Source organism: Telopea speciosissima, chromosome 6, assembly GCF_018873765.1.
Source record: "Telopea speciosissima isolate NSW1024214 ecotype Mountain lineage chromosome 6, Tspe_v1, whole genome shotgun sequence".
NCBI lineage: Eukaryota > Viridiplantae > Streptophyta > Magnoliopsida > Proteales > Proteaceae > Telopea > Telopea speciosissima.
Window position 1 is genome coordinate 50,540,503 of NC_057921.1, and position 51,385 is coordinate 50,591,887.

Sequence of the window (51,385 nt, forward strand, 5' to 3'; positions counted from 1 at the left end):
TATCAAGTCTTCCAACTCATCATCTACTATTAGGGTATCCTCCTCTTGAGTCCCTTCATCGTCCATTTGCGGAGAAGGAGCAAGGTGTTCGGGGTAGTGGTAGGTGGGCGGGGATCATGATGCCACTCAAAGAAAAAAGAAACAAACACACCCGGAAAGAACAGCCGTCAACACTCCGGACGGAGGAAAAATCTTCACACTCCGCACGGAGGAAAAAAATGGCCCTCACTCACGACATCTAATACACCAGCGAAAAAGGCTCACTTTGAAAATAGGAGTGGTATAACTACCTAAGTATGATGCTCCTTAAGGCAAATGTAAGCAAGAGTATGAGGGGATCAATACCTAAATCTACTAAGGTGAAAGATTACATGAACGTAATCAACAACCAATTTGTAAGCTCCGACAAGTTTTTAGCTAGCACCCTTGTAAGGAAATTTAGTTTCCTTAAAAAGGCCAAGGGTGAGAAAAATAAATACTACATTATTCTTAGTTTTTTCATATTTGCCAAGAAAGAGACATCTATTGAATATTAAAGTTCTGCTAGTTGGGAAACACAAAAAATAAAGGGAGAATGTTCTCTGTGCCACAGCGCAGTCTGCGTCCAGGCAGATGGGCAGCCTGTGCAGGGGGCAGGCTGGTTATTGCGCCCAACCCCATGTGCCTGAGCGCAGACTTGCGCTGTGGCATAGAGAACATCACCCTTAAAATAAATTCTCTAAAAAACAATTGAGGATCAACCGACAATGGAGATGGGCACGCTAACACTCAGCCACAAAGGGAGATTGAAAAAGTGCATGGTTAATGCTCTCATCATGTAATTTACATATGGGGCAAATATGAGAGAAAACTAAATTTCGAAAGACTAATAAATGATTAACAACGAATGAATTAGCGCTACAATGCCATAAGAAAAGTTTAATCTTTGGGAGGAGCTTTAAAGGCAATACCAATATGAGTTAGAAGAAATTGAGGCACACTGGTCATGGGAACCAACGGACATATGGTAGGTGAACTTTACTGAGAAGTGATCATTCTTGAATGATAACCTTAACTAGTAGTTAGGGGAGACGTAGGGATGTCAACGGTTCGGTCTGGGTCGGGCCGAGCTTACCCTAAACCCTAGCCCAACCCTATGGGCCTTAACCTAAACCCAAGCCTAACCGGCCCTGCCAAGATTTACAAGAACCTACCCCGTCCTGATTGATCCTGAATATTATTTATGTACACGCCCAGACACAACACCGATTATCGTTCTTTCTCCCTATATATTAATACAGGTCAAGTTCGACAAGGCCGGACCTAATCTAAAGCCTAACACAAGCCCGGCCTGACGCTACCAGGGCCAAGAAAACCTCAACCCAGCCTGAACCTGTGTTAATCCCAAATTCAGCTGGACCCTATCCGGGCTTAAGGCGGGCTCGGGCTGATCCGGTGTTTTTTGACACCCGTAGAGTGAGGCAATTGTGCAATAATAACTTATGATTCGGAGATAGAAAATAAATGGGTCAAAGTATTAAAATCTCATTCCTTGATTGGATGGTGAGTACCACTAGAGACAAAAGTATAGGAAGTGTTGAGTTTATTACTAGTAATAGTGTAATACGCTCTCCTGATAGAAAGGGCAACCAGGTATCATCGTAAGAACGAATGGTAGCTCTAGCCCATTGAACATTTTTGTCTATATTTAGCTTCAAGAAACGAGATACTAGTAAATACGGAGAATGTTTTCTGTATTGGGGGCACAGGCTGCATCCAGACACATGGGGGTGGGTGTAATTACCACCCTGCCCTTGAGTGGCAAGCTCATATGTATAGGCACAGCCTGTGCTACGGCACAGAGAATATTAACCCTAATAAATATTAACCTTTCAGAACCTGAACCCATAAAGCCTCTTTCACCAAAAAAAAAACCCATAAAGCCTCAGAATTATGTAGAGTCCGCAACCCTGGCCTAACCAATAAAACTAGATCAAAGCTTCCTAATTCACGAAAAGCCAAGATAAGAATATTGAAGCTATAAAAAAAAGGGAGATCGTAGTGGTCCTTTTGCTCTTTTCTCCTACATTCCAAGTCTTTATCAATCTAATGGGTCTATGTGATTTAATAGGCATATAGATTCGTGGTCCAAACACTCTTTACAAATGGCCCACCAAGGCATTGATGTGGGTTGGATGCAATGCAATTTGAGCCTACACATAATAGATATCTTTTTGTTTATGGGAGTGCGGACCACCCTAAGACCGTGAAAGACTGATGAAGGGCTTATTTTGGTGAACATGGCATGGATACTTTATCTCATGTTTATTGTAACACAATAGAAAACTACCCATCTTAGGTGTCTGGGTCCCATCTTCCCCTAACCTATTAACAAGGTTAAAGGATACCTAAAGTACCTTGTTATATATGTTCATCAAGGGCTGCGTTTGGTATGTATTCTAGATCGATTTCGCATTCTTAGATGATAAAAATAATTGCTTTTGTAGTCCAAGAATGAAAAATCGACCTAGAATGCATACCAAACATAACTCAAGTTTGCCAACATTGGGTGATGCCCAGTTTTCTTGGAAAATCATCTGCTCTATTTTCTGCCCGGTCCATTTTCCCAAGTTTCTCTAATAGGGGGAGTGGACCCCACCCGAGTAGTGTGTTCGAACAGGGGGTAGGGTGGTCATTTCCACCCCCTATTAGAGGAACTTGGGGAAATGGACTGGGCAGGGAAATGGAGCAGGTAATGATCCAGTTTTCTTTCATTGCTGGTTTGGGTTAGTGAAAATATATATAGTAAAATTTATTTTCTTGTCTTCCAAACATAGCCTAATGGAGTGAAAAATGTTGATCTTTTAATCAAATCCAAGGTTTTAAAAGTTGGAATCAACCTCCTCATCGGGTCTAGCTGATTCTGATTAGATTTGGATCGAAATTGGTCTAGAATTGACCACGATTTGATAGAACCCTAGAAAAACTGTACGGAAAGGCTGATTCAAAGCCACTTGAATTGGTATTAGACTCAACCATTCTGATTCTATTTTTCAAAACCCTCATCCAATCATCTGTTGTAAAAATTATTTTTTAGGGTTTGAAAAGAACACTAATCGATTGAGTGGTTCCCATGCCTAGGACTGTACAAAATTATTTATCAGATCTCAACAAACTAAAAAATCTCATTCACTCAAATGCTTTTACACGAATTCTTATTAGTCACTTATTGGTGGCTCGGTGCAAGCGTTACACGACTAGATAGCGATGTCTTGCCTTATTTTTCATTTAAACTGATGTCCATTTACCCTGATTCCATGTGTATCTAAGTCAAACCAAGTAAAGTTAAATCCGACCATTTCTATGGATATAGAATCTATACCTTGTTCAGAGTTTGAAAACTTTGATGCCATGATGCCAATAACACATGTGACATGTTGGCGTTGTACATTAGAACCACCTGTGAAGTCACTTCTATTGAAGTTAACAAAACAAAGAATAGTACAGTAAAGCTGCGTACGCATCACCATAGGTGAGTGTGGTAATGCTCAGACCTACTGGCTTAGGTATCGAGGTCCTAACTGTTAAGGGACTTGATGGATGATGCTAGCTACATGGATTGTGGAGCTTCTAACTAACCATTCATTTACTTCAGGGACCATTAAGAAACTAGACATCTATTGCCACGTCCTTGTTCAATCAATGTTCTTAAATGTGTTGTTTGAAAAGAAAATGATTCCTTTCTAACCTCTTGAAATTTGCCATGTGGCAAAAGATGTTTAAAAAGAAACAAAAAGAATCTAAAATTAAATTTGCCAATTTAGTCCCATTTACAAACTTGGGTTTCAATGTCCTATTGCATCTCATCAAGGTGGCCTTCTAGCCATAATTAAGGAAGGGTACCCCATTATGGAAAGGCCCTATTTTCTTCTTCTACAAAGTTGACCATTAGGGGTTAGGATAAAGTATGGTTGGGTTGAGTTGAGTTGAAGTCATTTATTTTCTATGTAAGAACCTCCATTAATTTAATATATATAGTAAAATATGATGGTATGATGCTAGTCTTGGTTGAGGCTTTCTATTCATAGCAAACCTATAATATTACATTCTTCAACTGGAAAGATAGGGAGAAGAAAGAAAGACAGAAAGAAAGAACGAAAGAAATAAAAAAAGAAAGCCACAATGTTGCATATTTGACTGATTATTTATCTGGATTGGGCAAATTATGGGAGTCTATATTGCAACACTACCTATGTGTTTTTTGATCATTTATTTTTCTTGTCTTTTTGTTGTTAACAAACAAAGAATTGTTTTCTTTATAGTGCTTTAAAACCAAGGGAAGACTAGATTTTAAAATGCAAAAGGTAGTAGTTCTCTGTAGAGCCCACCCCCCACCTTAGGATTTTTGGATTGCATAAATTAAACATCGATGATGAATCAATTCTAAATGTTGGATATTTAAAGAATGGATTAGATTTGGCCACATGTCAAATTTTAAACTTAAATTAAGGGAGAAAGAATGCTAATCGGTGCTGTGCCTCGGTATATACCAGTGCTCAGAAATAACCCAACGTTAAAGATCGGCACACCCCTGGTCCTTTCCGCCTTTTTAGGAGGTGCGCCGATCTTTTCGTGTTGGGCTGTGTCTGGACGTAGGTACATGCCACTCCTAGCGACCGATTGACGTTCCTTTTCCCTATATATAATCCTCCATCTTCCCATGTAATGACATTTTACCTTGTATTCACAGTTGTCCATTTCGACTAGATTTGCTATTTCTTGTCAACGAAGTTTTTTTTATTGTTGCAAGCCCTCTAGCGGAGAACAATGGTCCCCATAGATTTGCTTTACTCCGCTAAAGTGTTTGTTGGATTCATGCCCTAGTTGATGCAAAGCTTTCAATCTTTTGCAGCTTTGGACTGAGACTTGCAAATGAGCATTGGGATCTACTTAGGCAAAAAAAATTTAGCCTCATCCAACCAGCTATGTGGTATCTAGTGCTACCAAAGGAGTTCATAATGGATGCTCCCTAAATAATGTGTATGATCCCCAAACAAAAATGAAGAAATTAGAAAAAGTTTCTCATGTACTTTTCAGTTGGCCTTTTTTTGGTTTATAGAAAGTATGAAAGATGCACCTACATGGACCTTGAAAGAGAATTGAGAAAGATGGACATAGATGCCTATATGAATATATCTAAAAACTAAATATATCACAACCTTGCACATAGAGGCACAAGAAGCCCTCGCCTAAGCACTTTGCCATACACATTCCATTCGAGAATGGGTTTGCTGCTAGGCTGTGTGGACCTTGCACCAGCACGGGGTTAATGGGAGCATGTGCATGGGCATCCAAGGGGAGGGGAGGGGTGACCATTTCACTGCCCCATGTGGGAGGGCGTAGGAGGTTCTATTTTTTCCTGTTCCAAATAACTAAATGTCTGCCCAACACCCACATATATCAAAACACTTCTTCTCTATAAAAAGAGCTTGCAACAAACACTGTATAAGTTCAATGTCATGGGCTTCCATTATTTAAGTAATTTATATTTTATATTTTTTCGCCCGTGAGATTAAATCAAAACTGCATTTGACAAACTTGAATTTGAGAAAAATTCCAAACAATTAAAATCTTGATTTAGTTCATTTTGCCAACTTGAAAATTCAGTCAGAAAAATAAAATATAGCAAAAAGTTAGATTTAGGTTCATTTGAAAACTAAACCATTGACCACCAAAATAATGGGGGAACTGCCACAAATTAATCATCGTTGAATGTAGTCACCCTTTGTGATTTGTCTTTTAAGAAGGGAAAGAGAATGGAATTAGGTCTAAAATATTCGAACTTATACATGTGTGTGACTATGTTATATGTATAATCTTGGATATAAATGGATTTCATGTTTTGGTGATTACATTCGTTTTGTGTATAAAAATGCTATGATGTTCTTCCTAATGCTTTAATGAGTATACATGTTCCAAGCATTGAGAAATGTATCTTTGAGTCCAAGCATCATACTGGAATATTTCAAGATGCTCAAGAGACTATGTCATGGATTGGTGGAGCTCAAATTGGAAGATCAAGTCAAGCCATCCATGTGGATTTAAGGAACTCGAGCTATGATTGGAAGATTTTTTTTTAGTTTGCTTGAATGTATCATAAGTGTTGTGCTTCATGTTGTAATATCTAGATAATCCTAGGATGTAATGATCCTAATTCCTCAAACTCGGTTCAATCACCTATGGAGCTAAATTAAGAAACCTATGATAGTTGGCTCTTCGTGTAGGTTCACTAAGTCAACTGAACCTAAATAGTTCACATCTATCATGATCATTGACTTAGATCTTTAATAACCCTAATGGACTTGATTTTGGTTCACTTGGTGTGACATAAGAAACTGCTAGAAATTATGTTAGAGTATTGTGCTTAAATTTGTGAAAATTGTCATTTATGCACCTGGCGACTGACCGACTCTAAACAAAGTGGACAACCGGAACATGGTCTATTAGTTTTCGAGAGCACCCCTCTACAGACGGATGCAAGGTCGGTCGACTAGTACATTGTCCAGAGAATATTGCCCTAGATGTGTTCTTCTTACTTTATATGGCGGTGGCCGACTGACTCTGTTTAGCGATCGACTTGAGTTAAAAAAATAGATTCGTTAGAAAACATAACAACTAGTTTTCGTACTATTGAAAAATAAGTAAAAGGAGGGGATGTGAAGCTGGAACATGATTCCATTTCCTAGATATGTGAGAGAAAACAGCAGATGTGGAGCTGGAAGCTATGCTGTGAATGTCACAAAATGCTATCAATAGCAAAAGGAGGGGCTGTGACATGGTGAAGAAAATTGATCAAGGTTAGCAAATTTTTAAAGTAAAATTTAGTACAGCAAAGTAGGTGACTTTACCAATCTATCTAGGACACTTTCTCTTGTTTTTTATTTCAAAAGGAAATGTGAGAGAAAAGTCTTTTCAAAGTAAAATTTAGTAAAGCAAAAAAGGTGACTTTACCATTCTATCTAGGAGAGGGATCCATACGATGCCCGCTTATATTGACATCTTACATGCCAAGACAATATTAAGGAGGAAAACAACATATTTAATGAGGAGCGAGAAGGGAGATAGGAGAGGAATTGTGAGAGCTGAGGTTCCCTTTTGTTGTTTTAGAAATCACTTGAGCTCCCACCAATTTGATCTTGCCTATCTTACTGAGTTTATGGAACATACAATTTTATTAATATTTGTATGATTTTTAAATTTAGGGACTTAAGATTTGATGTTTGATACTTTATTAAGTTACATCCTCAAAAGAAAAAGAAGAACAAAAAAAGTCCCTAGAGAGAGAGAGAGAGAGAGAATATGGCAACAATCTTCCTTTTGTGTGGATACTTTTTCCAGGAACCTGTAGTTTTTAGTAGAAAAGGATTCCTAGGGATGTAGATTCCTCCTATATAGGCTTAATCACTTTGCATTCCTAATTGCTAATAAACTATATACTTAATATTTCTTGTCCTCTCTAATTGCTAATAAACTATATATTTAATATTTCTTGTCCTCTCACCCCTCACCCCTCACCCCCACCCCCTCCCACCAAAAAAAAAAAAGGGTTTTGTTTTAGAATGGTCATTGCTTCTGGATATGTTTATATTTCTTTGCTTCATGACCTTTTTCTTTTAAAAATGGAGATACAGTTCCATTATTCCTCTAAAATCACATCCAACAAAAGGTTTCCATCACCATCAAAAAGGAGAAAAAAAACAATAGGAAGAAAGAAGAAGAGGACGAAAAAGGGAGAGAAAGAAGGAAAGCTGCTACCATCACATAGTTAGTACAAACGAATCTTTGTTCTTTTTTATAAATATAAAGAAAAGGTCTTGTGGGTAGCACAATGGGAATACATTTCCTTCACTCATAGGCTAACTGTTTTGAGAGAGAGAGAGAGAGAGAGTGAGTGTATGATGATGCATTGTAAGTGTGCAATTAGAAAATAAATGGGCTAAATGGAAGCAGTTTAATTAGAAGCCCAACTCATAGAAGTCACTGCTGCTTGTTCAATTGCTTTATGATGGTATATTGGAGGCCCACTCAAGAAGTCATTCCTGTATTGCCCTGACTGATATCTGTAATGTGGAAAGTCAAATGGGGGCCCAAATGTTGTGGACATGTAGATTCATAGATCTCATATTTGCATGTCAAACTTTAAGCCCAAATTGAGTTTGGGAATAGTGAAGTAAATCTTCAAAATCCACCAAGATCAAAGTGAAACTTTTGGATTTTTTTTTTTTGGGAATAGCAAAACTATATTATATTTGGGTTGGCATTCTTTGTGGAGGAGCGTGGCCCTTGTGCATGTGCGGGGGCTAATGAGAGCATGCGTGTTGACATCATGGGGGTGGGACGGTCATTTTGCCCCCTCTATATTTGGGTGTGGGCGGTACACTCCCCAATAGAGATCTTTCTTCCATTTATTTTTAACAGTATCATTACCCCGGCCTGGTGAAGGTGGGATTTGATCCCAAGACATTTTTACAACTAGTAGAAACCCTTGCTGAGGTTTAGTTGCATAAAGTGACATTGAAATATAAAATTCATTTCATTCTTTATTTTTGTAGGAGGTGCAATTCAACTAAAGCACAAAGCAATTCTAAATGAATTAGCTATTTAATGCAAGAAGTGCTGATAACTTGCATATACTAAATTATATTTAATCAAGCAAGTAATTTATCACCTTTGATTTCACCAAGAAGTGGTAAATGTATAATCCAACCAATGTATTCTCAGCTTCTACCAAGCAAAGTGCCACTAATTCCCTTGGGGCCTCTTATGTGTTTTTGAGAATTCCTGATAAAACTATTGTTGAGTTTTTTAACTTACATTAAAACTAACATGGAGTCCAAAAGATCAATAAGGACAATCTAAAGCATACAATGCATGGTTGTGTTCCATTTTAGTTCTAGTATTATGCGGTCACACTCGCACTATCGCACATGAGCGTTTGAATGGGAAGTTGATGCTAGATATCGGTTAAACATGAAATTTGAGACCGATTTTAACTATATAACTCACCATGTATTGTATTTTTTTCTTTGTATTTCAAATGGTTTGAAACCTACTCTATAGGACGTTGAGGTAGATAGTTCCTCAACCCAGGCATTCTCGAGGAGCAACAATGTAAGACTCAATGCTAATCCCCCTACTTACTACTTAAATGTAGTCATCCTTCCTTTGCGAAGATTAGAGTAGAAGAACTTCGTGACAACAAAAGGTGCCGCCAAATCAAAGCATTCTTTTTATCTAGAGATAGATATTGACTTCTTTCTCTCTCTTTATTTTTTTTTAAATAATTAATCAGGGAACCATTGTCCAAACAAATGGTGATTTTAAAAAACATTTTCTTACTTTCTTTTGACATGTGGTAAGATCAAATTGGATGTTAACTTAACACATGAGCAAGTGAGGGAAAAAGTTGAATTCAAATAGAGGAAACCTGATTTAGATGGGCTGGAGTTAAATTCAAGCCCAAGACCAAACTTGTAAAGTAATTGAATGGGCCCAAACTACTAAGCCCAACCCATCATCGCTTCCATTCCTGAACACGAGTCACACGACCGTTCTTTTCATTTTCGCTGCGAGTTTGACGGGTTTGACCTCGAGAGGTCTTCGAGGTCAAACGAACCCTCGGACTAGTTTAAGACAGTTAAAAGTAAAAGTGCAAATATAGAAAATTCCAAGGGCATTGTTGTTAAAACTTCAAAAGGAGGAATATTTCTAAATTCCCTCTTGGGGACAAATGCGGTTTCGATTTCACGGATGCGAAAACTGCAGTCTGTTCTTCTTTTTGTATTATCTGCCATTTTTTAGCTGTGTAACTTAAAAGAAACCATTTACAGACAAAAAGGAAAAAAAGAAAATAAAAATAAAGTATAAAAACTGAAGGGAAAAAAAGGTAACGGTAGAACAGTTTTCTGGCTCTGATTTGTTGATTTATTCCTTTTTTTTTTCTTCCTGTAACTATTATTTCAATTGGATTGTTTAATCGGAAAATCGGATTTTTCCTCTTCCAGATCTCGTTGAGATGGCTTCCAATGGAGCTACTAGCTCCGGAAGAGATGATGATTCTTCTGCTACGAGGAGGAATTCCAAGAAACCTCAATGTGAGTTTCTCTCGAACTCATTCTCTCTTCATTTTAAAATTGATGTCCAATGCAGGTTTCCTTCTTCCTTTTCATGGTTTTTATTTTTTAATTAATTCTAGGGTTAGTGAACACGTTGATAGGACGAATCCCCGTATAAAGTAATGATTTGTGAGTGTTAATTATTATAATTTACAGAAGATTTGGCATATATTTGTCTAGAAATTTATCTTAATTTTTCATTTTTTCCCCCTCTGAGTGGAACGTATAAGTTGCAAGGTGACGGAGGCAGGAAATTATTATTATTTTTTTTTTGGGAAGGTGGGGTTGGGTTTAGTGCGTTTTATGTTGGAGGAAGTTGGCTTGTCTAATTCATTGACCGAGTAAATTAGAACGGAGAAAAGATTGGATATGTTGAATAGGCATTGGGATTTGGGAGCTGTAACGGGTGCTAGTAGTGTTGCATTTGATTGTAAAATATAAGGGTTTTGTTTCCTTGTTACTTTTCTAACACTATCACAAATGATGGTATCATTCTTTAGTTTGCTTGGGATAAATTAGAAACTCGGTTGAAGCAAGCAGTCACAAGATTATGACGTCCAACTTTGAAAATGTAATATTTTCTCTATCATGTTTAATGATAAACATTGCTATGTATGGTTTCTTCCTTGTTTTGTTTTATTGATGAATATTTTATTGTAAAACATAAATGGGAGATACAATGGCTTAGATAAAATATGGCAAATAAAGCTTAGATTGTTTTGTTTTATTGATGAATATTTTATTGTAAAACATAAATGGGAGATACAATGGCTTAGATAAAATATGGCAAATAAAACTTAGATTGCAACCAAGGACACACACATCGATGAAGTGATCGCTCGCCTTTTCTGGCCCCCATTTGGATTGGTGACTATAATTGGGCAGATACTTTAGGTTTAAAGCTTTCTGGATTGGTAGTCAGGATTACAAATAATATGATGGCTAGGGCACAAGAACTTCAAGGTACTTGTTGATGATCACCTGGTACTCCTGGATTTCTGGAAATTTACTGATGAACATTAGCAAGTGGTGCAAGTCAAATGCACATGCACAGCGAAATCGATCATGCATTTGTTACAGATCGGAGAACCGAACAATTGGGAACCACTCCCAGACCTAGACTTAAACTATTACAATTACACAAGTTGGTTGCTGTCTAGTCCATCTAGAGGAGCTAGATGTTAAACATCCATCAGCCTTATTCGAAGAATTATTAAATAACATCTCTCCATCAATAACTTCAAAACTAGGTGAAGCCGATGTATTTACTATGTGTAGGAATTATAATTGAGTCTATTTGTGTGACTGTTCAAGAGATTTTGTTTGCAGTGACATTCTTTAGCTTCTACTGTAAGGAACTATTTATGGCAAATGAATGAAGGGTTTTGAATTTTATCAAAAAAAAAATAAATGAATTGACTTGGAATTTGGCTTCGTAGTTGAGATTCTTGGCTCCTTTTTACCCAGGAGTGGGACTCATGTCTGTTGAATTAGTCATGGTAAGAGAAAAAGTGACTGATCTTTTCATCAATTATTGTTTTGGATTTTCTATAGCAATATATCTTGTTTCTACTTTCTCTGTCTTCTCAGCAGCCAACCTGAGTCCAATCTTGTTTGTAGTTTTACGTTGTCTTTGGAATTGGTTCAAGTTCGTTGTTCAGTTTTTGATTAGACCAAACATGATTATGTGATTGCAAAAGATTGATTTTATGATGACTAGGATCTATAATATCATTGCTGAAGTCTGTCTGAGAAGAACTAGAAAGGTTCTAGGCTCTATTTCCCTCTAACACAGTGTTTTGTTAAAAGAATGACAAATTATAGATTGGATCTTGGTGGCAAATTAGGCTTTAGAGTATACCAGTTCTAGCAAGCAATAGGAAATGTACAGATGTCAAGCTAGATTTGGGAAAGTTTATGGATTTTTTTGGGCCGAGTGTTGGAGCATAAGGAGTTTGGGTTTAGGCAGGGGATTTGATTGCGGGTTTAAACCCTTTCATTTATTCCTCAATTCTCGTCAATGATGTCATGAAGGACTTCTTTCTGGTTGGTAAGGGTATTGGATGGGGGACTCCCTCTCCATTTTCTATTCACTTTGTTTAGGGAGTTTTGAGTTCTTTCTCATATCCAATCTGCGAATGATATGATTATGATCTTTGAAGCTATCAAGGAGCTTGTCTTTGAACTTAAATATCATTTGTTGCTTGATAGATATATTTGGGCTAAAGGTAAACTTGGAGACGTCCATGGTGGTGGGAATCAGTATGAAGTATTTTGGTTTTCACCTTTCCTTGGCTTTACTAGGATGTCTAATAAAGAGTTGGATCCTCCACTTTGTTGTTTTTTGTAAATTTTCCTTCTTCGTTCTTAACTCAATATCAACTCAACAAAGCCTGTTCCTGATTACATGGAATTGGCTACACAGATCTTGTGTTACCGTGGAGTGAGTATAGTGCTTCCCTTTAACCTAGAAGCACTCAGTTAACATTCAACAATGTCCTTAATGGCCTTTTCTTTGAGTTGACCGAAGGGCGGTGCGGCAGGTGGAGGGAGCTTCACTTACCAAGAGGAATGAATTCTAGTAGTAGCCAGGGGAGGAGTTCTTCGAAGTTTTGGCAATCAACTCTATTTGGGGCCATTTTTGTGGTCATGCCCAACCCTTCATATATTTCCTGACCACTTCTTCCCAAGTTATTTTTTGTCTACCACTTGGTCTTTTAACTCCTCTTATTTGAATCATATAGCTCCTTCTTACTGGTGCACTCAAAGGCCTCTATTGCAAATGACCGTACCACATGAAACATCTTTCCTTCAACTTACCTTCTAACAGAGCTACCCCTGTGTCACCTTGAATTTCTCATTTTTTATTTGGCCTTTTCTAGCTTTTCCTCTCGTACATCTCAACATCCTCGTGCGCTAATTTTTAGTTCATAAACTTGGAGTCTGATTTGTCCTAGAAGATGTGCTTTCAGGATCTGAGGTATTTTGTATTTTCATGACTTCACCTCAGTAATTTTGATGGTTGGTTCTCAATTGGCTCAAGTTGCCTCCCTCCACCTCTATTGTACAATGGAAGAATTATTTGCACAAGTTGCATTATTAATAAGGTAAAAGTTAGTGACTAGAGGCGATGGTGAGGGCAGAGATGTTTCTCACCATTAACCTCGAGCCTTGGCACTGTACAAAGATCAAATCCTCTACGTCTGAGTCATGGTTGTCCGTCTTTGCTACTAAGACACCCCTCCCTCTGCTTTCGAAAAGTCAAGCCGGAAGCGACTTGCTTCTATCTTGTTGGAATTGGATATAGATGAGGAATCTATAGATCGTAGTAGTTTGCCAAGCTCTCTAACATACGATACAATTTCATTTCACAGCACGGCAGAACGGGCTTCGCTCGGTTGCCCTTCCTATGCTTTCGAATGCCTCCTTTCTCTTCTCTGAAATCTACAAGTGGGAGAGGCAGGATTCAAACCTATGTGGAAAGCCTTCAACAGATTGCAGTCAATGTCACTTTTGACCACTTGGCCACTCTCCCCTTCCCGGGCCGAGGCCCCCCTCAATGAGTTCTAAGAAGGCGGGCTTGCTTGCTCGTCAATCATAGAACATCCAGTTTGCATTGCATAGTTCAATGAGGCAATCTGACTCTAACTAATGTCTTGATGTTTCTTTGTCACAGATTCTAGGTTTTCACAGCAAGAGCTTCCTGCTTGCAAGCCTATGCTAACACCAGGATTGGTTAGTTTTACTTACTTCTGGTTGAATATAGGCCCTTAAAACTAGACGTATAATTGTTTGCTAGACTCATAATCTTCCTTGGCTTGTTGCAGGTCATAATGGCATTCATATTTATTGGGACTATCTTTATCCCAATTGGTCTTGTTTCTTTGTTTGCATCAGAAAGTGTAAGAATTAAGATATATTTTATCCTTTCAGTGGACTTGCATTTTGTCTTCTGTAAAATGGCGATCTTTTATTTGAAGGTAACAATTTATTTCACATGTAGGTCGTAGAAATTGTTGACCGCTATGACAAAGGCTGCATTCCAGAGAAGTATGGCAAGCATATGGTTGCATTTATACAAAGCAAGGAAACTAACAAGACCTGTTTGAGGACTTTGACTGTGAGTTCAAACCTTCCACAGTTCTTAGGAGCATTGAGAAATTTTAATTCTTTAGTTTACATTCTATAGTATGCTTTCCTAATTTTAGATTGACCTAAAATTCTGATCAACAAAATGGTTTTATTTCTTTCAGGTCCCAAAGCTCATGAAAAATCCTGTATATGTTTATTACCAGCTTGATAACTTCTACCAGAACCATCGCAGGTATTACAACTTACACGGTCTTAGAAGTTATTCTTTACATGTTTTCTAAAATATAATGCATGAGCTTAGTTATTTTCTTCTTCATAAAGATGGTAATCCCAAAGCATCCTACCCATGGCCCCTTCCTGTCATCTTTATTTCTCCTTTTCATTGGGGTGGGGTAGACAGACAGGTTAGCACCTTAACGGACAAAGGGGGCTTCTGAACTAGTCTTGTGGTGTTAACAATTTTTACCAACTTAGTTGGCACCTTGTGTATACACAATAGTTGTTGACTACCAGATAAGTTCAGTATCAGTATTTACCTCTAGTATCTTAAAAAGTTGGGTCAATACTTTGTTTCTGTGATTTTCAGGGAACTCAAATAGCTTGTGAGATTTGTATCTCATGCTGTTAGATTCAATGGAATTGTATAAACTATGAATTTTTCAATCCAGAATTTATAACAGTTTTAATATTTAAAAAGAGAAATTCCTCCTTGGCGCGTTGGTTAAGTGCTCACTTGCTGAACGCTTGGTCATGGGTTCAAGTCTTAGAAACAGCTTCTCTGGAAACAGGGGCAAGGCTGCGTACATTTGACCCTCCCCAGACCCTGCTAAATGCGGGAGCCTTGTGCACTGGGTACGGCATTTTTTTAATATTTAAAAAGAGTTAAAAAGAGAACTTTTGTATTCCTAGGACAAATTTGAAACAGAGCAGGTGGCATTTAAACATTAACAGAATTATTAGGTGTTTCTGTAGGGCAAACTGCTGTGCCTAATGTATTTCTATGCTTCTCTTGGTGTTTAGTTTTAAATTTATATCAGCAATGGTTAATTTGAGGATTAGAATGTTGAAACTATTGGCATGAATTTACAGTTTCATGGAGTTTAGGGTTTTCTATAAATTTTTTAGTGTAACTGTTGCTGACAGTGTTTAGTGAATGATGTTCATAGGAGAAAGTATATTGGAAATGTGAAAGATAGAGGGGGTAATGTAGAAGGGGTTCAATTAAGAACCACTCTACAGTAGGATCGATGATAGGTTGCAGCAGAACATCAAATTAGAACAAAATCAGAATTAGTAACTTAGTAAATAAGAACCAAACCAGCCATTGGAAAGGGATCAAACTCAGGTCGATTGGTGCTTGTATGGAGTAGAAGCACTGCTGAAAGTCTCACTTGATTCTGATGATTGAATTGGAAGAGATATGGCAGCAATACCAAAATAGAAGGTTAAGGGCTATCTCACAAACCAGCACTTTGTTTGGGCTCCAATGAGGATCGAGTGGAGGCCTTGTGGAGTAGGTGATCTGCAGCAAGTTTGGTGTAATTATGATGGACAGAAGTGAAATTATGAAGGGGGAATAAAAATAGAAGGTTTGTGAATATGGAGGATTCTAGCCAATGGAATGGGGTAGAAGTGGGGATCGAATGGAGGGGTTGATGGTGTGGTTCTATGCTCAAAAACCCAGCAGATTTCGATGGATGAAGGTGGAGATATGCAGCCTTGAAGTTGCAGCAGGAACTCAAGTCCAGGAGCAGCAGCAGCCTTCACTCGAATGGAGGAGGCAGTAGCAGCACAGCCTTTGATTGTGGAGTTGTTTGCAGCATTGATCACAGGGTAGCAGCAACACAACAGGGGATCAATTGCAATGGAGGACTAGATAGAAGAGAAGGGGGGGGGGGGGGGAGTAGGGGAATGGCACTCTCAGCCTGGGTTCCTTATCCACAGCTATCCCAGCTGTTGAAACATGGGATTGCTCCCATAACCGATGGCAACATGGCCTGAAAATTCTATTCTCAAAATCTGTTCCTTCCTTACAATAGAGGGTCTATTAATAGCTTAGGCAAGCTTACATTAAAAATAGAAACTTTCTAAAATAGAATCTAACTGAAAATAGAAAGTAGGGAAATAGAAACTACTAAAACTTAACTAGAATAGAAGGTTAACTAAAATTAGAGACTACTAGGCTTTATAGTTCAGCCAGATGCAAGAATAGCTAAAATAGAAACTAATAGATTTGGTAACTAAGTACTACTAAGAGAATAGTAACAAAATAAAATCAGATCTTCAAGTCTTCTAGCAGCCAATCCTCTTTCTTGTAAAAGCTTGGATTCTCATGTGGTCCCGAGCAAGGATCTGCTAATAATATTCTCACCAAGGCAAAATAAGGGTCTGTGACACTTTTTACGTGCACAGTAACGTGAACAGTGTTTTGTCCTCTTTTTTTTTTTTTCCTTCCATTTTTTGATCTACATCAGGGGGAAGTATAAAAATGCATCAAGGCTTCTGCAATTATTTGCACTTTCTTCGTGTGTGTTATGTGGCTTTTCTACGCCTACAGGTTGAACTGATTATCGTCCTCTGATGCTATAATACACTCAAATGTGAGGGAGAACCCTTTTGACTTTGAAAGGCGCTCGAATATAAAGACCTTTCATCAGTTACCACCCGCTTTCCTTTCTTCTTTCACGATCAAAGAGATAAGGTCTGGTCATTCAACTAACTGGGTGTACAGTTGCAATAACCTCTTTTCTTTACCTTATCGTCATGCAAGAATATGGCATGATCTGCCTTAGAAGAACAGGTCTTTTTATTCTTGATGTCAGAAGCCCCTTATGGTACTGTTTGGTGAGAAATTTTCCAGAAAGTGTGGGTATTTGCTTCACCAATCTTCTGGATGACCTAGTACCTGGAAAGTCAAGATCAACTCTGTTTTTTTATATTCATTTCATTAAGAATATTGAAGATCTGCCTTAAAAGAAGAGATATGGCTCCCATTCTTAGATGTCACTACTCACTAGTTGATGGATAATTTTTGACGCAGTATGGAACTTTTGTAGCCAGTCCTAAACTCCTAATTAGTCAGACTGTGGAGCGAAGCAAGAGTGTGGAGCAAGGTTCTTTTGGTGGGTCAAATGGGGAAGCTCCAAAAGTTTGGTGCATTTTTTAAGCACAAGCGTGTTTGTATGTACCACAAACAAAGAATGGCTTCTTAACATGTATATTATATTTTGCTTCCCCCCCCCCCCCCCCACCCCCCACCCCCCACCCCAAGCATAATTCCAACCATTGCTTAGCTGAGTTGGTCGTTGTTCTTTATTATAGAGAACATATCTACTTTCTAGTATACATTACTCCCACAATTTACGGACTACATGACTTGAAATTTATGAACTGGAGGTCTTGAACGTTCCTCTTAATTCACATGATCTGCAGTTTTCACATGAATCATGAGATGGTAGGATGGTTTTAGTTACTAAGGATCCAATAAATATAATAGGGATCTAGATCAATCAATCAAGAAGTTTATTAACTGTTTTATTCCCCCAAATATTGTTTATTTTTTGGTATTGCTTGGAACTACATTTGCCTTTGTTCAACTTTAATTATGGTTTGCATCCTTTTTTCCCCTCGGTTTTTGTTTATTTCCTCCTGTATGGCCTTGGACCTTTAATTGAAGAAACTCTTTCAATCGAGTTGATTTAGTTGTAAGGAATACAACTCTAAACCAACCTAATAATAGTTCTCCCTAAAGAAATAGAAGCCATGATAAGATGACTTTAATCCAAACAAATTTATTGGCTATATTACCCGGATGGTTCAAAATGGGTTTTTACATCCATGTCAGTATTACTTTCAGCTAACAAAATTACTGGCTATTTTACGTGAATTATTCAAAATGGGTGTTATAATCATGTCATTTAATCTACTTTAAGCGTAAATGAACTCATTATGCCATGTTAGAGCTATATGCCTATATGTAAGGCCTGTATGGATGACATGTGTCATTCTTCATACTCTGCTTCAGAATATCAGAACCCTCTCCTGAACTCTCTCCTGGGGTCCTGTGAATAATGCTGTCTGTGTTGCCAGTTTGGATGCCATATTTACTTCTTAGTGTCTTTGACTTTTTTTAATACATATTTCTTGAAAAATCTGGGCCTTTCCTCTGTGTTGGTGGATGGTAATATTTCCATTTTTTTTCCAGATACGTTAAAAGCAGAAATGACAAACAGCTCAGGAGCAAAGCATATGCAAGTGAAACGAGTACTTGTGCCCCTGAAGCCACCACAGCAAATGGGTCTGCAATCGTTCCTTGTGGTCTTATTGCCTGGAGCTTGTTCAATGACACATATGGGTTTTCTGTTAAAAACAAGGCCTTAGAAGTCAGCAAGAAAAATATAGCCTGGAAAAGTGACCAGGACTCTAAGTTTGGCTCTGATGTCTTCCCTAAAAATTTTCAGAGTGGAGGCTTAATTGGGGGTGCCAAACTTAATTCGAGTAAACCTGTAAGTTCCATAGCAATCTAAATGTCAATTACCAATCTTGAAAAAAAAGGGGAAAAATGTTATCTTAACCTTGTTTGTTATTTCAGTTTTTCCCCCTCTCCAGTTTTCTTCATGTGCTCCTTTTGATCTCCTTTTTTTTTTTTTACAGTTGAGTGAACAAGAGGATCTTATTGTTTGGATGAGAACTGCGGCACTGCCAACTTTCAGAAAGCTCTATGGGAAGATAGAGGTTGACCTTGAAGCCAATGAAAAGATAACAGTGCTGATACAGAACAACTATAATACTTACGGTTTTGAGGGCAAAAAGAAACTTGTTCTTTCAACTACCAGTTGGATAGGAGGCAAAAACGATTTCCTGGGCATAGCATATCTTACTGTTGGTGGTCTTTGCTTGTTCTTGGCAATAAACTTTGTTCTAGTGTATGTGATCCATCCAAGGTGAGTGACTTCCTCATTCCTTTTCCAATGATTTCCATGCTGTTAATGAGTCTTTCAATCTTAATTTCTTTTTGGCATAGAAATTATTTAAAATAACAGGAAAATCTTATTTCTTTTTATAAATGATTCAAAAAATGGATTCAATTCAACTGGTAGTGCTTTCTTCCCATTTGTCTCTATTGAGATACTATTAGTCTATTACTAATAAAAGCACTGCAATTTCAGTTATATGTTTCTCGAGTTTCTACTTAAAACTTCCTTTTCTGGTGTTTGTATTTTCTGAAATTGATATTATAACTATAAACTAGACACAGGGTAACCCATTTTAGGTACTTTTAATTTAGAAATATGGTTAGCAGTGGATCTTACATTATTGGATTTGGATAGGACTGGTAGTCTAACATATTTAATGAGGGAATTCTGTTTCTGGAATTTTTCTATTTATGTTTTCTATCCCCCCCAACTCCGCCCCGCCAAAAAAAAAAAAAAAAAAAATCAATTTCTGGAATTTGCTTCCCACATGGGTGAGCATGCAGCCAATCTCCTTCAAAGGGATCAGCTGGCCCATCGGAGTAAGTTCAATTGAAAGCTCGAGACTAGGAAAGCTGGTGTGGCTCACATGGATGAGAGGACGTGGCGACTTGTATTTTTTATTTTAATTTAAGGATTCCTGTAAAAACATTTTAGCTTTAACAGGGGTCTTATCTGTATTTTCGTTCCTTTTTTCCTTTTTTTTTTGGGAGGGGGGGGTGGTTGGGGTGTCGATATGTAAGATTGTCAGTGGTTAGTTGTTGGAGTGTTGAAGGTGAAGTCCAGATTCCATCTCAAGTCTTGGTTATGGCTCCCACAGACTTTACCAGTGGGCTGTGCTTTCATCTTCAAAACCTTGCACCAACTAGCTGGGAATGGATTTAAAATTTTTGGCTGAAGGCTGGGTGGATGTGTACAGACAGGATTCAATCCCAGGTCTATGTTATCATTAGCTATAGACTTTACCATCTAGGCAGGAGATATCTTCGTTTTTTTAATTATGTTTTGATAGTAAGTTTGAAACAGATCTATTTAAAGGCTTCAACTACAACCAAAAAGAGCTTTTTCTGTTGCTTTCGAAATTTTGGTTTAGTGGAAGAAGATTTCTCTACTGTTAGTAATTTAGCTTTGTTTTGCTTGCTGTGGCTACTATGTAGTAAGATTTAGTTTTGTTACCATGGTTGAGTTGCTGAAATTGCTTTCCACTTGGTATGTTTGGAGTTTTAAGTTGAAGCCTCATCAGGTTTTCAATTCGCTGAGGTCAGCTGTGAGCTTCCATTTATTTACTCTAATATTAGTTGAAACCCTTCAATTCTGATTGCAATAGAAAAAGATTTAAGTGCTTGAAATTCAGCCAAGGATGAAAAGGGGTTTCAGGCTCAGAAAATCAGATGCGCCGAGTCCTAGAAACCCTGCCTAGGGTTGTCATGATTGGGTTTCCAAATCTACTAACAGTTTGCTGGAAACTACTAGAATTTGAACCCATCAGGTGTTGGTTTGCTTATCAAATTTATTGGTCAATTCCTATTCATTATAGACTATAATTGCTTTACAGTCAGGTTGGCTAGGTTATTTTAAGAGGTATTTCTCCTTCTTTGAGATGAAATGTTTGGATCTAATCATCTAAGAATCCACTATGATCCTCTAAAATTCATATGTTATCTACACTTATTGTGTTCATTGACACAGCTTGATTTAAAAAGGTCAGAAGTGGACATGGTAGAACTTGAGTTTGTCCTACATCACTGCATAAAATTTACAGGCCATAGACATGAAAACACTTCTCTTTAGGGTAATGTAACTCAATTTAGTACATGTCTGTGTATTGAAGGGGGGGGGGGGGGGAGTGTTTGTTTTAACATATTTAAAAAAAAATCTTACTGTAAATACTTTTTTGTAGTACGCATATGATTTGGATCAATTGAGATTTGTCTCTATAATCTGAAATTAAATCTTACCTATATCTATTGCCCCACCACTCTGGGGGCTGGGGGGGGGGACACTACATCCCTGTTTTCAGCAGTCTGGGGCATTAGGGTAATGAAACTCAATTTAGCACATGCCTGTGTATCGGGGGGGGGGGGGGGTGGTGGTGGTGGTTTGTTTTACAACAACAACAACAACAACAACAACAATTCAGCTTTATCTCAACTAAATGGGGTCGGCTACATGGATCCTTTCAAAACAAAGTAGGGAAACCTGAGGTCCTCACAAAGGGATGTTTGTTTTAAATCAACTTTTAACATATTAGAAAAAAATCCTACTTTAAGTACTTTTTTGTACTATGCATAAGATATGGATCAATTGAGACTTGTCTCCATAATCTTAAATTAAATCTTACCTATATCTACTGCCCGACTCCGGGGGGTGGGGGGAAACACTACATCCCTGTTTTCAGCAATCTGGGACAAGCCCCTTGGGATAACTTACTAAAGCTCATTTATCAGAAATTGGAAAACTTGAATGATTTGGATGAAGATGTGTCTTAACCACCTGAGTTTTGTTGAACCACCAAGTCCATATAGCTCCAAATAATGATGTAAAATAGAAACCATGGAATTGTGGAAAATAAGAGTCGGATTTGGCAGAAACTTCCAGATAGAGGGTTTATGGAGCCAGTTGTGGAGCCATTTATACATGTGAAGAATACCTGTAGTTGGACTTAAAATTTGGGAGAACCTCTATTATATTGAAGGTAGATTTGCATTGGATGGGAAGAACCATCTTGTCCACCTTTGGGTGTCTATATACATATGAGGGTGTGAATCGCCAGAATGTCTCACTGCAAGGTGGCCTAGTTACATCTGTATATTTCTGGATGAATCTCCAGATTATTGTCTGGCCGATTTGTTTGAGTGGTCTTACCCTTATTATTCGGGCAATGGTTTGTGTTAAGCAAATCATCCTGCTTGTCTCGGAATGAAAATGTCACACATTTCTTATCTCATTTCCATAGAATAAAATTTCCTTCTTTTCCTTTTTGTTGGGTTTTGGCCAGTTGATGGGTTTTTTGCTTACTTGCATTCATAGCCTTCTCATAAAATTAAGGTCAAATTCTGTGCAGTATTTTTATGCATCTTTAGGTGTGTTATTAATCTTGTTACCTTCAAATTGCTGCAGCTCTGTCATCAATGATACTTATATTATTGTCACTGGCCAAATAATTTGAATTAAATAGATTACATTTATACTTTTTTCATGGATAGTACAATACTTTTGTAGTGGAGTACGACATCTGCACATTTATTGAACTTGAGGTGGCTTTTCTACAGGCCGCTGGGGGATCCATCCTTCTTATCATGGAACAGAAATCCAGCAGGACATTGTACTTATGGCTGACTTCTTGCTTCCAACTCCCATTTTTTGGACACCACAATGCTTACATGGCCACGATAGTCTTCCTTGGACGAGGAATTTTCACCATAAAACAGTCTGATCAGGATGAGAAGTGCGATCATTTGTCCAGGACCGAAACCTGAGTGTATATAAAACGAAGGGGAAATGCTGTGCACAAATACCAATTGTTGAATAGATGGAAATCCTTGAGCTTTAGTTATATTTAGTTCTCTTACCAGGCTGAGTTGTTGAGTATCATCTTCTATGTAACTGTTCCAAATTTATGTTTTTCCTGATGTTAGAGAAAATTATAATCTTCTTAATCAGTTGAGCTAGCACTCTCTCTCTCTCTCTCTCTCACACACACACACACACACACACACACACACACACATAAATGCCATTGCTACCCCCCTATTCACGAAACCACCGCTCTATCTTCCCTCATTGGGCACTTTCCTATGCTGCTTGCTCAGAGAACGCTCTCCCTACTGTTAAATATCTTACTTGCTGAATATCATACTCGTGAATTCTGATAATTGCGATAGCAGTTATAAAGCCATAAATGGGCAAGTACACAATACTAGTGGCTCTTAGAGTATAGCAGATGATCTTTCTCTTCTTTTTCCAAAGCAGATAAGCTGCAGATATTATTCCTTGGTAATCACCTTGGCATCCAATTACCTACCGAGATATAAATCCATGTATCATTTCCTAATGATAAATCCCATGCATCTGAAAATGATGAAATAATGCTGTCTGCTATAATGCTTGTACTATCCTTTTGGTGGTATTTTAAGGGTTGTTTTGGAACTAGTATGCTTTGCAGCCTATATATTCCTGGAATGCATGATGCATCCTGGGATAGCTCCTAAAACACCCACTTGGTCCATGAGATGGTATCCAAAAGCTTTTGAGAAAAGTCTGTTTTGCTTTGGCAATTGCTTGAACAGAAACTAATGGCAACATGCTTTGTCTTAATTTTTCAACCAAGAAACAGTAATCTGTCAACACAACTCCAACTGTTAGAACACAATTTTAAAATTTCTTTAAAATGTGCATTTTGTGCCATGATCTGCCAACCTAAAACAAGTTAACTGGTCTGGGGTGAGGAGAATTTAACACAGCGAATCTAACATGATACCAAGGTTCTAAAATTTGGCCAAAAATATTCTGAAGATTCCGTTTTCTATGATTTTGGTTTGTCAAAATTTTAAAAAATTTTGAAATCTTAAAATATCTAAGAGTTTGGAGTGTTGGTCAAAATTTTAGAAGAATTTTTTCATTTTTTGAATTTTTGAACGAGCAATTTAGCCCAGCTGCAAGAGTTCTTATAAATCCTTTTTCCTTTTTTGGTATGAGAGTTCTTATAAATCCAATGCAGTGAGAAAATACCACTATGGATTCATTAACAGCACATCTCATCCATTTAATATATTAGCACTCATTCTAAAACATTTTGATTAAAACCACTTCAAGATATGGCCAGCTCCAATCCTAGTTTGAGACAATAGTTCAGCTCTAGTGAATTTACTTCACCAATGGATCCTGAAGAAGCTCAATTATAGATCCATCTCAAGAGCTGAATAGACCATCACTGTTCTAGTGTCCCAAATTTCCCTACAGTGCATCCTTCAAATTCAGTTTGACAAGAATATATCAGGTATAAGGCCTCAATGCTCGGGAAAATTCGACAAAACAAATCTGAAATGACAGATCATGAGATCTGCTAATTTTCTAGTAAGGGTTGTAAGTTTTTACTTCAGCTTCCAGGTACATTTGATTGAAGTCATTTACTGTAAAGTTTTTTTTTTTTGAAATGGACTTATTTATTAAAACGTGTCCATCGCATGGAATCTGAGTTACATAATTCAGAGATCCAAGGAGTGGAAATTAGTAAATTTGCCTTGCACGCTAAAGACAAGGCCTTCCTAGTCAAGGAGTCAGCCACACTGTTAATCTCCTTGAGAATATGATGGAAGTTACAATCACGGAAATGAGGCATTAGAAACTGAATATTGTGGAGGATATTGATAATATTCCAAAGGGGGAGGTAATTGGATCGTTGTGACGAAAGAGGCCAACTCCTTGCGGTCTGTTTCAATGCTGAACACTGTCCACTCATTCTGAAATACAAAGGAGGAGACCTTTCCAAATTGGAAGCACTGAAGAGAAGTGGGTGGGCTTCGATACTGTGCCAATAGTATTATGTTGCGACCTGCAAATAATGTAGCCAATGCCCCCCTTTCCTTCAGTTAGAACTGCATCTGTATTAAGTTTGGCCCCTTGAAGCTGGCATATAGGTATCCAAGCCTTCTAAATAACTAAATCTCTAGTCTTGGGAGGTTGGCAATGCCAGATTAAGGATGAAATTCATATTCAAAGGTGTAGGATTAAAACTCTATTCATATTTTAAGATAAATAGGTCTGGAGCTTACTGCTATTGCACAACCTGAATCAAGCTTATCCCAGGGTTTTTTTGAGGTCTCCTGGAACATACTCTTCCTCGTAACCTTTCAACATCATCCCACCGGCCAGCATTTGCGTATATGTTTGCTAACTGTACCTGAAGATCATCATTTTCAGGTACTAACTTAATAAGTTGCTTCGCGGCCAGCTCTGCAACTGCTGTGTCCCCTTGAACTGTTGCAGCCCCAAGCAGTGCTTGCCATATTTGCGCATTAGTTTGAAGTGGCATATCATTGATGAACTTCAAGGCCTCTTGAAAATGTCCTGCCCTTCCCAGCATATCCACCATGCAAACATAGTGCTTCATGTTGGGTTTCACACCAAAATCAGCAGACATTTCTTTGAAATACCTGAACCCATCTTCTTTGAGATGGGAATGACTGCACGCTGAGAGAACTGCAATCCAAGTTACTGGATTGGGGATTACAGATGATGTTTGCTTCATTTTTTCAAAGATAGAAATGGCTTTAGAACCCTGTCCATTTAATCCATAGCAATTAATGAGTGCTGTCCATGAACCCACATCCTTCTCCTGCATCTTATCAAAGACCATCTCTGAAAGCTCTAAAGCTCCACACTTTCCATACATATGAATGAGTCCATTACCAACAATGACTATACCTCCTAAACAAGCTCTATATACATAACCATGTAACTCCTTCCCCTGTCTGAGTGAGGCTAAGTTGGCACATGAACAAAGGGCTGTTACAATGGAATATGAATCTGGTCGTATGTCCCTAGCAGTCTGCAACTCGACAAAAAGTTTGAGTGCTTCTTGGGCATTTCCATTCTGGGTATAGCTTGTGATCACTGAATTCCAAGAAACTACATTTTTACTGGGTATCTCATTGAAGACCTGCCGAGCTGAGTTGACAAACCCACATTTTGCATATGTGTCAATTAACGCAGTAGAGACAAAGATATCTGACTCAAAGCCACACTTAATCAAGAAACTGTGAATCTGGATTGATCCTCCAGAACAAGAGAAGCTTGGAAGGAGGGTAGCCATGGTAAAGGAATTGGGCTTAATTCCCACAATCCTCATGTCATGGAAAGTTTTAATTGCTTGGTCGAATCGATTGTGTTGAGTGGACGCCCATACAACTGCGGTCCATGACACGATGTTTCTATGGGGCATTTCATCGAACAGGTAGTGCATTGATTCAAGTAGACTAAAGCGGCCATAGAAGAGTATAAGGCTGTTCGTCACAAAGAGATTGGAATCAAATCCAGTTCTGATGGCATGGTTATGGAGTATTAGTCCAGTGTTTGGGTCATTGAGTTGAGATGCAGCTTTGAGTATGTATGGGAAGGTGGAGTTATCAGGCTTGAAGCCATGATGGTTCCAAAGTTTGGCATAGAGTTGCAAGGCTTTAATAGAATGGCCACGATGAACTAGTTCTTGGAAAGGAGAGTTGTTGGTGGGTTGCCTTCCATTGGGTTGGAAGTGGAATTGAAGTATACCATACGTAGGGCTATGGTTTGGATAAGTGAAAGACGGGTGTTTTCTTCTAAACAAAATCATGATAATTAAAAACGTTTCCTAGCCATGTTTGAACAGTAGAATTATACGATTAGCACTTAGCAGGCCAGACTCCAGAGAGAGAGAGAGAAAGAGGTTTCAACTTTCAAAATCAAACTTTCAAATGTTACATCCAAGCCTACCCAGCTTCGTTTTCTACTGCTCTCCTGCTGTAAATTTTCTTTAATTCCAGCGATTTAGCCCGAGTGGTTCATGGTTTTGTTGTGCTTCAAGCCTTCAACCGTCCTAAAATGGGTAAGAAGTTTATGCATGAAGAAGATAGAAAAAAATTAAGGATCTAGGTAGCCACTAAACGGAACGGATTCAGCTCGGATATGGATCGGATGTAATTGGATCTGGATATTACCTGGCTGAATATGAATACCTTTAAACGAATTCGGATGGATTCGAGTGCGGATCGAATTCAGATTTTCGATCATCCGGTTACATCTCTGCCATGTATAAGCCGGACCTTCCTCCCTAGCGGATACAATTCACTCTCAATCCATATCTCTTAGATCATGGTTCTATTTTTCTCATATTCTAGAACCTGTTGAATTTTAAAAAACCCTCAAAATCATTATTTATTTAAGGGGAAAGTTTTCATACACCGCTGTGTAAGCCGTGTATATGAGAGGGTGGGAGTTTCAAGGCATTAATTAATGGGTGGGATTTTATGACTTTTCCAACTCTTTGTGAGACAGGACACGATCGTGCATACTTACATGATCGTGTATGAAAACTTTCCCCTTTACTTAATTTTTTATTATTAAGTATTCAGATTTTTGTTCGGACGGATTCTTATCACAGTAATCGAACTCAAATTTTTGATTATCTATTTACATCCCTACTAGATCTAGGTTCGAAGAGCAAGCGACATGAAAGGAGATTGGGATCGAGTTAAGGATGTGGGTCCCATAATCATTCGGATGATCTCTTGCTTTCTAGATGGGTTCAAACCCTAACCAATGTGGGGAAATTTTTTTCAGTTTCAACCCTAATCGCTTTGGGGAAGATGAGGGCATTTTGATCATTAGTTTCCTTAAAACTAACATCTAAAGTGCTACAATGTTTTGAAAGTAAACGATAGTTTACAATTAGACAAGTTGTAAGGGGGGGGCATTTTCAGAGGACATTTGTCAAAAATCCTTAAAAAAAGAAGAAAAAAAAGGCCGCTAGGGTTGCCGTGGTTGGTTGTGCAACTCCGGATTCCGGACTGGTACACGGCACTTTAAGAAAAATTCCTTTAATTCTTTTCTTTGGCCCCAAGCTTTACTTTTCTTTTTCTTTTTAGATTTGTCCCAAGCTTTGAGGTTTATATAAAACGCAAACGAGAGAGAGTGACACAACTTTCCTTAGATGGAGCTGTATAAGAAGAGTTCTAATCACATACAATTGGAAGAAGAAGAAGAAGAAGAATCAAGCTGCAGCAGTTCTCTATGTTCATCAATGGTGGTATTACCTCAACACCTCATTTATGAGATCTTGACAAGAGTGTCTCTAAATGCTCTAATGAGACAATGCAAATTAGTGTGCAAAGATTGGTACTCTCTCACTTACAATTTTAATTTCAAACGAATCCATTGCGAGAGGACACAATCAATCTCAGGTTACATTATTCAATCCCTCAAACCTTACACAATGGGTCAAGAATACTTCACCAAATTCATATCTATCGTCCCTCATCACTCCATAACTCTTGACTTCATGCCTAGTAACGTCATGATTGAAGGTTCGTGCCTTACCTCTCATGTTCTTCTTTGTTCCATCAACAACAATAATTTCAAAAACCTTCTTTACTATGTTTGTAAACTCACTACTAGAGAATGGGTTAAACTTCCAAACCCTAAATCTCGTTGCACCACCATGAAGATGGCTATCAAGCAATATGATTCTTTCCATTTCAAGATAATTCGATTTTCATGGTCTAGACACAATGGTCCATATACCCATTGGGAGATATTTGATTCCAAGAAATGGGCTTGGCTTAAATACAATGAGTATAAGAAGTTGCCTTTGTTTACATTTGTTTATGGGCTTGAAGTAGTTTCTAAAGGTTACTACTTCCATTGGCAAATTATCATCAACAACAAGAAAATGATTCTTGCATTCAACATTGATTGTGAGAATTGGAAATTGATTTCATTTCCAAAACATTTAGAAATGTTGAATAGTGATTTTTGCATTGATAAGGAATTGGTGGAGTGTGAAGGTGATCATGGAGTGATGTATAGTACTAAAGCATGGATGGAGCTTTGGATCATGGAGGATTACTCAAACCAATTATGGGAGAAGAAATATAGAGTGAGTTTAGAAGTTTTGAATCGAGAAATTCCATGGAAGCGATTATTAGCTTTGTACACCATTGATGTGGCTTTGATGTATGGATTTGGTAAGTTAATTTGGTATGATTGTAAGAAAGAGGTTCAAATTGATGTGGTGGAGGCTCAATTTGAAACCATTGTTGGTGTTCATGCTTTCCAATCTGATTTCACACCCTGCAATGTTTTGGCCACACCGTCTCAAAGAATGATGGAATGTTAATTTTGAGTTAATTAATTAGTTAATATTTTTCGCTAATATTGAGGCTATTTGTAATGAGTTTGTGTATGTGTTGTTTGGATTTGTTATAAGAGATTGTAATTTTACGCACTTAATTTAGTTTACTTTGACTACGACTTTTCTTCATCTGTTTCGCCACTTGGAACTGATGATTAGCACATAATGAGGTTAGAACAATGTCAATCCTCTCAGGCTGCCAACTAATTTCCACGATGTGATCTATCCAAAAACATAAAAAAAATTGCCACAATGTGATTCACCTAACAACTCTACTTGTTAAGTAAAATTTTGGGAAAAAGATTCGGTACACTGTCGATGTACCGTAAGCTAGCGAATTTAGCTCGTCTCTAGGGAGACGTGAGCCCAGGGTGCTACCAGGGGGCATCCAGTAGTTTAGCTGTGCCGCACACATCTCTGTGCACGTCTAGGGATGTGTGCGGCACAACCCAACGGCTGGCAGCGCCCTGGGCGTTCCCTGCTCCCTGGGGACGATCCTGATCCTAAGCTAGCACCCACGGTTTCTCTCTCTCTCTCTCTCTCTCTCTCTCTCTCTTTCCTTTTAAATTGACCTTCCTACCCTTCTCAGGTGCTAAGTTTTGGAATACATAAATTTCAATGTTTTTCAAAATAAAAATTAGGAAAATGGTTGAAAACTTGTTCCTAATCCAAAGAATTTCTTTAATTAATTCACTAAGGGGTGACATACAGTTAAGAAGGGATCGGCTTCAGATTTTTCTACCCAAAAAAAAAAGGGCTTCAGATTGAATATTTTCATTTTTCAAGGGATTTTATATTTTCAAGGGTATTCATTTCAAATTTCATTCAAATCAATCCAAACATAGTCTTCCTATCCGGGACTACCAAAAGGAATTTTTGGAGCACCCAGAATGCATTAAATGAAAGCTGAAAAAGACGTTAAATGCTATACGCTAAAGAACGTTCTTGAGACCGTTATCAAACGCAGCCTTAAAGTCACCAAAATTTGCTAGACATAAGCAGCATGTGATTTTGCTTTATAATCATTTTAGCTCATGATAGGAAGAGTCATGATCAGAGAAAGAAAATTCCATTCCCCAACCCAAAATATTCTGTTTGAAACACTCTCTGGACCAATCCTAAATCGTCTATATTTGCCACATGGTATGGGCCCAAGAAAAAAAATTTTGAATGTGACAAAGTCAAACATCACTAGGGGTTTTGAAAAAAAAAATTTTGGATGTGATAAAATCAAACATCACTAGGACCGTCCAATTACTAAATGTAGCCAGACATGTTTAGTAACGGACCGGGCCAGGCCTGGAATTGACACCCCTACTGAAGATATAAAATTTTCTCTCCTTTCATATATGACCAATAGTAGCACATACTGCAAGCTTCACAATACCACCAATCGAATCACATTTAATAGACTTGTCCATCTATCTAGCCTCCAAGAAAGCATTAATCTCCACCCTTCATGAAGGAGAACAAAGTTTCAAGATAACTCCCTAAATCTGTCTAGTAAATGGGCATTCAAAAAATAGACGATCTCTGGTCTCCAACCGTGCTTAGCAGAAGCAATAAAGGGGAACACCAACAAATTTCTTTTACGAAACTGGTCTTTGGTAGGTAGCCCATTTATCAGACATCTCCAAGTGGTTGTCGAGTGCCTAGGAATATCAGCCCAATCCATCTTAGGAGAATGCATCCTCATTATGTCCCAGGCTGATCTAGTAAAGAAGGTACCAGAGGGGGATCCCTTCCATATGATTGAATCCTCCCTTCACCCATTCCACCAAGGAATGTTGTCTAACTAGCCCTAGACTTGGTCAAGATCTGAAGAGGTGGCTAGTTTATGATTCCACCTCCCATCAATCAAAATGGATTGCACAAAGACCAGTCTATTGGATCCCGCATCATATTGGATACAATCCCCACTTCTATTAAATAGATCCTTTTTAGGTACCAAGCGTCAAGCCAAAACAAAGTAGAAGTTCCATTACCTAACTTGTGTTGAACAAGCGATTCAATTTGATGCCGATACTTAAATGACTTTCTTTTGCACCAACAAACTATTTTAAATTGATTTTAGTAGCCGTAATATGTTCTCTATAATATTTCCCTTTACCTTTTGTTGTAAAGCTTCTCTTGTTTAGTCCTTCCTTATAAAGATCTCACACTCTGTTTTTTTTTTTTTTTTTTTTTGTGGGTAATGAACACTATAATGAATCAAGTCAAAGCTATTAACGAATTACAATTAGCAGTGTAGTGAGAAATCCTTTTAAGTACAATCAGTGTAGGGAACCCACTGGCCACTTCCTTCATAACACCTTTGTATTGGTTAATGCTTTATTTATTTATTTCTGCTGAAGATTTGATTCATACTTTATTTCTTATTATTTTCTAATTTTTTTTCCATTGAACAATTACATCGGCGGCGCAGGGATTAAAACGGAATTCTTGCTCATCTTCGAACTAAAAATTTCAGCTTCCTCAAGAGTGAGATTCAAAGAAGCTTGGAGAACTTGTGGAGAGAGAGTTTTCCACAGTGATGTCTTCCCAACCAAGTGACTGAAGAAAGGCCTGAGAGAAAACCATGGAAGATTGTTAGTCAGTGTTGCATACAAATGCAAGTTAAAATCATTATAAAAACAATAATGATTTAGAAGCATTTAAAGAGTCGTTACTGTGTTGTGGTAGCCATAGAGAACCACTCAATTCCTTCATCTCCAGCAACTGTACTGACCACAAAGACGCTTGGCACGACGAACAAATCACCATCTTTAACCGTTGTGTCCAAGACGCGTTCACTGTTAATGCCCACAACTTGTACTCTGCCACTGCCTTTGACAATGTAGATCACTTGAACTGCTGAATCTGAGGAGAATTCTGGTGCACACATTGCATTAGCATCAAGTTTTACATGCTTGACACTCAACCCAACTTCTCCCAATAATGGAAATTTCTTGTTTGATAGAACCACCACTTGTCCACCATTTTTAACATTAATGTCCGGCAATGCAGCCTCAATGTTAAAGATTACTTCTTGTTTGTTAGCTTTGGAAGGCTGAGGCATGTTGGTTCCTTCTTTAAGCTTGACAATTAAGACACCATGTTGGCTTTTCACAACCTTATTTGTTTCTTCTTCATCTAAATCACAAGCTCTACTAACAAAGTCGGTCGAGAAACCAGTGAAGATTCCCTTGGCTCCGGCTAATAAGAAATATGTGAAATTGCCCGGACTGTGAGCCTTAGATGTGTCACCTAAGAAGATTACAATCAATTTGGACTCGCCATCGTTTAACCACCATGAAACAGAAGCAAGTGGTACAGGTATAACATCACCTTCCTCAATCTCCACCACCTTCTGTTGTGAAGCTTTTGGAAATATCATTCCAATTCTTCCCTTTCCTATGAGAGTTGATCACAAGTTGTTAGAACTAACACCAAACAAAACACGAACAGAAACGAAAAACAGAGCAAGATGACACAAAGATTTAACGTGGTTCACACACCAATATGATGTGCTACATCCATGGGCGAAGCTGAAGATGTTTCACTATGAACATCGGAGAAAGTTACAATGGAGATCTCTCAAGAACACCCAAATCGACGCTGTTGTTTTATCCCAGAAGCCCTAAATCGAAAAACCCCAAATCTCACTCACTTTCAAACAAAGGGAATAAAGAATATAAATACTCTTCCATTGGATCGGGTCGATCCTATTGGCCCAAGCGGCCAAGCCCTCCACTATCATCACAGATCTCAGAAAAAGTTCCATTCGAGTTGCCACAAAAAATGTCAGAGTGGGTCATTTGTCGAGACAGGTACAAGAATTCAAGACATACATAACACAAGCAAAGAAGAACCTCAATCAAATAATAATATGCCATTAAGCGGGCGAAATTTTGCTGCTACCAGGGTTGAAGGAATGTTATTATTACTCGGTTTACAGCCAAAGAAATGGAATAAAAAAACGGTATTTTGGAAAATACTATAACCTAGGAGGGTATTAGTGAACCCTAAGAGGAGGGTGCAAGCCCAGGTAGTAGGAACATTCCTGCAATCTGGGTAGCAGCAAAATTTTTTCCCCATTATTCCTGATGAAATTTGGCTGCTACCCAGTTCCAGGAACATTCCTGCTACCTGGGCTCGCAACCAAGGAAATTGAATCTCAAAGGGTATTTTAGAAAATACAAAAACCTAGGAAGGTATTTGTGAAAAGGGGTTAGTAAGTTATTCCATTTTTTTGGCTATGAGTTCAGGTAGCAATAAATTTTTTCCCCATTATGCCTATATCAACTGGAATGGGCGTCGATCCAGGGCTTGCCCTGGTGGTTTGCTACTCCCTGGGAGAACTGCGTCAGGCGCTATATCGGTGGTTCAAGTCTCCTTAGCGACACCTAGTCCACATTTAATTGCTTTCCAAGAAGTGGAGCCTTTGGGTACCATATTTGACCCCTTATGGGTCCCCTCATTGCCTCCTTGTGGGATCCTGTTGAGGTTGATGGCCGGTGGGCCCTTGAATTGCACCCAAAAAAAAAAAAAAATGGAAAGAGCCTACGTTTGTAATGGGTACAATAATGGGCCATATGGATAGATTTTCTGTTGAGGCCCATGATGGGCATTCTTTTACAGTCTATACCAATCAATGTTGAACAAAACGCCGTATCCAAATTTCCAATCAAGGATTGGTAAAAGTTAAAATTCTTGATAGGAAACGGCTTGGATTCCCATCGGACGTCCAGGATATCCCGGATGGTGTTTGGCACACTTATATAGTTATATGCCGACAGAATTCATGTACAGTAGACCCCACAGGTCCACGTGGGTGGATCCCATTGAAACAAAGAATTCCCAGTTCTAAGAACCCCGTGTTCCACATCAGGGTTTTAGCAAGGGAAAATTACATGATTAGTTATTTTTGGGTTTTTATTTACAAAACTGTCCATCCTATGTTTGAGATAACAGAAATAGATAAAAACAAGTTTAGTTTTACAAAACTAGACAAAATAGTGATTCTCCTTCATCCTTTGTCTTCCTTGGCAGATCCCCTCTGAAAAAATCTCTTTTTTTTTTTTTTTCTTTGTTACTTGGGGTAGTAGAGAATGGCGGTGGCTGGGACAGGGGTGGGGTTGCAGGGAACAGAGGATGCTTGGGCGAGAAAGCAATGGCAGGGGTAAAAATATCTAAAAAAGTAAGTGTGGGAGGGAGAGACACTATTTTATCCAGTTTTGTAAACCTTAACTTATTTTTGTCTATTTTTGTTAATTCAAGCATAGGGTGGACAGTTTTGCAAATAAAAATCCAAAAGTAGCTAATCATGTAATTTTCCTTTTTAGTAATCATAATCGGTATCGGTCTTCACCAGTATCAGTCCGGATTGGTTTGTATTAGTCTAGATCGGACAGATTTATCCCTTTTTTCTTCAAAAAAATTGGATTTATTTTACAATTTTTTACTCTTGTAAAAGGGTAGGGTTGGGCCGGGCTTTTTAAAACCCCAGCCCAACCCTGACTCAGGGCCAAAAAAATCTAACCCTGATCGCCCTCAGGGTCGGGCCGGGCTGACCTTATTGGCCCTAGACACTAAATACCCGTAGGCATGAGGAGTACTGATCTGGGCCTTTTGAAGTAGCTAAACCACCAGATTGGTAGGATGATTAGAACTCCCTAACTCAAATAAAGGATTTACTAATTACAAATGAAAAAATATTGATACTCAAACATCTGTTAAAAAGATCTATGCTCATCATGCCCACCCTTGTGATTACAAATACCTATAGAACAACATAGACTTTTGACATATCATATCAGAATTCAACAGAAACATTTGAAATTGAAATTCAAAGCCACTGGACAGTGGACACTCCATAAACAAGAAGATAGGGTCGGGCTGGACCCTGGCCCTGCTTGACTCTAACTCAAGGCCAGAAATTCCCAACCCTGACCTGCCTGGAGTGCTATGGTATCTCAACCCAGGCCTTGTTCAGGCTCAGGGAGGGCCAGGGCAGGTTCGGGCCTACAGGGCCAAACTTGCACCCCTAGATCCATTGATACGGGATCGATCAGGAATTGATATCGATTTCCACCGATATCGATATGGCTAATTTGATACTGATTCCTCAAACCATCATTGGGATTCATGCCCTTGTGCCAGTGTGCAGGGGACACATTCATGGGGTGGGGTGGTCATTTTGCCATTATGTCTCGGCACAGACACCATGCTATCAGGTAGGGTTTTTTTTTTGTTTTGTTTTGGATTTTCCTAAATCTATAAGGTTTATTATAAAAGTTCTATTTTATCCTTGTGGCCAGGGGTCATTGGGCTAACTTGTGAATGGAAATGGGAATGACCAGTGTTTCTGAGAATTGAAGCACAAATTCAGGGTAAAAAAATGAGGGAAAAAAAAAACCTAAATTGTTTTCAGAAAATGAGAACATTTTCTTTTAGGAATATAACATATGGGGAAGTGCTGATTGTGTAATCCCTGCGCCAGCACAGGTTCATGAAAGTACCTGCAAGGGCATTAACATAGATGAGAATTTTTATTTCACTGGGAAGAGGGTCAATAATTTTGTGCGATCTTGTATCCGGCCTACAGAGGCCAAGCGACTAGGTAATGTTCTTTTCCTTCATAATGTCACTTGTCAGAAATATATTAAAATGAACAATAAAATTACAGCTTAATTGTAGGATTGTTAAAAGGTTAAAACAAAACAATTATCCAATAGATTAGCTTCTAAATCCAGGCACCGGAGCCACGCGACCAAGCAATGTTGTTTTTCACATTTTTGAATATCTGCAAGTGGTCTCTACTATAAAGTATAAACTAAATAAAATTATAAGATTTATAAACGATGATTTACATGAAAAGGGAAATAGAGAACAAGAATTTCAGGGCATGTAAAGAGTTACCTTGAACTACCATGCCAATCTTAGAGGTATCAGAATAGTGGGGTAAAGCTAGACCAAGGGGGTGTAGAATGAGCTTCCCTGCACCAACCTTAGCTTGGCTAAGTATGGGAAGTTCAGCACTTGTCCAGCTATAGTAAGATCCACCTTCTCCTTCAAAAGCCTTCTGGGCAATCTTGGGTCCTAATTCTAACTCCATGGATGCCACTAAACCTGCGGAAAAATAGCTCGACACCTATTTTTCCAACGCTATGTTTATTGATTTAATGAAAGGCATCAGTTTCTACAACGCTATGTTTCAACAACCAAAATAATTGAAGAAAAACAACTGAGAGGAGGGGCATGAACTCAACAAACTAAGCTAGCAGCTGTTAGCAATGTTGGATATCCTACATACAGTTTCACTAAAGTTGGTTGCTCTTAAGTGTCATTTACCTTTTTTTCTTTTCTTTTAAACGTGACTTTATGCATAACATTGGAATTGGGGGTAGATCTGAGCTGCTCGAAATTGATCGGAATTGAATTAGTAGGGATCAGCTGGATTGGTCACGACCGATTCCAATCCAAATTGCTCAATTTATCGATCTAATTCTCAATCCTTCAAATCCTGTTAGGAATAGAATTGAGTCGTTTATCTAATCGGTTTCAAAATTGAAATTCAAACCCCCCCCCCCCCCCCCCCCCCCCCCCCCCCCCCCCCCCCCCCCCCCCCCCCCCCCCCCCCCCCCCCCCCCCCCCCCCCCCCCCCCCCCCCCCCCCCCCCCCTTTCCCACCCCCCCCCCCCCCCCCCCCCCCCCCCCCCCCCCCCCCCCCCCCCCCCCCCCCCCCCCCCCCCCCCCCCCTTCTTACTTTCCTTGATATCATCAAAGACCTCTTTTTGGTTACCCCAAAGTGTGTAGGTAATCCCAAATACTTTGATGGTCCATCGCCATGCTTCACCTTAAGAATTCTAGCAAACCATCTCTTTATTCTTTCATGAGTATTTGGACTAAACATAAGGCTGGATTTATGAAAATTAATGGCTTGACTATTAATTAATGTGAGGAACGGTTCTAATTCCTAATTGGTTCCTAATTGGTTCAAGGCGTTATTACAATGTCCAAAATTCAAAAGAATTTACCAATCATGTATATAATAACCAAATATGTATTCCTAACTATATAAAAATAAGGGATAAATAACGCTAACCGGTGCTGTTTCTGAGCGTGTGTACCTATGCCCAGACACAGCAAACACGAAAAAGATTGGCGCTGCCTTGTGAAAAGGTGGAAAGGACCAGGGGCAGCATCAGTCTTTTTGTGCTGGGCCGTGTCTAAGCGCAAGTACACACCCAGGCACAACACGTACCAATTAGCATTACTTTTCCCTAAAAATAACTTGATATTTATTCCAAAGCATACAAATACCAAATATTCATCACAAACATACAGATAAAAATATGAACCAAAATACTTACAATTATATTGGATTCTATTTAGTACGGATCATTGTTAGGCACCGACAAAAACTTCACGTGTTAATTATTGTGTGAGAAATAGTTTTATGTCTAGTAATGGTGTCCTATCGGTTCATATTGAGTCCTATTTGGATTCAATATCTTCTTACACATCACTTACCGAGGATTGTTGTATGTGAGACTCCAAGAGCGATAACGACCCTAGAGTTTGAACTTTGAATCACTCTTGGAGTCTCACATACAATAATCGTGGATTTAATGTGATGTGTGAGAAGAAGTTGAATCCAAATAGGACTCAATATGTATTGATATGTCCCATGTAAATATCTCTCTCATCCTCAAAATAAAGGGATAGATGTGTCTTTTCATATGGGGAGGAGAGATAGACTCATGGGAATATTGGTCTACCGAAGAGTTCTTTTTCCCAGCTGAAATCAGAATGTATGATCCATGTGAATATGTGATGGGTTTTGCTCATTTGACTATATGGTTGGGTAATGGGTTCCATTAATATGATGCTCATCTTGTCATTAACATTTTCTTCAAGGAAATGCTAGGACTCCGAATTCAGCTACTTAACCAGCTACCTAACCAACTCCTAATTAATTGTGACTAAACCATCTCATTTTTGGATGTCCACTGATTAAGGGTTTCTATGGTGGCCTTCCAACAATTGGTGTTGTCACTATTTTTGTGGACAAAAATGGAACAGATCTTGTATGTATTGTTCAATCTGTTTTTGTATGTTTTTTTAAACGAACCGGGTAATAGAAATGGATTTGATACGGTTTTGAGAAACACCAAAAAAAAAAAAAAAAAAAAACCAGAAACACAGCCTGAAAACCAAAATGTGTACAATTGCCTCCACAACCACCACCACCACCACCGCCACCACCACCTTTGCCACCGTTGCACCACCACAGCCATCCCACCACCACAACCTCCACCGCCACCACCACCAAACATTTTTTTTCCTGTTTTACCATACAATATTTGTTGATACAAAATTACTCCAAACTCATAGAAACATTTGTTTGGTAGAATAATCTTTTAATATTTAAGGACCACTAAAGGATATATGCATATACAGGTGAATGACATAAAACTAGAATTATTTTTTGCTTGGTATGGTTGTCCAGTTCCTCTCATAGAGAGGTGGAAATGACGATTTAACCTCATTCGGGCTGAGGGTTAGATCGTCATTTTTAACCCCTATGAGAGGAACCGAATAACTGTACCGAACAGAAAACCGAAGACGATAATGATCCCATAAAACTATACAGATCATAAATGGAGTTTGACTCACGTCTATGTACAAGGACAGTCCTTGGGACCATATTGCCCACCTACTTGGAATCCACTGCCACCCTCTGGGCCTCTGGATTGAGGTGAGCCGGACTCCATAAATGGAGAGCGTTGGGGGGGGGGGGGGGGGCGGCGGCGGCGGCTATTAAACAATGAAGGGAGAAAGGAGAAAGGAAAAGGAGGGATAGTGAAGTAACATAGATCTACCAAAAAGAAAAGAAGTAACATAGAACAGGTTGACGTGACAATGACAACATTATCTAACCAAAGTTTGAATTTTCTAAATATTTTAGACCTAATATATGCTTAATTAGTTTCAAATTTTCTAACGGTGCAGATAACCTTTGTGCTCTAACTAATTCATTATAAATACAACTTCTTTACAAATAAATTAATAAGAGAGATTACATAAACATTTGTAGATAGATCTTGACAATAGATATTCCTTTAATAAGATATATCAGATAGAAATGGTAGAAATTAGGGGTGCAACCATAATTTGCAAAAATGAGAATGACAAAAAAAAAAAACTGACGTTACGGGTATTAACGGTAAAAAAATTGCAAATGGGGGGAGTCAATAAAAAGATAAAAAAAAAGCAGAGAGCAGTAAAAAAACAGAAAACAGATGATACGGATTTTAAACATGTAAATTTCAAAAAAGAAAAAAAATCAATGGTAGTGTGCAAATTCACCAAATGTTCAGAGAACTTTCTTTTTCCCATGAAAATGTTTAGAGAACCTTTTACCCTTATTATTATTATGGGAACGTGCCCCTATACCCGGACACAAGGACTTACAAAATGATCACCCTGCCCCTCCTTGTTGATGCCAACAGCCCACATGCATGCTCTCATTTGCTGGGGTGCTGGCGCAGGGGCCATGCTCCTAGGCCATTTCTTAATGATGAAGATGCTGACAAGGTGTTATGGAAGTGTAGCTTAGAAAGGCTTAAGAGCTTGACGTCCAAATGAGCTTTAGGGTAAAGAAAATTGTCCAAAATGATAGTTTCCCAATGATCTTTTGCCACACATATATTATAACCATCCCCCCAATACTTATTTCCGAATGAGCTTAAGGTAAGCTTAAAAAAAAGGACTAAGCTTCTCTTCACCCACAGAGGACAACACCCATCACCCTAGGGTTCACAAACCCCTCCTAGGGTTTTAGTATGTTCCAAAATATTCTCTCAATATTTTTTTTCCGGCTTCTCTCTCCACGCAATGAATGGGATCCCATTCACCGTACGTGGAGGTAGGGGTGTCAGTTCTAGGTCCAGCCCAGCAGGACTGATTGAGCCCGCCTGGTTAAAGCTCGGCCCGATTATTTAAGCTCTACATGTTTAATAATCGGGCGGTCCCAATGTGGGGTCCTAGCCCGTTGGGCACCCGATTAGACCGATCAATTCCAGGTCCGACCTAGCCCGTCCGATTACAACCCGATTAAGGCCCGGCTGATTATGAACCTTTATTCTAATTTCCTTCTAATTTCTATGTTAAGATTTTGGTCTTTGGTCAATCCTATATATTAAGAGGTTATGAGTTCAAATCTCCTTGGTACCTATCTATATATAAAAAAAAAAAAAAAAAATAGTCTGCTCAACAGGAATTCAAAGACAAATCCGATTGTAATCGGGTGATTGAAAAAAAAAGGCTTTGTGTTCTCTTTCTTCCCCCTCCCCCGCTTGGGGTGATTGTGTGTTATTTGTGTATAATTCTCTTTTCTTTCTTTAATATATTTCTATTCACCCTAAAACAAAGAATTGGGTATTTGAAAAAGATACATTTAAGTCCAAAATCCAATCAAATATTGTACAGTTTTGAAGGTTCAAGCCCCTTGGTGACATTGAAGAATTTTAGTGCAGCTAACCATTGATCCCATCTCTTTAGCCTGTGAACTGCCACAGTATCTGCTATAAGCTCATGTGAGCACCTCCCATTAGTCCCTGGATAATCATACATTGCCGGTTTATTTGAAAACCGGTTCTTAGCCTTCTTCCCCATCTTCAACCATTTTCCGACCAATTTATCCTCAGGGCCATGTGTATCATTTGCAGGAATGCTAGACTCTGCAATCCATTCGACGAGATCCCAAGACAATATAAACCCCATGCCCGACATGTATTCGACGAATGGATTAAGGCTATTGCAGGGGATGACAAAACCATAATACAAATCTATCCTTGGCAATGGATCAAGTGATGCAGCCAATGGTACTAACCTTAGGAAGACATCATCGTCGGCTTTCATGACATAGTCATAACTGTGGGAGAGGATGCGAGGAAGTGAAGAGAAGTAGGTGTAGGTCTTCCCAGAGTTCATATTCTCAGTACAATTGAGGATGATAATGTCATCAAAACGGAGAATTTCGAGTGCGATTAGTACCCGTTGATCATCTTTGGTGAGGTTGCAGAAGACGAATTTTATGTCGATATCAGCAATGGGAGAAGATTGGATGCCATAGATGAGGCGAAGGAAGTGGCGGCGGTCATAGGCATCTGGGCGTGTGAGGATTCCTATTAGGAGGCTGAATTGAGCTTGTCGGCGAGGTGGGTTTTTTAAGGTAATAGCATTATTAGACACCACCATCAAAGGAGAATTCATATGAAGGTTAAAGAAGAAGAAGAAGAGAAATATAGCAAGACAGGGTAAGATAGTTAGAACCAGCCATCTCCCAAGCATTATATTTGTCAAGTGTTTGTGTGAGGTTGTGAGAAGCAAGTAGATCAAGTCACCCACAAACATAGTATTTTACAATAAGGACGAATTGGGTAGTAAGTAATGAGGGTCATGAATTCCTTGTTGCCCTATATCCTTTGCTTTAATAGGTTTATGAAGGTAACATGTAGTCCCTTACTGTCAAAATAATCGCTTCTCATGAGCTTTCCATGTGAAGAAGTGCTAGACCTTGTGAGAGCTGTTCAAAGTAGCATGTGAGACTGACCTTGTGTCCCTCTCTCTCTCTCTCTCTCTCTCTCTCTCTCAGACACACACACACAAACACATACCATTCACAAACTACTAAAGTCGCTTTATGATTGTAACGTATCCCTGCTTTATGCGCCAAACCAATTTGGTTCAAGAAAATGGCTTTTGAGATATTTGGGGAAACTGAAATTTATTGTAAATCAATAAAAGGGCTTCTTTAGATCAAATTTATAAAACTGTAGATTATAATATAGCTTCTAAGGGTTAGGCTAATGCAATGAAATGCAGAGAGAGTTGCACATCACTGATACATGAGTCTCAATTCAGTAAAGCAAGTAGTGAATCCCCCATCTATCACCAGATTATGCCCTGTTATGAATCCAGCTTCGTCACTAGCAAGAAAGAGGGCAGCTTGTGCCACATCTTCCATGCTGCCATTCCTCCCACGCAATACTTTATCCTTTTTCGTGAATCGCTTCTGCAAGTCATCCAGCGACATCTCCGGCTCTTTTAAGACATATCGGTACCCGTCGACAAGCATTTCTGAAGGAATCCCATGTGGAGAAATACAATTCACACGGATCCCATACATCCCTAATTCACAAGCTGCACTCTTTGCCAACCCAAGGATGGCTTCCTTAGACAATGAGTATCCATGAGAACCTAAACCACCCATGAGTGCTGCAGAGCTTGAAGTACATATGATGCACCCTGATTGAGCCTTGATCATGGCTCGTGCCGCCTGTTTGATCCCATGAACCATTCCATTAACGTTAACTGCTAATAGGCCATTTAGCTTATCCATGTCCAAGTTAGCTATGCTCCCATCCATTCCTGAAATGCCAGCATTGTTGAACATGATGTCTAGGTGTCCTTTCCATGTTAATGCCAGCTGGACCGCTGATTCCACGTCAGATTCCTTTGCCACATCGCAATGTATGTAGCGGCCGTCTATCGATTCGGCTAGGCTGGTACCGATTTCGTCGAGGATATCCGCGATGATAACATGAGCTCCATTAAGTGCAAACAGCTTGGCTGTAGTTGCTCCAATCCCTCTTGCACCACCTGTTATAATTGTAACTTTGCCCTTCAACCTAAAATTAGAAGACATCAACTAGTTAGTTATCAATTTGCCTTGTATTAATTGAATCTTTCATGGTTGAGTCCAAAGCAGAGGAGTTGGAGGGAGGGGGAACAGCAGGGGCATATGTGAAAATCTAGTAAATTTCAGACATTCCTTACACAAATTTTAACAGAAAACTGACCTCTGGCAACTGTAGCTGTGTTCATCCAGATCCATTATTGCTTCCGAACTTCCATAGTTCATTGAAACTGTTATATAAGTTTGACTGGTGTAGACACCAGAATCACAGTCTTCATGCTTATTATCTACTTTCAAGCTGCAAAGAAGAAACTACAATGCAAAAATATGATTCTTTGTTTCTTTAAACGTTAGTTAGGTGTGAACCAAACTTTATTGGCATCAACAACTTGAAACCTACAATAGGCAAGAGGGAATTTATGTTATTACCAATGAGCAAGCCCTAATTCTCTACAAATGAGTGTGGGTCTTGCTCATTGTTCCAAAAATTGGACCAAATCAGATGGTTTGAGCCGATGTTGAAGCGTATCATTAGTATAACCATGGTTTTAGGAATTGATAAGTTTTTTGGAGTTGGGTTTGTATAGGGACGGCTCACAGCTGTTCAGATGGAATCCACTCCATGTGGGTCTCACAAAGTGGATTCCATCTGAACAGCTCTGAGCCATTCTTGTACGTGAACTTGATCATGACTGGGGGTGTGTGTTGGGGACAGAGATTGAAAATACAAATACGTTGGATTTGGAAACCCCAATCCTAGCCAGCCTAGTGAATAAAATATGAGTCCACGTGATCGGGTTTAGACTGGACAACACAGGTCTTCTAGGGTGCGTTGTCCTGTCCTGTTTGTGCTGCGCAGACACAGGGCCGCACCAATGGCCACCTTACCCCCACTCGGGCAAAGTGCTCGGGCAAGGGTAAAGAGGTCAATATGCGCTGCCTTGTGTCTGCCCAGCACGGCAGGACGGGCACCCTGCATTGCACCGTAGAAGATCTAGATCCCAAATTAGAGTGACACCAGCCTTTGCATAGGAAGGCATCTGAATGGTTCATATTTTTTAACCTACGGCGCAACTCGGCCAGGCTGTGCTGCATACTTAATGAGATTTTAATAAAGCCCGACCATCCCTTCCTTCTGGCTAGTTTTGGCTGCAAGTAAAATGAAGGGATGGGGAATTGATTAAAAAAACATTAAGGGAGGGGATTGAGGAATTGATTAAAAAAAAAAAAAAATAAAAAGGATTCTATCCAGGAGCATGGCTAACACGCTTAGACGCATGATGCGGTCTTCTTCTTCTTTCTTCATGTTTCGATTGCTTATGTTCATGATGTTTTCGTCTATATGCACACTTCTTTCAATAGATCTTTAGTTACCCCACACCCCCTGTTGGGGACTTGGGTTTCATCATCAAAAGCTAGTCGTTAAGGAAAGGGTGTCCAATGACTTATTAATCCACCCATATCTCCTTTCATATCCGATGTGGGACTATTCTTTTTGCCTTATGTGTGGATATAATAACAATCTTCCTCTTCATGCAGATGGCAAACACGTGGAGCCTGAGATCCCGATCAAACCCCGAGAACCCTCAACCAAATGAGAATTTTCACGTTCCGGTTCTGATACCACCTGTTAGAGACTTGGATCTCATTCTCAAAAACTAATTGTTAAGGAGAGGGTGCCCAAATACCTATTAATCCACCCATATTCTCTTTCATATCCGATGTGAAACTATTCTTTTTGCCTTATGTGTGGATATCCCAACACCCTCCACCCAAAAAATAAGGATTATCCAAATGATGACAATGCTTCACCACAACAACTATAAATTGAGGTTAATTGAAAGCCACTACGTAGCTCTCAACATTTCTGATTTCCCTTCCAACCACACCCACCAACCCCTTCTTGAAAGCCAGCAGGAAGAGTTTGATCAAGCAGCAAAATTAAGTAAGCATATGGAGTTAGAATTGGGACCAAAGGTAGCCCAAGCCGCTTTTGAAGGAGAAGGTGGATCTTACCATAGCTGGTTGAGTGCTGAATTCCCCATTCTTCGCCAGGCCAAGCTTGGCGGTGGGAAGCTTGTTCTAAACCCCCTTGGTCTAGCATTACCTCCCTATGCTGATTCCTCAAAGATTGGCTATGTAATTCAAGGTTAACTGTTTTAACACTCACTTTCTTGTAGCTTTTTTTTCTTTTTTCTTTGTTTTTTTATTCCTATTTTTCATCATTTATAGATTTTATGCCACGTGCACAATTATTAGTTGCCACCTGATTCATTGTTTGGGTGATCACTTTATTTTTTTTTTGTATCGAAATACTAGAGGGGCTGTATGTGATCATGGTTTTAAATTTCTCTGAAATTTTGATTAAAATTTGCAAAAATTTGGTTTCAATTAAAGAGATTGAAACCAAATTAAATCCTAGAAATTTTAGGTAGTATATATTTGGCCGTGATTTCAGAATAAATATTATCAATAGTGGTTGGATTACCCAATAACCATGCATGGACATACCAAAAGATGCACGTCAATTAAGGGCGTCAATTTAAAATCGAAATCGGTTATTTAAAATTGAACCGAAGTAAATTGGTTTGGTTTTGGTTTTCAGAGCTGAAATCTCTTCTAGGTTTGGTTCAGTTTTAGTTTCATGCTTAAAACCGTTAAACTGAACCAAATTACCTATTTTCAAACCGAATAAGGAACTGTATGAAAATTATATATATATATTTTTATTTTTTAATCAAATGAAGATGATAAATTCTTTTCCATTTTAATGTTTGACAAAAGTTTGGTAGACTATGATCCTACCATATCAGAGTTTTTCATTGGTGAAGATGTAAAAAAGTTGGCCCAAACTCTTAAAATTGCACCTAAACCCAATATAAAACCAAATTAAAACCCACTAAGAAACTGAATATAAAACGAATAAAAATCAAAATCGAATCAAACCGAGTCTGAATAAAAATAAAAATGTGCTCCTTAATTATCAATAGTGGTTGGATTATCAATAATCTTCATAAATTATTATGCTCTTCAATTTTATTTAAATAAATAAATAAAAATAAAGATGTGTTCCTTAGAAGGGAAAAGGAGTCGGACGGGTATAGAGAATGAAACCAAAAGCTTATATAGCCCACAACAAAGCCAATTAGTGGAAGCCAACACGTTTCAGAATTAACCAATAAAATCCATCCACTTAATAACACTTTTTTTTTTTTTGGTAGAACACCTCATAACTTAATGATCATATATTAAATAGAAACATGGTGTTGGCCAGATCAATATAAAATGGTTAAAAAAAACAAAAATATTAATATTTTAATAAGTAAAATGATCCAATCCAACTTGATATAGCCCATCTATATTGATATTGATATCGATATCAATAGAAAATGTATCTTAGGGTAAAATGAAAATTTCAAGAAATCTTAAATGGGTTTGGCCATATCGAACTGTAATTGGGTGGGTTAGGTCAGACCTGGAATCGGTTGGTCTGATCGAACGCCCAATGGACTAGGACCTCACACCAGGCCCGCCAAATTATTAAACGTGTCAGGTTTAAGCCCGACAAGTTTAATAATTGGCTAGGCTGGACCAGGTTTTAACCGGACAAGCTTGATCTGGTCTATTGGGTCGGGTCTGAAATTGACAATCCTAAATAGTCTAGACACAACACTGATTAGCGTTTCGTTTCCATAAATACTTTCAGAAATAAGACAAAAAACAATTAAATGTAGGGATGTTAGAGAAGAGTCAATTCAGAGATTCAGAACCTTTCCAGTGCATACAGTACGCCAGTATGCATATATAGACAGTTGGGCATTGTCCTTACTCTCACGCACCACGCACCACGCACCCAGTTCCGCATTCAGACACTCCCTTCTAAATTTCTAATTTTATTGTTGTCGTTCCCCTCCAAGCAAGCAAACATAGAGAACCATTGTCCATATGTGTTTGGTCCGATTGAATTCCTGTCCAGGGAGCCTAACACATCTAGGGAGCATCTAGCCGTTGGGCTGTGCCACACACATATCCTTAGGCATGCATCAAGATATGTGGCACAACCCAACCCTTGAATGCTCCTTGAACATTCCTTGAGCGCTGAGCTCTCCGAAGAGGAGCCAGATCCGTGTCCCAACTCCCAAGTGGTCCTTCTCTTCTTTTTTGTTCTCTCTTGATTTTCTGTTGTGCCTGAAATCAACTCTCACACACGCACCTCAGGAGCCAAGAGAAAACAATGTTCCAAAAATCCAACAGAAAATAATGCCAAAAGAGAAAATGGCTCTGTTTTCTCATTCCAACGGCCAAAACCCCCTTGGACGATTCACAGTATCTGATGCCTGGACTTGGGCTGGACCACTGGACATTAATGGACATTAAATGGGCATGGCCCCACAACAATCTAGATTCTAGACCTGTAGTCGATTCATACTTATTCACACAATAGGTTCTGCGGGGTACGTTATTGTGTGAACTAGGGCTGCAACAGGGTCGGGTTGGGCTGGGTTTTATAAAACCCTAGCCCAACTCTAAGTCCCCTTAGCTGGGTCTAGGCCGGACCCGACCCTGACTCAGGGCCAAAAAAATCCAACCCTAACCCGCCCTCAGGGTCGGATCGGGCTGACCCTGATTGGTCCTGATCATGGGGAAGGGGAAAGAAATGCATGGGCTGGAATGGGCCGGGGAGAACATTATCAAATTTACATAAAATAACACTACAATAAAAATTATTATATCACTTATTGTTGTCATATATAATATATTATATAAAAAAATATAGGTGACATTTAAAGTTTATAATGTATATAATATATCAATATATATTTTATAGTATAACTTAAATCAGGGTCGGGCCGGGCCAGCGTAGCTTGAAGCCTCAACCCTAACCCGACCCGATCCTGACTCAGGGTCAGAAATTTCCAGCCCTAACCCGCCCTCAGGGCCAAATATCTCAACCTAGACCCTATTCGGGTTCAGGACGGGCCAGGGCGGGTTTGGGCCGACAGGGCCAAACTTGCACCCCTAGTGAACTGTAGAATATATACTGATTTTTCAAGTACCAAAGAAATAATACTCCAGAAGGCTTTGTCTTCTTTTACATGTGTAAGAGGAAGCTTCACTTCCAAATCTTTTCTACAAACATCTCTCAAGCGTGTGGCTAGCATTTCTTCATCTGGCATTTTTTGGATAATTCAACTACCAAAAACATTAATTGTTTGTTTGTGAAATATTTATATATGTCCAAGCACAAATAATCAGATTATCCAATCTCTTCCCTTCTTGTTCGTTTTGGGGAATGTTTTTTTTAAATTGGGGTTGAAAGCCAATAGGTAGGTAGCTCTCAACATTTCTGATTAGTTCCCTTCCAGCAACACCCACCAACCCCTTGTTGAAAGCCAGGAAGAGTTTTAGTTGATCAGGAAAAAGTAAGAATGGAGTTAGAATTGGGACCAAAGGTAGCCCAAGCAGCTTTTGAAGGAGAGGGTGGATCTTACCATTGCTGGTTGAGTTCTGAATTTCCCATTCTTCGCCAGACCAAGCTTGGTGGTGGGAAGCTTGTCCTAAATCCCCTTGGCCTAGCTTTACCCCACTATGCTGATTCCTCAAAGATTGGCTATGTAATTCAAGGTTGACTTTTTTTACACTCACTTTCTTGTACCCTTTTTGTTTTCTTCTTATTCGTCCTATTTTTCATCAGTTATAGATCTTATGCCACAAGCTGTGTTTGGTATGTTTTCTTGGAACGCAATCTAGGTCGATTTTACATTCTCCGATGCTAAAAAATAATTGTTTTTATCGTCCAACAATGCAAAATTGACCTAGAATGTGTTCCAAGAATTCATACCAAACACAACCTTGGTTTCCACCTGATTCATTGTCTGGGTGATCTTTATTTATTTATTTTTGTAGAAATACTAGAGGGGTTGTATTTGATCATGGTTTTAAATTTCTCTGAAATTTGATTAAAATTTGAAAAAGTTTGGTTTCAATTAAAGAGATTGAAACCAAATCAAGTCGTAGGGGGATGTTCTTGGGATGCTGCTTTGACTAATGCTTAAACCCCCTTTTTTTTTATTTATTTATTTATTTTAATATATAAAAATTTTAGATAACTATACTTGAAATATATATTAGTTCATATTTCAACTAGTATAGAAGATTTAAAGTTATATAAGATAACAAACTATATGTATTATAATAAAATATAAAAGGGTGAGGGTTCTCTGAGCAAGCGGTAAAGGAGGAGTGCACCAATAGGTTGCAATAAAATGGTATCAACCTTAGGAGGGTAGCAAGATTTTCATTTGAAGAGGACAGAGATAGATACAGAGGTGCTAGTTGGAGAAACCTTTTTCCTTATATAGGACATAGATTATATGCTACATGTTAATTTGATATGATAAGAAGATTACGGTTGTGTTTGGTATGCATTCTAGGCCAATTTCATATCTTGGATGATAAAAATAATTATTTCATTGTCTGAGAATGCAAAATCGACCTAAAAAGAATTTATCCATATTATTACCTGACTATTTTATTTTTATTTTTAATTGTTGACAACATAGGAAAGGGAAGATTTGGGATTGTATTAGCAAATGCTTCAGAAGAGAAGGTTGTGGAGATTGGGAAAGGAGACAGCATACCTTTACCATTAGGTACCATCACATGGTGGTTCAATGATGATGAGACTGATCAATTAATTATTGTATTCTTAGGTGACACTTCAAAGGCTCACATTCCAGGTGATTTCACATATTTCTTCTTAGCAGGAGATAATAGTATTTTTAAGGGTTTCTCAACAGATTTTGTTAGTAGAGCTTTTGATTTGGATGAAGAGGAAGCAAATAAGATTGTGAAAAGCCAACCAGGTGTTCTAATTATCAACCTTAAAGAAGGAAAAAAAGACATGCCTCAACCTTGTAAGGCTCACAGGGAAGAGATTATCTTTAACATAGAAACTGCATTACCTGATGTCGACATTAAGAATGGCGGCCGCGAAATCGGTCTATTTAGGGGGAAATTTCCTTTCTTAGGGGAAGTTAATTTCAGTGCAAAGCATGTAAGGCTCAATGGTAATGCAATGTGTGCACCAGAATACTCTTCAGATTCAGCTGTTCAAGTGATCTACATTGTGAAAGGCAGTGGAAGTGTACAGGTTGTTGGTATTGAGGGTGAACGCGTTTTGGACACAATGGTTAAGGCTGGTGACTTGTTTGTAGTCCCAAGTTTCTTTGTGGTTTCTAAAATTGCAGGGGATGAAGGAATGGAGTGTTTCTCCATTATTACCACAACAGAGTATGACTCTTTAATTTCTCTTTTGTGTCTCTTTGAATATATATGTATAAAAGGAATGCTAACCGGTGCTGTGTATGGGTGTGTACCTGCACCTAAACACAGCCCGGTGCAAAAAGATCGACCACCAGAACCCCTGGACCTTTTCACTTTTCCAGAGGGTTGTGGTGGTCTTTTTGGAGCCCGGATCCGACCACCCCATGCATGGTGGGAGATCGACTCTAGTGATTAAATGTCATTGGAGAGAATATGGATTCGGTCTTTTTGCATCGGGCTGTGTTTGCGTGCAGGTACACGCCCACACTGTTTGCGTGCAGGTACACGCCCACACAGGTTAACATTCTTTGTCCCACATATAGATGCATTGATTAAATTACTTCCTATTGCTTTTCTTTTCTCAGGCCTGTCTTCAGTTATTTGGCTGGGAAGACATCAGTGTGGAAAGCTTTATCTCCAAAAGTTCTTCAAGTTTCTCTGAATCTGATTCCAAGAGCAGTTGAAGTTTTCACTTCAAAGATGAGCGAGAATGCCATTTTCATTCCCGCACCAAGGTCGTAGATTTTCAACTAGAGAGAGAGAGAGGACTTCTTCCGATGTGACCTACTCTTCCATGCAAATAAATGAGGGAAATAGTTTGTCAACTTGAGTTTGTTTTTTTCTTGTATGTTACATGTATTTGGTAATTTGGTTTGCAATTGTAGTCTCTATTGAGTTTCGCTATAGTCAGGAAAACTTGAAAAATGTCCCTTAGGACTTCAAAAAATAAAAAAATATTTTTGACATCATAAATCTTCTTAAATATGGTCTAATTCCACTCCACGGATCAGATGACATTGAAGCATATCATTAGAATAATCAAGGTTTCAGGTGTTGATCGGAATATTTTTGAGCTGAGTTGGGGAGCGGGTGTGCCCAGGAAAAATCTCTAGACCGACACTCCTCAGGAACATGAAGGAAGAAGATTTTCTAGTCTACAATCCACATAACTAAGCAATGTTCGAGTGCCTACTTTTTGCCAAGTGGTAGATCGGATTAAGCTGAAATTTTGTGGACATGTAAGTCATGTTCACTGTTCACATGTCAAGTTTCAATTCTAATGAAATTTCCCATATGGTCAAACAAAGAATTAAAAACTAGATGTGATCCGGTAATGGTCAAAGTATCAATAGATTTGCATAGACGCTTGAGAATGCATGCCAATACATAGGGAGATAAATGATTCAATTTAGGTCCCAAATTTGATATATGATATAGACTATTTCCCAAATATCCAATTGTTGGATTTACCATCTGAATCTTTCACA

At 38.7% G+C, this 51,385-nt stretch overlaps 7 protein-coding genes and 1 long non-coding RNA gene across 10 annotated transcripts; 4 read left to right on the top strand and 4 right to left on the bottom strand.

Moving 5' to 3' along the window:
• Window positions 1–10,002: 10,002 nt before the first annotated feature.
• On the top strand, window positions 10,003–22,859 carry LOC122665134 (ALA-interacting subunit 5-like). 2 transcript variants are annotated; one of them, XM_043861202.1, is made up of 8 exons: window positions 10,003–10,133; window positions 13,831–13,889; window positions 13,982–14,056; window positions 14,158–14,274; window positions 14,408–14,478; window positions 18,451–18,751; window positions 18,900–19,189; window positions 22,492–22,859. In XM_043861202.1, the coding sequence occupies exons 1-8, from the start codon at window positions 10,055–10,057 to the stop codon at window positions 22,556–22,558; spliced, it is 1,059 nt and encodes a 352-aa protein (XP_043717137.1). In that variant the 5' UTR covers window positions 10,003–10,054; the 3' UTR covers window positions 22,559–22,859. The 2 variants fall into 2 exon arrangements, with proteins under 2 accessions (XP_043717137.1, XP_043717138.1); XM_043861203.1 differs by lacking the exon at window positions 10,003–10,133 and adding an exon at window positions 12,168–12,204.
• Window positions 12,545–13,257, top strand: LOC122665135. The gene is made up of 3 exons (XR_006333438.1): window positions 12,545–12,586; window positions 12,765–13,065; window positions 13,115–13,257. It is a non-coding gene; the product is annotated as an uncharacterized LOC122665135 (long non-coding RNA).
• Window positions 22,860–24,995: 2,136 nt separating the features above from the next.
• LOC122665892 (pentatricopeptide repeat-containing protein At3g46790, chloroplastic-like) lies at window positions 24,996–26,033 on the bottom strand. The gene has a single exon (XM_043862023.1). It carries the CDS (start codon window positions 26,031–26,033, stop codon window positions 24,996–24,998), a length of 1,038 nt encoding a protein of 345 aa, XP_043717958.1.
• Window positions 26,034–28,187: 2,154 nt separating this feature from the next.
• On the top strand, window positions 28,188–29,090 carry LOC122665893. The gene has a single exon (XM_043862026.1). It carries the CDS (start codon window positions 28,188–28,190, stop codon window positions 29,088–29,090), a length of 903 nt encoding a protein of 300 aa, XP_043717961.1.
• A 2,384-nt stretch (window positions 29,091–31,474) lies between these two features.
• Window positions 31,475–36,223, bottom strand: LOC122663696 (glutelin type-D 1-like). The gene is made up of 3 exons (XM_043859323.1): window positions 36,006–36,223; window positions 31,775–32,498; window positions 31,475–31,670 (listed from the first exon to the last, which is right to left on the bottom strand). The coding sequence occupies exons 1-3, from the start codon at window positions 36,199–36,201 to the stop codon at window positions 31,514–31,516; spliced, it is 1,077 nt and encodes a 358-aa protein (XP_043715258.1). The 5' UTR covers window positions 36,202–36,223; the 3' UTR covers window positions 31,475–31,513.
• Window positions 36,224–40,532: 4,309 nt separating this feature from the next.
• LOC122665108 (beta-1,3-galactosyltransferase pvg3-like) lies at window positions 40,533–41,569 on the bottom strand. The gene has a single exon (XM_043861176.1). It carries the CDS (start codon window positions 41,504–41,506, stop codon window positions 40,565–40,567), a length of 942 nt encoding a protein of 313 aa, XP_043717111.1. The 5' UTR covers window positions 41,507–41,569; the 3' UTR covers window positions 40,533–40,564.
• Window positions 41,570–41,949: 380 nt separating this feature from the next.
• Window positions 41,950–42,822, bottom strand: LOC122665057 (short-chain dehydrogenase reductase ATA1). The gene has a single exon (XM_043861112.1). It carries the CDS (start codon window positions 42,798–42,800, stop codon window positions 41,991–41,993), a length of 810 nt encoding a protein of 269 aa, XP_043717047.1. The 5' UTR covers window positions 42,801–42,822; the 3' UTR covers window positions 41,950–41,990.
• Window positions 42,823–44,670: 1,848 nt separating this feature from the next.
• LOC122663877 (11S globulin seed storage protein 2-like) lies at window positions 44,671–50,659 on the top strand. 2 transcript variants are annotated; one of them, XM_043859542.1, is made up of 3 exons: window positions 44,671–44,940; window positions 49,355–50,084; window positions 50,483–50,659. In XM_043859542.1, exons 1-3 carry the CDS (start codon window positions 44,745–44,747, stop codon window positions 50,637–50,639), a joined length of 1,083 nt encoding a protein of 360 aa, XP_043715477.1. In that variant the 5' UTR covers window positions 44,671–44,744; the 3' UTR covers window positions 50,640–50,659. The 2 variants fall into 2 exon arrangements, with proteins under 2 accessions (XP_043715477.1, XP_043715476.1); XM_043859541.1 differs by lacking the exon at window positions 44,671–44,940 and adding an exon at window positions 48,183–48,416.
• Window positions 50,660–51,385: the final 726 nt, after the last annotated feature.

Excerpts from the sequence above, each read along its gene's own strand:
- LOC122665134 (XM_043861202.1), top strand. The coding sequence starts at position 10,055 with ATGGCTTCCAATGGAGCTACTAGCTCCGGAAGAGATGATGATTCTTCT. Across the intron at positions 10,134-13,830 it reads GAATTCCAAGAAACCTCAAT|ATTCTAGGTTTTCACAGCAA; the intron begins GTGAGTTTCTCT and ends TCTTTGTCACAG. Across the intron at positions 19,190-22,491 it reads GTGTATGTGATCCATCCAAG|GCCGCTGGGGGATCCATCCT; the intron begins GTGAGTGACTTC and ends GCTTTTCTACAG.
- LOC122665892 (XM_043862023.1), bottom strand. The coding sequence starts at position 26,033 with ATGGCTACCCTCCTTCCAAGCTTCTCTTGTTCTGGAGGATCAATCCAG.
- LOC122665893 (XM_043862026.1), top strand. The coding sequence starts at position 28,188 with ATGGGTCAAGAATACTTCACCAAATTCATATCTATCGTCCCTCATCAC.
- LOC122663696 (XM_043859323.1), bottom strand. The coding sequence starts at position 36,201 with ATGGAGTTAGAATTAGGACCCAAGATTGCCCAGAAGGCTTTTGAAGGA. Across the intron at positions 32,499-36,005 it reads GATTGGCATGGTAGTTCAAG|GAAAGGGAAGAATTGGAATG; the intron begins GTAACTCTTTAC and ends CAACTCTCATAG. Across the intron at positions 31,671-31,774 it reads TCTATGGCTACCACAACACA|GCCTTTCTTCAGTCACTTGG; the intron begins GTAACGACTCTT and ends GTTTTCTCTCAG.
- LOC122665108 (XM_043861176.1), bottom strand. The coding sequence starts at position 41,506 with ATGTTTGTGGGTGACTTGATCTACTTGCTTCTCACAACCTCACACAAA.
- LOC122665057 (XM_043861112.1), bottom strand. The coding sequence starts at position 42,800 with ATGTCTTCTAATTTTAGGTTGAAGGGCAAAGTTACAATTATAACAGGT.
- LOC122663877 (XM_043859542.1), top strand. The coding sequence starts at position 44,745 with ATGGAGTTAGAATTGGGACCAAAGGTAGCCCAAGCCGCTTTTGAAGGA. Across the intron at positions 44,941-49,354 it reads GATTGGCTATGTAATTCAAG|GAAAGGGAAGATTTGGGATT; the intron begins GTTAACTGTTTT and ends TTGACAACATAG. Across the intron at positions 50,085-50,482 it reads TCCATTATTACCACAACAGA|GCCTGTCTTCAGTTATTTGG; the intron begins GTATGACTCTTT and ends TTCTTTTCTCAG.